The sequence below is a fragment of the Myzus persicae genome, unplaced genomic scaffold, assembly GCF_001856785.1.
Source record: "Myzus persicae strain clone G006 unplaced genomic scaffold, MPER_G0061.0, whole genome shotgun sequence".
Taxonomy (NCBI): domain Eukaryota; kingdom Metazoa; phylum Arthropoda; class Insecta; order Hemiptera; family Aphididae; genus Myzus; species Myzus persicae.
The window spans coordinates 426,738-498,826 of NW_019104322.1; the positions used below are offsets into that span (position 1 = coordinate 426,738).

At 29.4% G+C, this 72,089-nt stretch overlaps 7 protein-coding genes across 11 annotated transcripts; 6 read left to right on the forward strand and 1 right to left on the reverse strand.

Moving 5' to 3' along the window:
* The first annotated feature begins 4,463 nt into the window (after positions 1 to 4,463).
* Positions 4,464 to 16,790, forward strand: LOC111041172 (cilia- and flagella-associated protein 45-like). 2 transcript variants are annotated; one of them, XM_022325374.1, is made up of 8 exons: positions 4,464 to 5,074; positions 7,525 to 7,685; positions 9,104 to 9,293; positions 9,513 to 9,686; positions 11,347 to 11,520; positions 13,165 to 13,380; positions 15,103 to 15,272; positions 15,372 to 16,790. In XM_022325374.1, the coding sequence occupies exons 1-8, from the start codon at positions 4,652 to 4,654 to the stop codon at positions 15,433 to 15,435; spliced, it is 1,572 nt and encodes a 523-aa protein (XP_022181066.1). In that variant the 5' UTR covers positions 4,464 to 4,651; the 3' UTR covers positions 15,436 to 16,790. The 2 variants fall into 2 exon arrangements, with proteins under 2 accessions (XP_022181066.1, XP_022181065.1); XM_022325373.1 differs by having other exon boundaries at positions 15,103 to 16,790.
* On the reverse strand, positions 16,610 to 20,084 carry LOC111041173 (60S ribosomal protein L6-like). Its single transcript, XM_022325375.1, has 5 exons — positions 19,952 to 20,084; positions 18,800 to 19,075; positions 18,626 to 18,732; positions 16,907 to 17,258; positions 16,610 to 16,841 (listed from the first exon to the last, which is right to left on the reverse strand). Exons 2-5 carry the CDS (start codon positions 19,073 to 19,075, stop codon positions 16,680 to 16,682), a joined length of 897 nt encoding a protein of 298 aa, XP_022181067.1. The 5' UTR covers positions 19,952 to 20,084; the 3' UTR covers positions 16,610 to 16,679.
* A 348-nt stretch (positions 20,085 to 20,432) lies between these two features.
* Positions 20,433 to 25,561, forward strand: LOC111041170 (two pore calcium channel protein 1-like). 2 transcript variants are annotated; one of them, XM_022325371.1, is made up of 14 exons: positions 20,433 to 20,448; positions 20,545 to 20,963; positions 21,022 to 21,206; positions 21,270 to 21,434; positions 21,492 to 21,617; positions 21,732 to 22,048; positions 22,112 to 22,211; positions 22,286 to 22,466; positions 22,531 to 22,749; positions 22,827 to 22,946; positions 23,015 to 23,354; positions 23,417 to 23,709; positions 23,774 to 23,883; positions 23,952 to 24,071. In XM_022325371.1, the coding sequence occupies exons 2-14, from the start codon at positions 20,900 to 20,902 to the stop codon at positions 24,069 to 24,071; spliced, it is 2,340 nt and encodes a 779-aa protein (XP_022181063.1). In that variant the 5' UTR covers positions 20,433 to 20,448; positions 20,545 to 20,899. The 2 variants fall into 2 exon arrangements, with proteins under 2 accessions (XP_022181063.1, XP_022181064.1); XM_022325372.1 differs by lacking the exon at positions 20,433 to 20,448 and having other exon boundaries at positions 20,900 to 20,963; positions 23,952 to 25,561.
* Positions 25,562 to 33,522: 7,961 nt separating this feature from the next.
* Positions 33,523 to 36,052, forward strand: LOC111041156. The gene has a single exon (XM_022325355.1). The coding sequence runs from the start codon at positions 33,989 to 33,991 to the stop codon at positions 35,654 to 35,656; it is 1,668 nt and encodes a 555-aa protein (XP_022181047.1). The 5' UTR covers positions 33,523 to 33,988; the 3' UTR covers positions 35,657 to 36,052.
* Positions 36,053 to 37,873: 1,821 nt separating this feature from the next.
* On the forward strand, positions 37,874 to 42,612 carry LOC111041157 (rhomboid-related protein 2). The gene is made up of 8 exons (XM_022325356.1): positions 37,874 to 38,306; positions 40,058 to 40,081; positions 40,152 to 40,319; positions 40,391 to 40,579; positions 41,078 to 41,217; positions 41,661 to 41,874; positions 42,018 to 42,131; positions 42,195 to 42,612. The coding sequence occupies exons 1-8, from the start codon at positions 38,241 to 38,243 to the stop codon at positions 42,387 to 42,389; spliced, it is 1,110 nt and encodes a 369-aa protein (XP_022181048.1). The 5' UTR covers positions 37,874 to 38,240; the 3' UTR covers positions 42,390 to 42,612.
* A 6,906-nt stretch (positions 42,613 to 49,518) lies between these two features.
* LOC111041167 (equilibrative nucleoside transporter 1) lies at positions 49,519 to 54,546 on the forward strand. Of its 3 annotated transcripts, XM_022325366.1 has the most exons (12): positions 49,666 to 49,972; positions 50,068 to 50,112; positions 50,320 to 50,475; positions 51,067 to 51,148; positions 51,758 to 51,930; positions 52,012 to 52,157; positions 52,238 to 52,470; positions 53,066 to 53,194; positions 53,429 to 53,540; positions 53,615 to 53,700; positions 53,813 to 54,012; positions 54,088 to 54,199. In XM_022325366.1, exons 3-12 carry the CDS (start codon positions 50,339 to 50,341, stop codon positions 54,197 to 54,199), a joined length of 1,410 nt encoding a protein of 469 aa, XP_022181058.1. In that variant the 5' UTR covers positions 49,666 to 49,972; positions 50,068 to 50,112; positions 50,320 to 50,338. The 3 variants fall into 3 exon arrangements, with proteins under 3 accessions (XP_022181060.1, XP_022181058.1, XP_022181059.1); XM_022325368.1 differs by lacking the exons at positions 49,666 to 49,972; positions 50,068 to 50,112 and adding an exon at positions 49,519 to 49,638; XM_022325367.1 differs by having other exon boundaries at positions 49,667 to 50,112; positions 54,088 to 54,546.
* Positions 54,547 to 62,144: 7,598 nt separating this feature from the next.
* On the forward strand, positions 62,145 to 67,204 carry LOC111041169 (tricarboxylate transport protein, mitochondrial). The gene is made up of 5 exons (XM_022325370.1): positions 62,145 to 62,316; positions 64,932 to 65,139; positions 65,210 to 65,433; positions 66,470 to 66,764; positions 66,902 to 67,204. The coding sequence occupies exons 1-5, from the start codon at positions 62,205 to 62,207 to the stop codon at positions 67,008 to 67,010; spliced, it is 948 nt and encodes a 315-aa protein (XP_022181062.1). The 5' UTR covers positions 62,145 to 62,204; the 3' UTR covers positions 67,011 to 67,204.
* The last annotated feature ends 4,885 nt before the right edge of the window (positions 67,205 to 72,089 follow it).

Below are 72,089 nucleotides of genomic sequence, written 5' to 3' on the forward strand. Positions count from 1 at the left end.
TATTTTATAATACTCTTGATTATAAACAATTATCAACAACAGCTGTTTATAAAACACATTTAACGTTTTTATAAATAAAGTATTGATTTATTTTCAGGTAAGATAGAACAGTAGAAAATCATCATGGCCTAGCTCAACAAATCTATAAATATGTATCTGGTCATTCTAGTAGCGAAAACCAAATCATACTTTTAAAAAAATGATTTTTAGATAGTTATTAAATTATTATAATATTAAGTACCTAATGTAAAAGTTATTTATCAATTTATTAGATTATTATTAAATTATTAATTGTTATTTTATCGTATATTTTGTCAAAATATGTACCAACTTCACCCAGTCACCTATAAATAATGTGCAAATTACCCAGGTGATTTATGACATAAACATTTAATGAATAATATTTTTGCTATTTATCCAATAGAATGAATAGTACTCACCTTACCCGTTCTTACATACTTAACCATTTAATAATATTGTAAAAAACCCGATTTCAGATATTTATTGAGTTTCAAAGTTTAATATTAAAGACTTCATGAATAATAAATATTATATTTATACATACTACAAAATACAAATTGATTTTTCCTAGTAAATTTAAAACTCAATATAGTATAATTAAAATGAATTAATATAATGTTTAGTGGATTACAGTATTCCTACGCAGCAGTTTTGACAGTTTCATAAGATTGTATAAAGCATAATATTCATGTTATATGTATATATATATATATTGTATTACAGCGTAATTATAAATCGATTTCCACTGTAATTTAGCTTTAACAATGAAGTATATTTCTCTTTTAACTACACAATATTAACGATTCACTTTAAGTCATTGTTCTAATTTATCAAAACAAAACCATAATAAGGAAAAATTATAGGTAATCAAAACTTATTTTATTGGTATTCAGATAAATTATTTCTCTACCACTGCTCTTAAATAAAACCCGTAATTGATTTTAAAGACAGCCAAATATAATAACAATTCAATTTAAAAAATATATATATAATATTTTTTTTCTTTTATTTACTTATTGCGATGACGTTTCATTTTTACGATACAATAACATATATTGTAACTTTGTAGGTAGCCACGTTTATAGGTACCACCTAAATATAATGGATTTACCTACATATTTTTATTACAATTAATGCATAAATTTAATATATTAAGTGGAATACAAACTTATCTATTGGAATAATGATAGTCGTAATCGTAAACTATGTTATACAAAACAAAAAGTACCTTATACATTTAAGCACTAATTTGATACTATTATACATAATATTGACATTTAATTCTGTTTCTAACATTTTACTTAGTAGGTAGAAAGTTAGTCAAAACGTAAAATTAAAATTGTCATATATTTTCAATATTTTGTTGAATTATTAATATTATAATTTATAACAATCATAAATATAAATATAACTTTATATTATTCTACATTTTGAAGCATAGATACAATCAGCATTTCAGTATACTGTACAAAACAAAGGTTAACGACTTGATACAGGACAGAAAAGCAAAATATAAAGGCATATAGGAAAGCTTATAGTTGACGGTCGACCGAACTTGACTATACCTATTTAATGGGCTTAGCAACGGTTCACTGGTGTGAGAAATACCTTTGACGCCTCGAGACGATAAGTAAGCCGACATCACGAACTGTTGCATTTAACGCAAATTCCGTGTAATCGTGTTAAGGTATTAAATGTATTAAAAAAATATTAATTGTTGAACTAAAATTCGCATAGGTTAGGCTTAAATTTGCCTATACCTGAAGTCCAGAGCACATGAGAGAAATCAAATATAATTTCTATACAATTTCAACATCAATATACATATAGAAAACCAAAAGTTATTGTTAAAAAATACTCAAATAATAGGTATCTATTGAGAAGTTAAAAAAATATTTCAAGCCAAATCGATTAGAAAACAACATAGCGTAGGACGTAGGTACTATAAAGTACGCAGAATAGGTATTTATATATAGCCCTACTTTTATTATGGGGAAGGAGATCGATGTCAACCTGGGATAATAGAATAAAAGTGTTTGTATACAAATTATTTGCACGTCTTCCCGCAGGACATTGTAAAGAGTAAGTACAAAATATGACAACATTGACTACAGCCCGTCCTCGTGTGGCGATTAAAACACAAAAAAATGAATATAAGCGTAGTTTACACGTATAATAATATTAATAGACAATAGGTAACTATTACATTTAAAAATTTACAACTGTTATTTTTTATTCATTTTAAATTATAAAAGCATTGAAATCAAATTATTATTTTTCTATTATCATATTAAATAAATAGAAAAACTTGTTTAACATAATATTATGTAAGTAATATATAATAATATATCACTCACTTAATTCAATATTATATATTCATTATTTTTATTTTTTATTTTTATGAATTTAAATTTATAAATAATTTTTGTTAGGCATACAATACAATTTTTTTTTATTAAAAATTGTTTTAATGTATAAAAACAATTTTTGTACACCTATAGAAGATATAAACATCAGATTTTTTTTTTAGTTTTGCTTTTTTGTTTGATGAAAACCATTAAATGATGAAAAACGGAATGGTGAGGAATATTGTTCATAGTACCATGTGAATGAAACAATTATGTGCATATTACATGTACAATGAACATTCATAAGAGTAGCATTTCCATCTAGATTGAGTGGAACTGTGAAAACAAAAAAGCAAAGAGAATGAAAAAAGGGAATCATGAAAGAAACTTAATATTTTAGTCAACAATAAATTCTTTCTGGTATTTTCATTTCACTCGTGCAAATAACAAAAACATTTTTAAAGAAAACCAACCTAATCAATTGATACCTACTTAATAGCTAGCATTTTTTAAACTTTCTTTAAAATAACTCGAGTGCAAATAATACTAAGCACTGTTTTTAGTGAATTATGAATTATTTTAAAAAAAAATTAATTCTATACACCTAAGTTTAGATGATGAATATCAGGAAAACTTTTTTTTAAAAAACCAGGCTCTCATTATATTTTTTCAATTTGTATTCCCAAAATCGTATTTTTTAACCTCGTCATTTTCTGCATTAACTTTATTGGGCACATATTAGCATTTTACAATAGTATTGATCGACAAGATCTCAAATAAGATCGTAATAAGTCTTGATATTTTTTTTATTTCCAAACACTAACCTATATTGATTAAATAACTATACAAAAAATATTTTAAGAAGTATAATATTTCTCTAAATTGTTTTTCGTGAAAAATGTGCATCAATATTTCTAAATTCGATCAATTTTTATATTTTTGGTCAAATTGTATGCTCCAACCTAAATGTATAAGTGAGTTTAACTAAATATTTATTTTATTTATATGCACTTTTATAGTTTTGTATAAAATAATAATTGCTACAAGTAACTATCATTTTAAATGGAAAACCATATCACACATTCAACAAAATTTAAATACTTAATCAATTACGGTTTTAGAATGCTTTTAAGAAAAATCAGAAAATAAATTATTAAAATATTTATTTAGTAATAATTTTAAAATATATTCTAGAATTTTTTCAGCACATGTAATCATACTTGGAAAAATATGATAATGTATACAATATATTTTCAAAAATGAAATTTTTTAAGATGATGAGAATATATTTTTTTAATGTAAAAATGAAAATGGTTACATTATATAATATAATTACAATATCTAGATGAGAATAGAGATGTATATCTACTATAGAACTTTTGCATTTACCAGAAAAAACAATTTTCAGTATTTCAGAGAATTAAATTTACAACATGAAAAATAAGAAACAAATCAGACATTTATTTCTTAAGTAAAAAAAAAAACGACAACTTTTAACAAACGGTTTTTAATAATATTAAACAAACCTATAAACCACATGATATAAGTCACAGACTACAGTGTACATCTATATTAAAACAAAAATAATTTGTTGTATTTCTGATCACAATGATTATGGAGCATTAAATCCTCCATGAATCAGGACACCTAAGGTCATCCGTAATAGTGGGCAACTAACGAAGAATTGACGAAACATATGGACGAAAAACAATCTATACTAAATATTTATCTAATCACATATTTTTTTAATTTATATTTTGTTGATACTGTATTATAATTGGTCTTTAAAACCAATGCCACGGTATAGGCTAATTAAATTACTCAAACTTATTAGATTTGAATACGTTGTGGAGGACGTATCTAAGTACCTACTCCAACATTTTTAGTTTTTGAGGTAATTATTGCATAATAATTGCTATTATTATTAGTGGACACATAATGATAATCGAAACATAGCATCGGAATAATATTATGCTACATGCGGTGTTTGTTCAGTAAACTTGAAAATTGGCGTTTCTCAGGAAACAACCCTGGCGACGAGTAAACAAACTTGTATACTTATTGGAATAGTTATATTAAGCCAGTCTACAAACAAGATAATTTTCGTACACATAACTAATATGATATGAATAATAAAACAATAATCGTACCACGTTTTTAAATGTTTAAATACCTATCGTAAGATTTAAAAAAAAATCATTGCTGATTTTTTTACATCAGAACAAATAAAAAGCAATATATTTGGTACGTAAAAAGGCATTTCAAAACAAATTTGTTGCGTCATGATTTCAGTTGATAATATTCATGGGGACAAACGCCGCATGGCATCGTCGGCATCTAATCTTTCAAGTCTTTCGGAACGCGACATTGAGTACAAGCAACCAGTGTATTTTACACCTGATAAAAATCTTGAAGAGCAATTTGAGAACGATACCGATCGTCTTAATAGGAAAGATTCACAAATCTGTAAGTTGGACAAGATGGGAAAACAACAATTCATGGCCATACCAGACCGTCGAGTAATTGACAGAAGCACATTCAAGCGGTTAAAAAATAAAGCTGTGGTAGTAACCGCGGAAGATCGAAGAAAAAAAGTCGAAGACTTAATGGCCGACAGAGAGAGGCTAGAAAGCGAAAGCGCTGCCAGGAAGCAAAAACTACAGAGCTATGACATACTTAGGACTAAAGGAAAACAACTTGCACAGGTCAGTGTCACTTATATAATACATATATTATGTACATATAAATATGAAACACTATTATATCAATGAATATGGTATTTGACTAAACAATAAATAACATACTTAGTTAACGGTTATTCGACATAATTTATCCGTTTATATATATTTATTTAAATGCTTAGGTTTAGAGCAATAGAAATATGTGATGTATCAATAAAAAAATGATACATTAAATACAATAAGATCATATTATAAGATATAAATTCTGCTAGGTACTATTATAACTCAAATACAAGACGTGTCAGAAGTTGCTTCAAAGTAAGAGACCATGTGCCAAGCAACAGATAAATAATTTTGAATAATCTTGTGTGTTAGATGTTATTTATTTAAAAATCCAGATAGGTAATTAATAGTTAATAAACAATATTGATATGAATTTGAATTTGAGAAAATCATACCACTCAAATCACTTTTTATTATTTCCCTATACATTCTAAATCATCTACCTAAATCACTGAAACACGCTGAACCTTAGAATTAATTAGATCCAATCTACGACCAGAAACCACCAACCGAAACACAATTGAGGATTAATGCATTTTTTCTGCTATAAAAGTGTTATAATCTCTCAAGGATCAGACACAAAAAACAAAATATATAATTGATTATCCTATAGTTTACTATCAATAATATCCTATAGATTTATGTATAGTAATATACATAATATTATATTATGAATTTTTAAATACAACAATATTATGCTTATACATTTTTTTTTTCCTGATGTTTTTGAAAAATGCTGGGAATTTTTACCTCCTGAATGCACCAATTATATTCACTTTCAAAATCGAAGAATTATTTGGTCTACTTATCGCATTTATATAGTCACACAACTCACACAGAGAAAAAAAAACATACACACATCATTGTACAATCAATACAACATTCATCGCTCACCTCAGAATTTAAAATTAAAGCAAATGCAGTTTTATTTTAAAATGCAATAACAGAATAACAAATAACAATGTACCACATTCATCATAATTGAACGTAAATAATTACTTATTAATAATAATAAAAAATGGATACCACTTTGCTGCACATTAGATGTCGTGAGGCCATGTGGGTCAATTTAATGGATGTGTTCAATTTGAATTCAGTAGTATTCAAATATTTTAGGTATACGAAAAACACACATTATTCTAAATCGATACATTCATAGCTCTGTTTAAAATCTAAAAGGTGTATTATAAATCCATAGCTTGTATAGAATATGTAAATTCATAATATTCTTCAAATTCATAATATTCTTCTATACGGACGTACGGTAAATTGTCTTACAAAATTACACAAAATGGAAAGTGGATTTAGTTTATAAAAATTTGTTTTTTTTCCCCAAAAGTGCGCAAAATAAGTATCAATTTCATAAATTAGATATCTATCTAATATTCTAATATAAAGCACTAAGACTTTTTCACTTAGTAAACTTGTCGATTTTTGTGGATAAAGGTACTTAATAATTATTGTATTAATATATTTTATTTTATCGTTATATAGTTTATACAAACATTGAACCATCGTAACCAAGTATTAAATATTATAATTTATAACAAAATATAAAACATATTATAATGTATGTAGTTTAATACATATATATATATAGGTATACTAAATACTTAAATTGATAGTATTTGTTACTACTTTAAGTTGGAATTATAAAATCTAAAACCAAATTAAAACATTAAGTTTGCCACATATTTACTTAAAGTAATATTTTTAATTCATCCAAACTTGTTATTTATTAGTATATAGAAAAGCTTAAAAAAAACAGAATAACTTGTTATTTTATTAACAGAAAATTATCATTTAAAATTATATATAAAAGAGTCCAGCTAACAAATCACTGTTTGATAAATGATCCTAAATACCACATTAATTCCGACCGGCAAAGGCACTTTCTAATAACGTTTCGAAACTATTACTCTACCTTTTACGCTTCCATCACTGTCAATTCCTGCTTACGTCCTTTTTCTAAAGTATAGAATGTTATTTAACTTCGAAATCCTACTGCCTACGTTTATTCCCCACTCACTTTTTTTCAAATTCTAAATAAGGCCTAGAAACACCACTATCCCCTGCACTGTATTAATTTCAATATTAAATATATAAAGGAGTAATAATAATATCACATGATTTCAAATAAGCATGACAAATTGACAAATCGGATACAATATTTTATTGTAATCACAACATATGCACGGATTACGATATTATAATGTACACTGTACATATATTTATTATTCTATTTATAATATTGTTATCTTATAATACCAGTATTTTGATGCAGTTACTAGGTATACACTTATACCACTGTATCTTTAGTTTAGTTTATTCAAGATAACTATAGGTAACTTAATTACTATTAAATTGTTTTTAATATGATAATACTATAAATTAGTATTAATTGTTAACAGTTAGATGATGAAGCAAATAAGAAGTCCAATTACCTTCTGGCCAGAGCACAACAATTGAGACAAGACCAAGAAGATGAAATAAAACAGTGCAACTCTCTAATATTAAGTACCAAGTGCCATGCCATCAGAAACGCTCAAATTGCTGAAAAACAACTTATTCAGTAAGTCAATTGTATACACCTAAATAATAGCACTTATACGCGTATATTATTATATATTGGTATATTTGGTAAAATAGTATGTATACGAGTATACAAAATGTAGAAAAGAGTAGCAAATAACAGCAGTTCTTATGAAATGTTGAATAATAATAATTATACATAAATATATTTATAGTCTATAGGTAGATATGTACTTTTATAAATTATGAACACGTCATGATAATATATAGTTTATAATAGGGAAGTTGGATATGCTTACACAGTAAACGTTGTTATCTATAATCTATACACATCATATAAAATAATACGTAATTTCATACTTATTTAGTCAAACACTTAAGTATAGCAAGTAAAATCCTTCGTGATTTATTTAGTTATTTTTCTTATTCCATGTGTAGAACTTTATAAATATATCAATATTATGAACTATTTTCCTTAGTACAAATTGTCCAATAACTAGGAAACCACTCGTTCGAATTTTGATTTCGATACAACAAAATTCTCAAAAAAATTATCCGCTAAATAATTTAAAGAAAAAAAGCGGGGTACTCATTTAAAAAACAAAGGTTCGTATCACCACAGGACACTCCTTAAGTGGTACACAAAATCAAGGATATGAAAATATGGTCTTTGAGTATATTTAAAGATTCCAAAAATCAGATTTTGAAAAACTTTATTATTAAAGAAAAAAAAGGTGAGCATACTTGTTGGATCACTCTGTATAGTACCTAACTAGTAAATGTTTTTTTTTACTTTTTTCATTAAACATTTAAACATTTCGTTGAATTAAATGAAATACTTCCCCAGACAATTTTTTTAATAAACTTTATAATTTTGATCAAAGATAAAATTGTATCTTTCATTTCTGCTCGATAGAAAGTAATAGGATCGTTCATTTTTATATGACATAATATTATGTTTTCATAAATTGTTATTTATTCATCATTATTTAAATTTAGCAAATTTATCTGGTAATATAGTTATATCGATTAGTACATCAAAGTATAATTTAAACATTATTATCAAATTGCAGCGTTCTACTTATAATAATTATAAATACAAATTGACACAATTTTGCAGAATAGCATTGTTTTAATAATCAACTTTATTTAACATAAATATTTAAAATTATATCCAGTCGATAATATTGTTAATAGCTAGCTATAATAATGCATCTAATCATACATATGAGTCTGCTGTAATATAATTATGGATTAAATTAGAACAGGAGAACAGAAAAACCTCCAAATGACCTCGCAACCTACATACCTATTTCTTTCATAAGTTTCTGCTTTAAATTACTATAGAACTTCTCACCTTTGAATCTAAAACAAATATTGTAAACGTTTTTTTAATTATAAAAAGTTCATGTTAGCAATAGAATTTGTATAAATGACTAACACATTATGTTTTTATAGGAAAGAAATGAAAGAAGAAGAACGTCGGATGGAAGAAATGATGGAACGAGAACGAGCGTTGGCTGCTAAAGAACTCGAAAAGGCAGCAGAAGTCGAGAGGCTAAAAAAAAAATTCCAAGCAGTTGAGGTCGAGAAACAAATAAAAGAGAACGAGATCGCCAGAGAAATGGAGTTGGCTAGGATGGCGGAGGTATGTATAGTTGACGTGTTGTGTTTACGAATATCGGAAATAATTCGGAATATCAGTTTTGTTAAATAAATAAGTCAGTTCTTAGAACAAATGAATAGCTATAAAATATTTTCAAACGTTTTAATAACCCTTGCGTAAATTGGAGTTTCATGATCATGTTTTCACGGAAAACGAGAAACTCAATATCATACTCGTCGCTATTAATGCATGTATATTCAGGAAGCGATGATTCGAGCGGAAGCGGTGAACAAGATCCGGCATGACGAGGCTGAAAGCTACAAGGCGAGAATGGAAAAACAGGCACAACTTCGCAAAGAGTACATGTTGCTCAATGCACAGATAAGAGATTCGAAAAAACTGGAAGAAGAGATGAATAACATCGAAGTGCTGCAGGTAACGATTATTACAGCAGTGGTTGGGAACGGTACTTAGGTACCTACGCTCTACATATGCATTGACACATACAACTGTATAATACATAATAATATATTATATATTTATATCATATATGTACCTTCGTGAATAGAAACTAATAACTATATGAGAATGAGATCTGTGTAAAAACACAAATAAAGGTATTTACCATACACTTCAAGATGGTCTGATGGTGTAATTAAATAAACATTCCTAGCAAATGTGTAACTAATTATATTATTATGAATATTATGTAAATACGAAATATCAACTGCATACGAATTGCGTCCCAGTTTTAAAAATTGCGATAGGTGACATACGAGAGGAGACAAGGTTTTTCTATTTGACTATAAAGAAAAAATAGATACACTAAATGCGTCCCTATTATCTGATTATAAATCCGTAATCGATATGAGTATTAGACTATCATCCATCGAACACGATTTTGAAACTTTTGAAATAAATTTCTCTATGTTCTAAAAAATGTAAAAAGATACTTTCATTAAAATTCGTAGTAATAGTCAAATAATGAAAAAAGATATAAATATTTTTTGTAAGAAGACAAATGATTAAATATAAAAATAATCAAAATAACACGTTTTAATTAGGTACATCAAAAGCGTTTCATTTAAATTTTAGGTAGTGTATAAATAATAATATAATATAACAACCAAACTTAACGTATATTTATAAATTTTTTTGAATTATATCTTTATATTTGTATCTACAGCAACGAACAATAATTAGACTAAATGTAGAATATATTATTATACATTATTAAATAACTAAATTATTTATTATTATGAGCTATAAAGATATAATTTATGCAATAACGAAAAAACGTCACAAGAAAACATTTTTGGTATAATATCGTGCCAAAACGTGTTAACGGTAATAAAAGGCAATTGTTGGTAATTAGCTTTTTAAATAATTGAAAAGTTTCTCTAGGATTTTGTTCATTTTTTTCCTATGGCACAAAAAAATATTATTATCCTTCTATTGTCTTGCCTCACATTAACGGTTTAATAGATTCTTACATACCTATAACTCTTTATAGTACTATATACATTGTACAAATAAACAATATGTAAATACCTAATAAATAATAATGAATAATGAAAAAGCTAAATAAAAACATGTTTGTATGGAGATTTCGATGTTTAGTGCCTCTACACAAATTATTGAGCTCAAATGTATACACTAGATAGCGCTTTAAAAAAAATCGAAATTTTGCAATTATTAATGAGTTATGGAAAAAGCCAAGAAGCCGACATTAATATATGTATTAAGTATGTAATAACGAAACGATCAAAAACAGTGTTTTTGACGTACCTACTTATAAGTATAATATGCAATATTGCTATTGAGTATTGACAGTTCCAAGTCTGTATTAAACGGGAAGGGAAATAATTTATTTACATTGGACATTTGGAAGCAACTAGTCATTTAAATTCTTCGGACGCAATTAATGCAGTTGTTAGTAGTTAGTGGGAAAAGGGATCTCGGGACTCAATTCGTTTGCAGCTTAATACCAATAATTCGAAATACCAACCTTCAAAGGCCATCACGGTCATAAAAACCTTACAAATAAGTGTACCTATTTGATTAAAATGAAATTCGCACATTCATTCTGTCACAGATACAAGAGTACACTCGCAAAAAGAATGAACGGGAAATAGCGTTCGAGCGAGAGCTACAAAAGCAGAAACTTCTGAAGGAAAAATCTATTGCTAAAATACAGGCTAGTCAACAAGCTACGTACGATTTGCGAGCCACCAAGGACGAGCTAAACGCGCTCAGAGTCAGAGACCAGGTAAACACGGTACCCAACCATGGTTGAGAATAAAATGTTTTTTATTTTATAAATACATACACGATACGTCGATACATGAGTTATCAAAGCATTACATTTAACATTTTTAATGAGACAATTTCTACTAAATATAATATAGGTAGCACATAATAAGAAAACAATAGTGTTTAAAAAATGATACGAAATTGGTAGGTACCAACCTTACATCGTAGATGTACCCATAGGCTAAATCATTAAATTATTGGCACCCAAAATAAACTCCAAATATTGCTACCTGTAATGTATGGATGAGTATTCAATAAGATCAAATTTATATACCTAAGTCGACAGTCTTAAATGAGGCATGTATGAATAAAACTATATTATATTTTCTACTAGGTATAGAATTATTATACGAATATGTCTGGATGTTATAGGTATGTTGTATAGGTAGGCCACTATAAAATATGCTTCTTTATTTAGGGAACTAATATAATCAAATTTTTATATTTTAAAAACTAGTTTGTTCAATAACTTACAAGTTACAAGACGTTACAATAATGTTTCTCCGAGTCGGTACCATTATTAGTTGCTGGGTGACCCGACATCGAGTTGAGAAGGTTGCATTTCAATAGAAAACCAAATTTTCGCCACAAAAAAAGAACGCTTTGGCTGAGAAATATTGTTTTTACAATTCAATGTATTTTAAATAACATTGAAACAAAAAAATAAAAATGATCTCGGGTGGTAAAACTAAAGGTGCTGTAGGTGTCGTTGGCATGACGGACACGGAAAAATTGATGGGTGACTGGAAAATGTTATGGTTACCCTCTCGCAGCTCTTACAAGTACGGTATACCAATGTTTTATGAAAAGAGCCACGGAGGTGGGCGGTGGCATGCTGATACCACGATCGAGTTTATACCGATTAAAAAATAAAAATATACATAATAATATAATATAATGCCTTGAAAGTCGATGTTTGATTAATTAACATTTATCTTCGTATAGGTAAGCACTGGGGGAGGTCAAATACTCGAATAGAAGGGAGATAGATTCCCGTAAACTTTTTTTAAATATTTATAATTTATATGATATAGGTAAAAGACGATACCTTACCATAAATTATATTTTAAATGATCAAATAGTATCTGTATCAGCTACAATGCTACATCCTTCTCTCCCGCCTCCCCCCTTCTCTCCCGCCTACCCCCCTCCCGAACCAAGATCAAATAATTCAACCACCACTTGTTTACACCTATCTTTAATTTCTCTATTGAATATTAAAATATAAAAACTGTTTCAGATTGGAAAAATTCCATCAAAATCTTGGTGTAAAATATAGTAACTAAAATATAAATTCTAATTATTTTAAAATTTCAGTTTATTAATTATATCCATTATCCACCGCCTAAATAGATTTTGAACTCGAAATATATAGGTGCAACTCATTAATTCACAAACTCAAAGAAAATGTTTAGGTTTTGACTGTCAAAATTCCTTATTCCTATACAAACAATAAAACGTATGTTAAAATAATGTACAATGCAGTGTGCACGTGTTATGAACTTAAATATTGGTGATCCATGTAGTTATACTCATTACTCATAGTTCCTACATGGAACATCTATAATAGACTGTATTAATATTTTACAATAAATTACAGGTAGAACGTGAGTGGCGCCGTAAGGAACGAGAAGAGGCCATAAAAAAAGTCGCGGTAGAAGAAGAATTAAACTCGATCAGGCGCAAACAGATTGAAGACCAAAGAATAGCGTACGCTTTTGAAATTCAAAGAGAGAAGGACGAAACTGAAAAAATCGCTAAACTCAACATCGAAGACATCAAAAAGAGTAAAGAAATGGATGAAAAAAATAAAATGGTAAATATAAAATAATATTATTATGTATTACCGTGTTGGCTACTAAGAAAAGGATGTAATATCTATAGGAACGAGAATCTATAATTATTTTACTTGGAGAAATTAATAATTCTCTCATATTTCTATTTTAAAATACATAATTCGTTAAATAACTTTCGCTTATAAATTTTAACTCACTTATAAAATATAAATTAATAATTATTAAAACGAAATAAATAACTAATTTATACCAATTCTGCACAGATATATTTTAGTAAATAATAATGTATTTTAATATGTTATAACTTATATGCATAGGTGCAATTTAGGGGGAGGGGACTTGAAGGACTTATCTTAGAATTAACTAATCCAAATTGTTTTATTTTAATAGAAGTATTAGTCCTAATACATTATAGTTATCTAACCTACAAAATTTAGTCAACGTTATTTGAAGAAATTATTTTCTAGTTTCGATCAATGATTGATTATTCGTGTCTTCCATAAAAGATATCGAATCCACCCACCGAACATAATTAGTATTACAAATTAGTAATTACAAAACCAAGGTGGATATATAATATTGTTTTTCTGATAAGTGATAGGTAACATTCCAATTATCCAATTTATTTAGAATATGGAAAATTGGATTACATATGGGAGTGCCGGGAGTGCTTAGCATCCAGAGATTATTTTGTGTCAAAAATATTGTTCCAGGTGTAATTGCGCTTTTATAAGAATGAGTTTATTCTAGCTCGTATTGGTAATGTACCAATAACACGGACATATATTTCCTGTTTAATTATGCTTAGTGTATTCAAATTCAACAAAACAAAAATGACGAAAATATATAGGAAAATGTGAATGACCCTGATTGCATATCTTCTTCGTCGAAGAATGTAATAGTCGTTGAAATAATTGGTTATAATATATCGGTCAAAAAAGATTCTTTATTAAAAATCAGGTTTACTACTTCGGCTTTATAATTTTATTTTAAATTAATTTATTCCTGATTTATAACCATGCTGGTTACTTTAAGGTAAAACATTTTAGCACTCCCAAGTTGTATACTGAATGTGAGCCTATCATCAAACGATACTCATCGATAGCATAGTGTTTTTTTAAATATAAATTTGCAATTTCGATTAGACGGATACAATTATTATCAATTATAATATTATATATGTATATAAGTACCTACATTTTGGAATTTGTAAACATATTTTTCATTTTAATTTTTAGTAATAATCAGATGTATTATAACATGCATCATATTTTAAATGTGAGAAAAATATTATGTTAATATGTTATATTAGGTATACTACATAAAGTAATATATTTTTCAAGTATTTAAACACGACAGCAGAGCCACTCACAAGTCTGCTTCATTTGAATAAAGCCCCTCAAAATCAAAACCTGAAAATGTGCATATGGACTTATATAACCTACCTATATTAAATTTTATTTTTCATTGTTGTTTAAAAATGAACCGTTTGTACAACACTTACCTCATATTTATTATATTATAACATTAGTTACATATTTTGTTTTATTATCCTCTTCTAAAACCATATCTATGTAAAGTACCTATTTACATACTATTTAAACGTCTTTAGGTTTATCCATAGTATATAACTATATAAGTAAGTAGGAACCTAAACATTTATGAATATTAAACGTAAGCCTCAAACTGACTAATAAACTTCTAATAAACTCCTAATATATGAATACTGTTTATACCGGCAGAAAATCGAAGCACATCGTAGAAACCTATTAAAACAGATTAACGATAAAGAACAGGAAAAGATACTCGAACGAAAAAGGTTCTTCCAGGAAGGTATAAGGCTGAAACAAGAAGAGCTTGCCAGGCAAAAAATGTTACGCGACACAATGTACAATAAAATCGAGGAACTCAAGTATAAAACTACAATTATTATTATTATATTAACTGATACAGAGCTGGCATTCATTTCCACATTGTTTTGAATAAATTAACGATTATAACATGATTTCAGGATGCACAACGTACCGGAAAAGTTTGTACAAGGGATTGTGAGACAACTCAAGTTATACAAATAATAAAACTTTCGACGATGGTATATTTCCGGAACATAGTTTTCATAATGAATGATATGTCATTATATTAAAATAATTCCTTACACACTTATCAACTTACTACAAATTTACACCTCATATGACATATTATACTTACACAATTTATACACACGTGCGAAGTGATGAATTTCACACTCAAGATGCGATTCTCGGCAAAAGCCTAATGGAATTCTCGTGTAAATTATAAACACGGAGTAGGTATCGGTTTTGATTGAATAATCACAAAATATTACGTTTCATAAGCTATTCTTGCCACAACATTATGGTATAAATGAATGTACAATAGTCGTTATTTACCGATAGAACAATTTAAGGAAATTTAAAACGTCGTAACTACATGCAACATATATTCAATATTTTTTGTTATAATTTATACTTTGGATTAGTTCGATGCATAAATTAAATTAATGAAACAGAATCATTAGCGTTTTAACACCATAGTATAGTAGCCACTTGCCACAATCACAATAAATTTACTTCAATTTTTAATTCCCGTAGTATTTTATCATAACAGAACAGACAAAAATTAAAATACAATAAAATCAAATACAACTGTACAACATTAAACAAACAAAATATTAAGTTAAATATTTTTTTTTGCATCTTGTTTAACTCTTAATGACTGAAATTGTACATGAGCATATCAGCATAATTGTACACTACCATAATATTTTATACCCTTACAAAATATTGTTTAAATTATTTTCTGTTTACGCAAACTGGGTATGTGACATACAACAATGTATTGGTAAATAGCTTTAAGTTGGTTACTGTCTTTTAGTACACTTAGATATAGAAGGTGATTATTATATCAATTTTTAATGTACAATATAGAAATGTATTACTAATGTGAATTATCATTACTCTTGATATATATAGTATAAACAATGCATAAATATAATATTTAAGTTTCATCATTCATCTATATTTCAGCAGTCATTACTACAGCAGCTACCTCATAGGCCACTCTGATAATAAAAGATTTATTATTAAGATTTACTGTAAATAATAATTAAATCTCTAAAATACAAAAATATTCTAAGTATCAATAACAGATTGCACATTTAATCAATTTAAGGATAAGATATATTTAAATCTCAGTAAGGAATGTTCAGGTTCATACAAAGTAAAAAAAAGATTTAAAAAATACATGTAGTAGTATATTCATGTATTCATAAAGAAAGAAACAACCAATACATACAGTAAATTTAAAATTGCATTCTGTGTGGGTATTGATTATTTCTTAATCCAAACATGGATGAGAGATACATGAAGAAAGATTTCTTGTCTGGATGTTGCTTGATAATGTTCAATACCTGTGCATCGACTGTCTTTTGATCAGACTTCCTTTTTTCACTTGGTCGGTAGGTCTAAAAAAAGTTTAAGAAACATTAGTTAAAACATAGTTTAACAATATAGAATTCAACTATAATACCTTGGGTTTTTGGACAAACAAACTTTTGCTATCATTCTTCTTGGGATTCTTCTTTAATAGCGTACGCTTGAAATACTTGTCATCAACCTCCTCAGGTATCTTCACACTTGAAATATCCAATTTGGTCTTGGTGGCAATAACATGACCTTGGTGAACACGTCTCATTGGGATGGCATTTAAAATAAATGGCCCAGTGATCAAAAGTAAACCTGTATCAAGTGTTTTCAACAAAACTGCACGTTTACCTTTGTGAACACCTGTCAACAAAATGACAATTGTTCCTGGGGTCAACGATGGGCGTGTATTACGTTTGTGGTTCTTAAATAAACCACGAGACTTATGTTTCTTCGGTCTGTAAACAAAAATATTTTTTAACTATATAAACAATACAAATAAATTACACATTATACATAAATATAAACTCAGTTCATCTATTTGCAGTAGACTATAATTGTCGGCATTATTATTAATTATTTCATTTTACCACAAGAATACCTCATGCTCTCAATTCACAATTTTGTCTTAACTTTACAAAATAAATCATAAGGAAGTAAAAGATCAAAATCAAAATTATATATGTATCACTCATTTGTGTCCATTTTGTATACATTTACATAAAAAAGGTGCATAAATATGAATGATAATGATTTATGAACTTTCTTTAGCACAGGAATACTTCAATGCGTATAACCTGCGACTCTGGTTCAATATTTTCATTGAAAATTATAAGCTTTCATTTCTAGTTCCTAGTTCCTACACACATCTAAATTTTTTTAATTAATTAATGTACCACTTATTTGTGTCCATTTCGTATACAATTATATATAAAAGGTGCATAAATATAAATGAAAATTATGTATGAACTTTCTTTAGCACAGGAATACTTCAATGCGTATAACCTGCGACTCTGGTTCAATATTTTCATTGAAAATTATAAGCTTTCATTTCTAGTTCCTAGTTCCTACACACATCTAAATTTTTTTAATTAATTAATGTACCACTTATTTGTGTCCATTTCGTATACAATTATATATAAAAGGTGCATAAATATAAATGAAAATTATGTATGAACTTTCTTTAGCACAGGAATACTTCAATGCGTATAACCTGCGACTCTGGTTCAATATTTTTTAATGTACCTATACAATTTTATAAAATTATCTTATCGAATTAAATGTCATCAACAATCTTTAAATGAATAATTGTATCACTTATTTGTGTCCATTTTGTATACGTTTACATAAAAAAGGTGCATAAATATAAATGAATTTGATTTATGAACTTTCTTTAGCACAGGAATACTTCAATGCGCATAACCTGCGACTCTGGTTCAACAACTACTCAAATTATTTGTAAATGAATAAGCATTAAAAAATAATTTGAAAATAACCTTAGATTATATTTTAATTTCAATGTTTGAGTTTAGTACCTTAAAACTAAAAAAGTTGGAATAAAAAACCACATTTGAAGAATACCATTGACATGAGATAGAAATAAATGCGTGAAAGTATAAGGCATCAGTAGACCATAGTAACAGAACATATAGATAGTTAATGCATCACCAGCATGTTATAATACTTGATATGACAAGTATAACATCGGTGGCATATATTATGAGAGAAAAAGTCTTTGCATAGGTATAACTCTAAATGACTTATTAATTAAGTATAAAAAGCTTAACTTAAAATTATTCGAAAATAATATTTTATTTTTAATTACGTTTTCAATGTTGGGTAGTACGCCTTGCGTTTGACAGTGTGTACTTCACGAGTTTCACCATTCTTCTCGCCCTTGATTGGTTTGACAATTATGGACTTCTTTTTTTTCTATAAAAATAAAATAAGAAAACATTTTTACCATAGTTTAAAAGTAATATTTAAATAAAATATCTACCGGTGTGTCATTCAATGGTTTTCCTTCTGCTTTAGCCTTAGCTATCAACTTAGCTTCAGTAGGTCTGTGAACAAAACGCCATGTTCCACTCTTGTAGACCACTTTCCATGTAGCTGTACCACTCAACAAATTTTGTTTGGGCTTTTTCTTTAGGGTACCTGCTGCCCTAGCCTTTTTCTTCGTTTCAAATTTAGCCAAGCTCTTAACTTTGCTAGGCCTTAATTTCTTTTTTGCGGAAGAATCCGACTTAGCAACCGCTTCCTTAGCCTTAACCATCTAAATTTTTTTTTTATAATTATTACAAACATCTAACATATTAATAGGGAATTAAGTTAGGAAAATGTAACAAAAATAACTAGAAAAATGATCAATGGGTAGGTTAACACAATAATTATTTGTGCAAATCATACTTAAATTTAGGACAAGACCTGTCTAACAATTTAGAACTCATTGTTTACACATTTATAATTTGAAATATATTTTGATGATACTAGTTGAAAATTAATGATTATTAGGACACAAAATTGAACATTAATAATTAGTACCTTGATAAGTAATATTTTATGCCCTAAAAATATATTATCAATAAGGTAATTAACTAAATTAAAATACCAAAGTATATAGTTAAGACTACATTAAAAATAAAACATACTAATGTACATATCATATTACAATTTCAATCATAAATAACCAAGAAACTACGTTTCCCAGTTTCTGGAAGATACCCAATCAACCCAATAATCACAGTAGTTAAAAATTAAATTATCTCTAGACAATTGAACCAGTAGAACGGAATGAGATTAGTAAGATACCGGCGACTTCCTATTTTCTTCATGAAGTTAAAAAGCGAAAATCTCCGATTAGCAAATATATGTGCATATTGTATATGTCAAAAGTGTTTAAGTTCTACTTATTCACATATAAATATACAGATACATTAAATATTAACAGAATATAAGCGAAAAATACGTCAGTTCAGGAGCACGACAAATCCGAAGTTAACACAACGGTTAGGGCAAGTCGATTTTTCGGGGAAAATTTTTTTTTTTATATTTTACAAAATGCCTTTTATACAGATCCCGATCAAAACCATCGTTATTTGCAAAACTTTTAAGATCGAACAGATTAGAACGGATAAAAATGGGTACTTACTTTACTGGAAACTTGATGGAAGTATAACACTACGGTAACAGATCACTCGTAAAAAAGAGACAGCGTTAGGAATTGTTATTTGGCTTGAGAACAAGTATTGAGGTTATTTCTTTGCAGTGTCGCCAGTGCCAGCGACGAACAATTTCGTTTCCCACCTATCGTCGGACGCCCGATAGTAGAAAACATCTATTATTCCATACATATACTTGTGAAAAGATTGAATACTGCCTTCTCCGTAACAAACAAATTTAATTGTTCGATTAAAATTGTTGTAATTAAAAAAGCAATTACAATAATAACAATGGGACCCACGTTCGGTAATTGGTTGTAATTTTCGTACCGCCGACTTTGCAAGCACTGTTTTACGCATGATTACTCTTATCAAAATATTTGTTAACAATAACATTTACAACTTTTTGTTTTGATATTCTCGAAAACAAACCAAGACGACGTGTTAACTGTTAACACGGGATGTTGACTGATTACTGATTATCCTCGTAGGTGTCTTACTGATTATAGATAGGTGTTATAATACATTACTATTTACTCTGTAAGTTGTCACTTCTAACTTAACTGTTTGTTTTGTTATGCAGCAGACGCCTGCAGTGGCGCAGTGTACGCGGTTGTACGTCATGATGTACATAATATAAAACATACAAAATACACTAAGTGGACCTGAAACATTTTACTTAATTAACATACCGTTTTATTTATTTATGCAAATTTATATTTTAGATAATATGCTTATGACATTCATCAGCACGTTAGACGTGTAAATTATTTTCTCATTTAAAATGGGTCAGGTTCACTTGGACACAAATAATATACACCACAGAAACATATTATGAATTTCAAAGATGGTCCATACCACAGATAGATTGATTAAGAGTCGTATAGTTTTTATTTAATCATTCAAATTATTCTATAAATCGATCAAAAAATTTCAAAATGACAGACTATTCAAGATTTGAAGACGATATCATTGTGAGCTCATATCATGCTCAATCGCCAAGTAAGTTTTTTTTTTTTTGTATTAATTATTTATATTGCAATATAATATATTTTTTTAGACCGCAATGGAGACGTTCCGTTAAGTATTAATGATTCAACAATACCAAATGATGATGGTGAAAATATAGATTTAAGAAATCACTTTGATGGTCGCCTGGATGTGATATTTAGTGATGGTGATCGTAGAATAGATGTAAATCAATTTTGGGAGATGAACTACCATGAAGCGTCTATATTTCTAGAAGTAAACTATTTTAATGATAGAGTTTTCAATTATTCTTATGTTTTATGATCTACCACTAATTAGGAAGGAGAAAATAATGAAAAATTTGATTCTCATCCACATGAACCTGAAGCTCTTCCAGCTTACCTATTGGTACATAATGACTGGTACTATGGAATGGATTTGGCCACATCACTAGTTTTAATTGTACTAGCATTTGCAGAAGATCCAGCTACACCACCGTTTGAAGTAAAACATAATTTTTCATGTTAATTATTAATATTCTCATGATGTATTATACCATAGATGCCAGTTGCTCTCCACAGTATTATTGAACTATTTGCCCTAGCAGTGATAGGTCTTGGTTTGGCATTAAAACTTAGATGGATGGGTTGGTTAACAATTTTGAAACACAAACGAACCATGTTAAAAGTATGTATACTAATTCAACAATTATTTCAATACTTTGTACTAATTTTTATACATTTTAAATTACTTATAGTAATGAATAGCTATATTTGTTAATTTATTTTCATCTTATTTTAGTGTATAACATTGACAATAATGATTGTTGAAGCATTTGTGGTATTGATACGTCAGACGTCTCATTTTCGAGTATCAAGAGCATTACGACCAATTTTTTTAGTTGATACTCATTACCTAGGTGGTGTTCGACGTTTTATCCGACAAATACTCCAATCATTACCTCCAATATTTGATATGTTGTTGTTGATATTTTTTTTTGTCACTGTGTACTCCGTGCTTGGATATTATTTATTCAAAAGCACTACAGATGTACACAACCATTTTGACACTTTGTTTAATAGCTTTGTCAACATGTTTGTTTTGTTAACTACAGCCAAGTTAGTACTGTTGTTTTTTTTTTAATAGTGATTTAAACAATGTGTAACACATGTATATTTTAGTTTTCCAGATATCATGATGCCAGCTTATTCAAAATCTAAGTGGTATTCTCTCTTCTTTATTTCATACTTATGCATTGTGTTGTACCTCCTTATGAATTTGGTGAATAACTTTTATTTATTATAATTAGGATACTAAACTGCTGAATTATAAATCTTATGATACATTTATTTTAGATGTTGGCCGTAGTTTATGAAACATTCACTAGTATTGAAAGAGATAAGTTCCGAAAATTACTGTTGCACAAACGTCAAGCTTGTAAAAATGCATTTAAGCTACTTTTGACCAAAGAAAATCCTAACCAAATGGAATTTCCTCAGTTTGAAGGAGTTATGAGATACTATGCCCCCAAAAAAGGTAAAATTAAATGAATACCACTTAATTATTAGAGACTTACTTTTCATCATTGTATTATTCACAGGCAACCGAGATTTATTAGTGATGTTTAGATATTTGAATACAAGTGGAACAGGTTCATTGACCATTGAAGAATTTTATGGTATATACGACTCTGTAATGATGACTTGGCAACCACAAGCCATAGATACTCCTTGGTATTTTACTGCATCCCCTGCCGTACAAAGAATTTGTCAAACTGCAAACTCAATCATTTCGTGGCCATACTTTGATCATATATTTTGTAAAAAAATTTACATACATACAATATTGTATTTAAATTCTAAACTTATTATTAATCATGTGTTTTTAAATTTTTAGATGTTTTAACTACTTTGAATGGTATTGCAATGATTGAACGAGGAATGCAATCTTATCCAAGCTTACAAACCTCAGTACTTGCATTTAGTGCAGGATGGGACACTTGCTTCTTCTTAGCATGTATTCAAAATAGTTTAATTATTAATCTTTTGTCAGATTTTATGCTATAAAAAAATTTTATATTGTAGGTTTCACTCTAGAAGTAGCATTGAAGACACTTGGCATGGGATTAGAGCGTTATTTTTCATCCGGCTGGAATTTATATGACTTTGTTGTGACCTTTGGAGGTTTGATTGCTGTAATATCACTACGTCTATTTCCCGATTTTGTCTATGTAGTCGTTTTTAGACCACTAAAGTTGTTGCGATTGTTCAAATTGAAAAAACGCTATCGAGACATTATTGGTACTATGGCAATTTTATCACCTTTAATTAAATCTGCTGGCTGTGTTATGCTCGTCATGTATTATTTTTTTGCCATAATTGGAATGGAACTGTTTGCTGGTTATGATATGAGAAATTGTTGCAAGTAATTAACATTATAAGTTATTTGTTGAATTTCATAAAATAATTTTTTTTTTTTTAATTTAGTGGCACAAACATTGAAACTTATTATAAATACACACCTGACAAATCTGGCTATTATTATTTAAACACGTTTCCTAATTTGGCTGTCAGTCTTGTAACATTATTCGAATTAACGGTTGTCAATAACTGGTTTGTTGTGATGAATGGATATGCAACAAAAGTTCATGCTGCCAGTCGAGCATACTTTGTATTATTTTATCTCTTCACTATGGTTGTATTAACTATAGTTGTTGCATCTGTTCTTGAAGCTTTCAGGTTCAGAATTCAATATAAAAAGCAAACTACTAAACGAGATGGTAATAATTATTTTTAATGATATCAGTATGCAATGTTAATTTTAAATAACTAAACTTAATGTAGAGGAAAAATTGCTCCACGAGGAAATTGAATTAAAGTGGGAAGATGTTATGAATTATGTAAAAGATTTCCAAGCATTGCAAAAGTATAGATCAGATATGTTTGTTGGAGTTGTAAGTGCTTATATAAATACTAATTTTATTTAAAATATGTAGTAATAGTGTGATTTTAAAATTTTTAGGGTAAAATATCATTTTTGGGAAGTCGACCAAGAAATCGTCAAGTATTACAGCGACGAATGTATAGACATGAAATTGAACAATGGATGCAAGAAGCTGCTGCTATTGATAAACGTCTATAAGCAATTAAGTTTCTAAACACTGAAGAAAACGAATTAAACTGATGGGGTCAATTTAAAGGTAGCTTACTTATTCACACTTGTCATACAACTCATATGAGGCTTGAACAACAAAAAATCATTTTATTTAACACTTTATTATTTACCTATGCTAGTGATTTTTCATTTAAAACATGTATAACACTTAAAAATTATAATTTTTTTAAGTTCTATGAAAATTAACTTTTTCAAATCACACTTTGACTTTATGTCAATTTAATATCATGCACTTATGATACTTATCTTATGAGCTATCAAAGTACTTATGGACACTTTTGAAGAAAACAATTGTCATTTTTGTGCTATTCATGAGTTGCTGACAAAAGTATTATACTATACAGTATTGATTTATTATCCTGTGATTATAGTATTATTCCGAACAAAATTGAACAAGTATTCTGTTACTATTTTTTTAGTTTTTATTTTTATTTATTATCATTGTTTTATTTTTATTAATATTATTTATTTCTGTTATGAATTAAACGTTTTGCCTGTGATTAACATTTTATTACATTAAATATTGAGTATACCTTTTTTAGATCAATACAATTGAAAGTTTATAGACAAAATAAAATATTGCACCTAACTGTAAATTTTAATGTTTAGGCAAAATAATATTTTTCTTATAATGTCGAACATCTATGCCGGGTTTCATAAAAATTAATTAATCTAACGCTTTAATGAACTTTAATGGGCCACTAAATCATGTTTGAGGGACCATTAGCTCACTTTTGATTCCGTAGATGTTTAGTGGTTGTTCGTGCAACCTGGCACTAAACTTCTAAGTTGACGAATAAATATGTTAAGTTTGAATGGATCTATACTTTATGCCTAATCAGAATGCAATTCATTGTCTATGTGTAATTTACTCCATTAACTCATTTTCTTTTGGGCTTATGGGTTTCATTGTTAATCATTCCTCTAAGTATAAAAAAAAAAACTATCAACTACTCATCTGTCTATCTATGACAGAAAAAACTATGTTGATAATTGAATAATTGTTATGAACCAATGATTTAAAACATGTTATAAAATATTTGAAACTTATACACTATTATTATCACTCTTGAAATGTATAATAACTAATACCATCCACATCAAATACAGAGTATATAACCATTTTAATGTTTTTTTTTCAAATGTATAACTTTATATCTAGTTAATATTTTTGAAAACTAATAAATGAATTAGAAAGCCACGGTTATGATGGATTATAATGTAGTTTAGTTTACATAAACTGAACAAAAAAAAAATGTTATTATAGTTTTTTTAAAAATCCATGATAAGATTTTGTAAGTATTTTAAAAGTTAAATTACTTATTTCCATCTAGTATTAAAATAATTAGGTATCTAAGTATTAAAAGTTTAAACTGGAGGTGGGCAAGTTCATTATAGAATTGCAAACATAAAGAGCACTCTGTACATAATTTTTTAACCAAACATTATTGCATCATTATGTTAGTTTAGCTACTAACACATACTTAACAATATAAATATTAGTATATTATATATATAATAGAATAATTAATCACATTTTTATTTTGTTGAATTTTATCTGAATCGTTTTTAATATAAGTTTAACCTCTCACTTATCAAATAATATTGTCTTCAGCAGTTATCATAATATTTGTGTACTTTCGCAAAATGTAAAAATTGTTGTTGCTATTAAAGTAAGGCCATAATCATTAATACTTTCTTAAGTTTCTATATCACATAACTAAAAATTATCATAATCATATAATATTGTTATAATATATATATAAATTATATCTATGAATATAAGTCGAACAAAATAGATTTTACCCATCAAGTATTTGATCTTTTTGCAAATATGGTAGCTGTGATCATATAGTATTAATTATTATTAATATATTTATAAATGGCAGTGCAAACTAAAATTTTTAAGTCTTCCTTGCAATTTCTCTAATAGAATGATTATACAAGTTCCTAAATATTGAAAAAATGTAATGTATCGATTAGTATTGAATTGAATATTTTTCAAAAACCACTAAAACTTTGAAATTTTAATGCAAAATATTATAAATTTTAATTTGATGGATGTTTATTTGAATAATATTAGTACAGTAGTTCACCACCATTATTTTGAAATAATTAAAAATTCATAACAATAGGACATGGTTGTCACTAGATTAGTAGTTCTAAGTATAAGCTATAAGTAATATAATATGTACCTAATTAATATTTAATTTTATAATGGCATGTATAATATTTCAATTTTAAGAGTACCTGAAAAGATAATACTTAAATAAATACATTATAAATGTTATATCTATTTATTGTAGTTTATTTTATTCAGTTACTGTTATAGTAGTATTATATATTTCAATAGCAAGTAGTAATGACTAATTTTTATTTTTTCTGTATGTAGAAGTACCTATTATTGTGGTTGTTTCACTTAATTTTTATTTTGTTTGTTACAATTTGTGATTAATAAATTATTTACATAACAAGAAATCTAGTACTATTTCTTAATATTAAGTATCATTCACATCTATTCTTCTATTAATCAAATTTTAGTGAGTTATGTTACATAAATAAAATTAATGCCAAACCATGGCCGTCATTAAAAGGTGGCACGGGTTAGTGCCTAACTCCCTACACCCTATCTCCTCATCCTTGATTTTAATATATGAAAAGTCAATAGTATTATTCTTATGATTTATCTTTTTTGTTAACCCTACAAGAATTATTAACAAAATATACATCTTATCCATAGTCAAGAAGACACCCTCAGAAATCATTTTTTTTTTATTGTGGTACCTCCACACAAGGGTGGATTGTTTGACAATTTTAAATTGTGGCCATAATACCTTTGTGAATAATTTCAACAGATGAACATATTGTTGAGCAGTGAAAAAAATGATATTACAAGAGCTCAATATGTGAAATTGGGTAGGTGGAAAAACACGCATGTACCTAAACACTCTACTCCTAATTAGTAATAAATAATTCATAAATTATTTTAACCATTATGGGCACTTTTATGTGTGGAGACTCAATTGATAAGAATTTTTTTACATATTTATTCAATGAAAAATGTCAAATATAAATAATTGTATGTCTGAATATGGCAAAATGGCTTATGCTTAACTATTATTTATATATAAAAAAAATTTGAATTTAAATATGAACTCATCTATAGATAATATATAGTGTTAAGTTATAAGTAAAAAACATCAGGTGTATAACTGTATAAGTATAACATCTTAAGTATATATTATACACTACATTTATACAAAACTTACACATGATAATAATTTATGACATTATTTTCATTATAATATATTATAATATTTTGTTATAGGTATGTACCAATACGCCATATGGTAATTACTAATTAAGAGTAGAGTATACACTACACATATTGTGTTCACATTTATATTTAATTTTTTTTCTGGTCTTTTTTTCCTCGGTGTGTTTATTTTATTGTGCTTTATTTTTGCGATTTGTGAAATTTATGTCGCATTACCATGGTAATGTAAGAATATAAAACGGAACGAACGCCGTGTCAGACACGATCCTCTGCTTAGGATAGAGCGGACGGTACTATCACAGAATATATGAAATTTAATAATTAAATATTTTATGTGGTTTCAAGATCAAACTTTAATGCCACAACATTTGTAATAATTGAGGAAAAAATGTAACTTTGTTAACATGATTGATGTATACCTAATATATATGTACAGTGGAACCTCGATAACTCGAATCGGCAAAAAAATTCGAGTTATTGAAAAAATTTTTTTCATTTGAAAACACAATATGTAGGTACTTTATTTTATAATTTTATTTATTCATGTACATATCTATCTAATATATAAATGTGAAAATGAAAACCTTTGAGTGATATGTTCTCGGAAACTACTGAACCGATCGTTATGATTTTTTTTTTTAAATTGAAGAGCTCATTGCGGAGAAGGTTTATGGCATTTAAAAACAAAGGAGTTATCAACTATCATAAATAATGACCTGTTATGTTGACTTACCGGATGAGGTTCGCGGTACGACAACGGACGGCGGCTAGACGTGGCCGCCCAAACTTCCCTTTCCATATCACCGTTGCGCGACGTGATAGTTCATATCGTTATTCGTTGCTAATGGAAAACTTAGATCATATACTATGGATGGACCCACCGCGTATTAAATGTGGTCCTGAGGCACTTGATAGAATGCTAAGGGATTTTAAAAATAATGATCGCCCAACGGGCGGAGTTGTTATTCTTTTTGCTGGTGACCTTAGACAAGTATTGCCAGTTGTGCCTAAAGGCATTAAAAGCGATGAAATCAACGCCGGTCTAAAGTCATCATGTCTTTGGTCTTACATAACATCTTTGAGATTAACAACCAATATGCGTGTACACCTTGGTGGTGATAATAATGCCGAGCTCTTCTAACAACATCTTTTGAAAATTGGTGGCTGAACTTTTCAGAATGATGAGGAAAGCATGATATACATAAATTCTACATTTGCGATTTCGGTTCTTGATAAAAATAACTTAATCGACAAAGTTTATCCAGAAAGTTCTCATCTTTCCAATAAATCCAATGAATGGCTCCGTGAACGTGCAATTTTGGCTCCTAAAAACGACACCGTTAACATCATAAACGAAAAAGTTCTTTTCATGTTCGAAGCTGATAAAAAAAACTATATTTCCTTAGATAGGTACACTTACTAATCAAGATGAAGCTATAGATATCCCGACTGAATTTCTTAACTCATTAAATCCATCAGGTCTCCCCCCCCCCACACACGCACACACAAACTTGGTTTAAAAATCGGTGCGCCTATTATTCTCATGCGAAATTTAAATGCTCCCAAATTGTACAATGGAACGAAGTTAAAAATATTATCTTTGAAAAAAAACTACATTGAAGCTGAAATTGTTACCGGCTCAGCGAATGGTCAAATTGTATATATCCCAAGAATACCAATGATAACAAACGAGTACCCCTTCGAATTTAAACGTGTCCAATTTCCAGTTAAACTTTGTTTTGCTATGTCAATTAATAAGGCACAAGGACAGACAATGAAAGTTGCAGGAATTGACATCAGCGATCCTTGCCTTCACTCACGGACAATTTTATGTTGCCTGCTCCCGTGTAAGCTCAGAAAAAAACTTATACATATGTGCCCCTGGTGAAAAAACTAATAATATAGTTTATGAAGAAATATTGGTTAATCGGTAGTTATGTAGCATTTTTCCAAAATAATAAAAACTACTTTTTAAGTTTAGTATCCTAACCTTATGTCTTATCGATAATTATGAATTCATTAATTCAAGACGGTAAATGGTAATACATGGCGTTATCTTATTTGTCACGATTTTGTTTCCGGGCAACGCCGGGTAATTCAGCTAGTTTAATAGTAAATGTATAATGTATGTAGGTATTTATATTATAAAAATTTAATAAAATTAAAAAAAAAGTATTCTATAAAAGAATATAAAGTAATAAATATGTATGTAGTGTGTATAAATTGTATGTAAAAAAGAAAATACATTGTAATTAATAAACTATAAAGTAGAACTATTTTTTAAAGAAATCAGATATTTTTGATAGTTTTTTTATTGTTTTACCTATTTATAAAGTTTTCAATAACGGTTTAGCGCTGAAAAAATCTCGTCTCCAATTTAAAATGTACATATATTATTATATAAATTCGAGTTATAAGCCAAAATTCGACTAAAAAAAAACACATTTACTAACGGTGACCACAATATATTGTTTTCTTATATACCTATAGTTGTGACTACAATATCAAACACTAACAATTTAACACTCATATTAAAACTAACTATGATGGTTCATGTCAAAAATATCAACAAAATAAGAGCACATTCAATTTTGTTTTCATTCTACATTTTTTTTAAATTTACTACAATAATTTACTACAATTATTATGCTATCGTATTTGAATTAAATATTTTAGGTATTATATAATAGATTATTTGAATCGTCGTATTTTAATTGTTTTATATAATACATACACCAACAACAGTAAATTGAATAAACAAGTGTGCTGTAAATAACAAATTTTTATTTTTCGAATTAGCAGACAACAAAATATAATATTATAATATTGTTCGACATTGAAAATAAAATAGGTACATGGCTAATTAATTTCCAAACACATTGACATTACATATTATGTGTATTTAAAATGCCGATTGTAATATTCTTACATCTCAATATATGGTTCAGTAATAATTCGTTTACGGTTAGCCAAAAGTGGCATTTTTAGTTGACAAAATGACAACTCTACAATATAAAATAAAATATGGTCTCCGCTAGTGTCCACGATAGTCGTGTAACTGTGTAGATGTGTTATTCGCGGTCAGAGTTGTACAAAACGCGCCCGTTCGTTGGACTTAGCGGACCCGTTGATTTCGCACCATTTTCTTTTGGCTTCGTACTTACGTCCGTCGCTTTCCGTCTGCAACTTTAGTTGGCTCTCCTCACGATTTTTGTTTTGTTTTACCGCTAACCGTTCTTGTCCGTACATGTATAAATTATGATGTATCAAGTTATTGGATGTACTCAGTATTTCATTGTGTAAAAATGCGTTACATATTGTAATTTAAAAAAAAATAAAGATAAGTTATTTACAGAACACAAATTTATTCTGCAATCGATTGGTGAATAAACTATTTAAAACAATTAAAATGCGAAGATTCTAATAATAATATTTTATAATGCCTAATATATTTGATTAAAATGTAGATCGGCTGTTTAAAATGCGGTAGTAGTATTTTAGTAAATTTGAAAAAGTTTAGAATGAAAACAAGATTTAATGTGATCATATTTTGTCGAGATTCTAGACATGAACCATAGTTGGTCTTAGTGTTTGATTTATAGTCATTAATATAATACATAGGCATGTATTAAAATTTAAAATAATATATTGTGATCACCGTCAGTAAGTGCAGCCGTATTTGTATAGCCGTACAGGTACTTCATAGTACATTGATATTTTTGGACCTGATTTATTACAGTTTGCTCAATTTTGTTTACATTGTGTACTAGTGCTTTATTGCCGAGAGTTGGGCACACCTGCTGTAGGAACTCAGTTCCCAATGGTGGAAAAATGTATAATTTTTTCACCTAACTAATCTATAGATGTGCCCACTATTGTTAAACTTTTTGAACGAATTAAATATTATGTATTTGAAATGTATAAAGAAATGGTGTAAAATATTCAAAAAATAAAGCAGGATGGATTGATGGATTTCTGTTTTTTTTTCAAGTCACATTGGTGAATGTGTAAAAATGCAAACAGAACCTATACATAATTAGTACTTTAGTTAAATTAATATACATAGTTATAAATTATAAGCATACTTGTTAAATATTTAAATACTAATATTTAAATACTAGTATTTAAATACTTTTTCTGTATTTTAAATACATTTTAAATACTTTTAGACAGAAGTATTTCAAGTATATTTCAAATACATATTATTATATTTTGTATTTAAAAATATTAAATACAAAATTTTCAAACAAGATATTATTTTATTATTTACTATTTAGTTTCGTTTATCGATTACGAAAAAATTGCTTATCGTCGATGAAAAGACATGACGATTATAAATGTTATCGACAAACAAAGATATTACGGGAAAAATAATATTTCCCGTATATCATATATCTAATGACTATTTGGCTATTTATAGTTCATAGTATCATAGCACGGCAACACCCCGAATCCCAGTATCCCACATACACACACACACACACACACACACCGTCACTCCGCACTTGTTAATTGTTATTTGTTAATCGTCCAGTCACTATAAGACACTATAGTTGTCAATCGTTGTAATATTATTGTTTGCACACCGCCGTGAGTCCTGACTATATACTATAGGTATAGATAATTGTTTATAATTGTAATATAATTGTTTTAAAATACGCAGTATATTTTTAATTTTTATATTAAAGACTTAACTAGTATGGAAAATGAACTAATACATTTTAAAACACAATTTTTTATATATAAAGGAATTCTATATAAACCTACAATAGTCTACTATATTCAATACACATTAAACAAATAATTAGTTTTAAGAATTAAGAATTAGAAAATAATAAAGCTTAAAAAATGTATTTAAAAATATTTGAAATACTTTTTGAATATATTTGTATTTGTATTTAAATATTTATTAGCAAAGGTATTTAAATAAATATTTAAATACTTTTTAATTGAAGTATTTAAATACCTATTTGAAATACTTTTGAAAAATATTTTTAACAACATTGATTATAAGTTACCATTCAAGTCTTATTTATCTATAAATTTCTCCAAAAAATGACACTTTTTTCAAACCTGTTTTTGCATAACCCCTTGAGTCACCACACACCATGAAGATTTCTGGAAATGAATAACAATTAACAGCTTAGAAAAATATGTTGCCAATTTAATATTGACATATTTTCAGTGTGATTCCTTTATCACTCTTAATTAGGTTGAGTAAAACACGAAAAGTATTTTGTATTTACTTAGATTATTTTGTTATTAAAAAAGTAACTAGCTAAGTACATAATATAAGATTTTGTTTTATAAGTGTTATAAGTATTATATTTGATTATAATTTTAACTTCACATATTCTGTGGCACTATCAATTCTTGATTACAACGTTGGGGACGAGCGCCGCGTCGCGGTATGTGTACAAAATACGTACAGACGGCTATTTCCCTCTAATTTTTTCTTTTACGGACGGGCTATTTTTCTAGTTGTGTACTCGATATTGAATAATCCAATTTAATTGTTTTTTTTTTTTGTCGAATTCTCCGAATAACGCAATAACTAAATAAAAATAGTTGGCCTCCAATGTGCAGATAACTATTTTTAAAACTAAAATGTAGTTACTAGTTGCAAATTGTATGTTCTACTATTCCCTCTTCTTACTATGTTTTGTCATCTGGTGCCAGTGACGTGCTCAGCTTTTTTGAAAGGAAGGGATATAAATTGTTGACTATTCTCAGACCATGTTATTATATAATATATACATTAATTGGTTTATCATATATTTTACATGACAAAAATGTGCCAAGGGGGGAGGGGAGGGATATGACAACCTCATCACCCCTGTTCTGGACGGCCCCATATGTACCGCATGCTTAAATGCATTATGAATGTCTTGTTACTCTTGTAGGTAGTCCTGACACCGTAGCTGTCAAAGCCGATGGCGTAGGTGAGTCATAAGATATAAATGTTTTCGCATCGTATATAGATAACACGAATTCAAACAAAAAGGCGTGGCCAACTCTGTGCAGCCCGCGTATTCCGTACGATGAGTAATGACTGATGAGTAAATCATCGTAAACGAATATGGGCTTACTACGACTTGCAAATATCACAATCACAAACGTCGTATAATGTATTACTGCAGCTGCACTGAGTAACAACCTTATTAGCCTTTAAAAAAATAAAAACATTCCACTATAAGATAAAAGTTTCTTTCAATCACTAGACTGTAGTTATAGGTACACCTATGATGGATAACCTCTGATCCGTTTGCTCACAACTCGAACGAATGAAAGTCACGACATGCGGAAATCCCGTTGCATAATTATTTCTTTGGCTACTATGCGTCACTACAGTATAGCCTTTAGCCTGTTATAGTATACAATAACATTTAGCCTTTAAATGATGGATAGATACAGTGCGTTGTTGTCAGTGGCGGGCGACCTTTGGCCCACCGCGCTCATCGTTTAAAAGCACAGTGCACATGTGTCGGGCTCGCAGTCTAATGTTCGAGTGTCAGTCGTAACTGCGAAACTCGCGAGCCTTTGTGGCGATATCAAATTGTTCGTATATAGCTGATTTCCTTAGATCAGCCACTCACCCGTCACGGCGATGATGTGGTCGACAGGCGCGTGCCTGTGCGTGGTCCTGCTCCTGCAGCAGGGGCCGGCGGTAGACACCAGTTTCTGGGACACCATTCCGGTGGTGTCGCAGGTGAAATCGGCCGTACAGGCGATTGCCGGCGACTCCGAGGCGGCGCGGCAGACGCAGATCAACTTCGCCAACCAGATGCCAGTGGTGTCGCAGATCAAGTCAGCCGTGGAGGCGGCCACCGGCGACGAGGAGGCGGCGCGGCGCACACAGATCCACTTTTTGAAAAACGCCGAAACGCTGGTGGACGGCACGCCGGTAGTCGGCCACATCAAGGGCGGCATACACATGATCGCCGGCGACAAGGAACGCGGGCTGGACATCATCCGGGGCGCGACTAGCACCACCGGCGCCGTGGTCGGCGGTGTACTGGGCGGACCGGCGGGTGCGGTCGCCGGCGGCCTGGCCACGGACGTGATTATAACGAACATCGACACAGCAGTCGCGGCTGCCAACGACGACGATCCGCAAATCAAGCCCTACGGCATGGTTGACTATCTGATGAACATCGAGAAGAAGTCTGTCGGCGAACACTTTGACGTGATCACGGGCGTGGGCGCTGACGTGGCCGGTGGCATGGTGGCGAAAAAAAGTAGCGGCAAGTCACCGTCTGCCGCTACGAAACCTCAGTACAAGCCGCTGCGAACGGCAGGCGACGATCCGACGCCCACGTTTGGCGCTGGTGAAGGCAGCCGAACGCGGCCGGGCGTGACCACCATCGTCAGGGATGGCGTAGAGGTGCACGCGGACCGGGTAGTGGTTAAGGACGGCGTGGAGATAAACAAGTTCGAGCTGGAGGTGGACCGGCCTTCGCGGTTCCTGGACGACGCAGCCGAGTACGAGGCGCTACGGCCTAAGCCCGGTGACAAGCCGTTCATGTCAATCGCGGTCGACTTGGACAGTCCGATGGTGGAGCGGAACCTGCACCCGGCACAGTTCGACAAGACGGCGTTGGAAGTGTCGCGTCTGGCGGGCGGCGGCGACGGCCGGCGGTGGTTCACACCGTTGACCGGCCTGGACGTCAAGTACCTGGACCGGGTCCGTCAAACAGACTTCCGCGTCATCAACGACGTGGGCGGCACGACAAACTGCTACTTCTGCACGGCGGCCGCGTTCAAGGGTTGCTCGGTGAGCACTCTGACGACAGCATACCGCATCAAGCCCATGAGCGTCTGGAACGCCGCGTCCGTGGCCACCATGGTGGACGTGTTTAAGCGGATCGGGCTGTCGGGCACCACGTTCCGCCAGTTCACTGATCGCACAGCCCTGATGGGCCACCTGGACGCGGCCATCGCCCCGGGAAGTAAGGCCTCGTACGGGCTGGCCTACGTCCACGCCGATGGTGGTCACGTAGTCTCGCTGCGGGCGTGGAAGGATTCGGCGCCGAACTCGCCCGTCAGAACTCTTATCGCGGACTACCAGGCGCCGCTGCCCGGCCGACCGTTTTCAGACCGGTTCAAAGTGACCGTGCCTGTGTCCGACAATTACTTCCTGTTCACGTTCGAAAAGGAATACTTCAACACGGAACCGTTCAATGGTAAGAAACTCAACGGCGACAACAGCATCAAACGGTTGGCGACAAGCGACATCGAGAGCCCGGACGTCGCGAAGCGCAAACTCGAAGCTTAGGCCATGGTGGGTTTACGTCTAGTCAATAACGTCAACGCGTTGATCGGGGATTCCTATATATGTGTAATTTTACGAAATGTCGTCTGTCAGGCTGTCACTATTATGGCCGTGGAAAAATTAACCTAAATTAAGGCTTGTACCTATATTTTTTTACATATGAAAATTTATACAGATATCAGTTAGGTTAAGGTTTTTGAAGTATACTTACCTATAGTACAAAAAAATGAGATTTAAGTACATAAATATTAAATACACCTAACTATTAAAACATTTTAAATTGCTGTTTATTATTTTGATAAATTGTCCAAAAAATTACAATCGGTGTTATTGGTGTATAACTGTATTACCCAAGTAGGTAGGTAATTGTATCGAAGTAAATAAAAAAATACAATGTAAGTAATGTGTGTTATTGTTCAGTTATTCTGATAAATTGATGATTGAGTTAGCTACTCACAACTCACTGCAGGACAGATTATGTGACAAAATTATTAGTAGAAATTTCAAATTAGTAAAATTAGTAGTTTAGTACTCACACTCACCAACTTTACAAGTGTTCTTGTTATAAAAATACCAGGAGAGACCGCTCATCGTTCTAATGGGGTGAGTCGAGAGTGTGTATCTAGATCTACAGTGGACGAATAACTGATTTTTATAGTTGATGCATCGTGCAAGAACAATTTGCTTTGAGGCCCCCCTCACACTGCCGCTGGGCCAGTAAATACTAAATTGTGTTCCGAACTAGCGTACGCAGAATTCGTTTACGGGGGGAGGAGGTTACCGTTTAAATACATATATGTATACATAAAAAAATGTTTATAAAATTTTATTCTTATATTTAAGGTCATAGCACAATTCAATTTTAAAAAATGTATATTTTATGGTCTAAGAAAACGTTACAACTTAATATTAATTCGGCTTGATGATTCATCAAGTACAGCGGCGTCTGCTGAGATTTCAATACTCTGATTAAAATTTAACAATGCTAATCCATTTCATCGAAATTCTCCGGTTGTATTTCGTATATAGGTTTTGAATAGTCAAAGACTCGAAAAGTCGTTCCGAGGTTGGCCTTCGTAACTGATAAAGTATCAAGAATAACTAGAAGTTTTCGTACAATTGGAAATAATTTTTAATCACATACCTATATAGCTACATGTAATGCATACCTAGTTATAGTTCTAACTGAATGGGCATATTTATAGGATTTTCATTCATTTGCAGGCTTACATATTTCCACCATGATCTAAGTTCTCCGATACTTTCTTGTTCACTGCAATTAACGATATTTTCATAACGATGCACCAAATTTATAAAACAACCTAACCTAACGTCCCCCTCCCCCCCCCCCCGGCTGTATGCCACTGGTTCCGATTATGTTTTTTAATTGCTACTATCAGTGAGCTCGCCGGCCCGAATGTCACCGTCATCATCACCTCGGCAGGGTTCATGTGTAGGTACCTACCATTATGAAGAACATTATGAAGTTTAATAATAAAATAAGTGGGCAAGGGGGACCACTCGGCTGTACATTAAGTGTCACATGTGCCGCATGGGTCACTGTAATCGATGTGTTCAACTTGAATTCAATGATACCCACCTATAAAATCATTGTGGTACGAAAAACGATCCAGAGCGAAGGACACATTACTAAGATTATTTTATGATATTATTGCTATTAAAGTAATTTATTTACTGCTAATATTTACTAAAACTGTAAGTTGAATTGATATTTACCGACAAGATTTCATTTGATGTAGGTTGTAGGTACCTACTATAGTACTATAAAAGTTTCGAACACTTTATGAGGTCATATAGGTAATATTAAAGCTCTCTATAGTCTCTATACGCGTCTTCTCTAGGTATTACCTACCATTATCTATACACGATTCAATTTCCAAAATAAATAGACTAATAAATGTTCTATAAATATATATATATATATATTTTAGTTGTTTTCTATGCAAAAAAAAGTGGAACGTAAGTCTAAGGGTTTTAAAACATAATAATACAATCCGCGGCAGGATAAGGTTCCCCGTGAGCTGTCCTAGCAATTAGCAATTTAGGAACACCGAAAACATACAGGCACAACTTATTTTTAAAAGCGTTTAAAATGCAATGAAATATTGACACAATTTTGAGGTGGGAGTTAAGCGAAATACCTACACTTTTGTTGGTTCCACATCACAGATATATAAACATACGTTCCACATCCACAAAACGGTATTATGCGCGGTGCCGCGGTCTTCTCTCTTACCGGCGTGAACGCGTGCTACTATCGTAGGCAGCTGCTGCTGGTTCTACTGTGGTTCTACGGTATTATTATGTATGCCGTCAAGTTGTATGACTGTCGTCAACCGTCAGGTTTACGACCATAGAGCGACGACTGTTTTTTACAAAATATTTTGTTTACATTGCCCGATAAGCAATCAAATCGGTTGTGAGATCATTGTCAACGAATAGTTTGAAAGCGGAATGTAATTATTATTAATTTCGATCTGTCGGCACTCGGCTCTCGCCAAACGACAGTATTTACTTTTTTTTTATTACCTACCTTTTTGTGTCTTTCCGTGCCTACTTGTCGAAAATGTCTGCTCATCAGCAACAGCAACAACAGCAATTCCAGAGCATACCACTGGACAGTGTCGAATCGGTAATTATTATTATGGTTTATTTACCTATTATTTTTAGATAAATTAAATCAACAGCCTTCTGAACAGTAGGTATTCGTCACAGTAATATAGTACTGTAGTCCGTAGAAATTATGTCTGAGAGACTTATTGAACTTATACGCTAAAATAATATTTCATATTCATACATCTGTAAGTACTAAGTACCTACTTATTTAGGGTATGACTTGAGTTAAATTTAAATACTATTGTTTTAAATCTTGTGATGATTGACTTATTAGTAAAACTTTGGTTTTTAGATCGAATTTTTGTAGCAGTTATAATTGAAAATTCCCATGGTAAATACTAAAAATATGCAAGCTTCAATCAAATTTTACTAAGGCTGTGTTCTAGAATTTTTCTTTCATATGTGGCTTTTATTGAAAATTGTACATTTGAATTTTGTATATTATACCGATTATACATATTAAAATATTAAAATTTATCTTTGGATTTATCTGCATTTATTGTCTCCGTCTTACTTATTAGTTATTACTAAAGAGTATACCAAAATGGAATTTCAGCGATTCCAATTTTGTGTTGTTGGCTTAAATATTAGAGACTAGAATAGATTGACTATTTATCAATTCTAAAGGTGTATGCATTATCTGTGTTCACTTGATATATTTTTAAGATATTTCAATTTGTATAGAGTTAGATGAGTATGTAAAGCATTAATATTTAAAGATGTTCATAATTTAATTAAAAATAAAAATATTGTTAAAAACCAATGAGAGAACAGTAACATACATGATGATGTTCTTACCTTTAGGGTTGTTAATAAATCAGCATACTTCAAGCTAACCATACAACATTTGAACTGCTGTTTACTGTTATGGTGACTCATTCCTAAACTATTTCTTTTGTGCAGACTATACATTTTTAATTTGAAGTGACAGTACGTAACTATTAAGTCATTACTCATTATTGTGGTTTTACTAGCTCTTATGTAGTATTTATTCACTAATTACAATAATTATAAATTATTGATAATATTATTATTATTCATAATATAACCATAAAAAACACAAATCATTGTAAAACGAAAATATCCATTTTATTTCATTTTCAAATCTACAAATGTATATTATGCAAAATTAAAATGCTGATATCAAACAAGACTTGATAGTCAAATTCAAAATCCTAACCAGAAGTGTTGATTATAAACTATGCTTTAAATGCAATTTACTTATTAATAATATGGAGAACATTTTTAAATTAAAATTAAAAATAAGACCAACATAAAATTCAATAATATACTCTAAAAAAATATATAAGCTTATGCAGTTCTATTATTTCAAAATTGACAGTTACATTTAATTAGTTACCTAATGAGATTTTAAAATATTATATTAATAATTCTTAGAGAGTTAGTACATTTTATCATCTGAAAATTGTTTGTACCATTAATCATTACAATTTATAACTTATATTGAATGACATAAATTGATGTAAATAGTTTTACAACTCGTAACAAAGTGGTATTTAGAAATTAGCAAATTTAAGACCCGAACAATACAATGACATTGTCTTCTCCCTTAGTTGCATGTACACTTTTTAAATTTTTATTGATTACTCATACATTTATTATAATCTTAATAATGAACACTTATGCCAATACCTATGTGAAAATTATTGTTTTTAATTTGGGTGTATTGTTTTATTTATTTAAACTGTACATCGTTATTAAGATATTTTTTACCCTAATTTAATTGGTTATGATTTGTTTTTTCAGCAATGGGAAATGTTATTTAACCGCGTAAGTATTAATTGAAAACTTTGTTTTTATTTTTTTCAAATATTTATATTGTATTTGAAAATTTTATTAGTTTGACAGAAATCGTGATGGTAAAATATCTATTAACCAGTTGCATCATGTCTTACAACAAGGAGCTGGTGAACAATACAATATACCTCCTAAAATTTTGGCAATGATTGCACAGAAAGCTGATCACGATCAAGATGGATATATAAATTTTAGAGAATTTTTACATTTGGTTAGTAAAATCATTTATATTTTATGAATACTTTGCAAAAATTATAAATTCATGATTTTTAAAATGTTCAGATGGAAGAAGAACCTGTAGCTAAAAGTTTGACTACAAATTTGTTTAACAAATACATCCATTACACAATTGTACCAAGAGGTCCTCCTAGATTGCGGACTGCAGGAGTGGATCATACAGATGGGGATTATGAAGATGAATACTCTTGCAATCCACCAGCATTATGTATGGTTATTGTTAGTCTAATTGAAGTAAGTAAATGTTACCAATAAAAATAAAGTAGAATAAATTAAAAAATAAAAATGTTCCCTATTTTGTAAATTATGTTATTTTATTATAATATTTAGTGATATTGATTTGTACAATATATAGGTCTGAAACTGTAATATCTGTATGGCATCTTTTTATGGCAGCTATTTCCAAAGTGTGTGCCACAGTGTCTTTACAGGGGCACTGCTCTGCCGTAGAATTTTGTACTACTTCTTATGATTTGTCAAGCTATGACTTAGAGAAGGGCGTACTATAAAACTCTCATTTCAAAAAAACAGCCCAAAAAAGTTTGGGAACCGCTGCCTTAAAACTTCAATTAAATATTATTTCTAATGTAACAATTAATGTAAACTAGACAAATTAATGTATACCTAGGCGCTATTAGTTATGCAAAATTTATATGAAATTCCATAAACCAATTATAAATATTAACATTATTATAAATTTATTAATTACTACTTTATTTTTTTTATACATAGGTACTATTTTTCACTTGGGATGTTTTAAAATTGAAAACAACCGAGTCAATCCAAGGCCCTATGGCTTCAACGTTTATTTACAATCCTCATCGTAGACGTGAAGCTTGGCGATTTTTGACCTATATGTTTGTACATGTTGGGTAAGTTTTTTTTACAAACTTAAGTAATTCTTATCAGTGGCGCAACCAAGGAGGTGGACTTCACATTTAGACTTCCCTCCACCCCTTGAGGATAAAATTAATGCAAAAGAGTGTAATTAATTTGAATTTTTTTCCTGTATATTTTATCATTTATAAATTATAATACAAAGTTTCTAGTCACACAAGATGCAACAAATTAGATACTAAAATTTAAATTTCTAAAACTTCTGTTTTTTTTTGTAATAATTATTATGTTTGAATATTGCATGTAAAATATTCATTAAATGTATTTAATTCTGCTAAGAAAAATGTGTCATTTTTGGACCCTACTCTTAGGTCGTCTTAGTTGCGCCACTGGTATATAAAATTCCAACTTATGATAATATCATACATATAAGTTATTATTGGCTATAATTGAAAAACATGTTACTTCTTATTTTCAGACAGACTCATTTGACAGTAAATTTAATTGTTCAACTATTACTTGGAGTACCATTGGAGATGGTTCATCGTGGTTGGAGAGTTGTGTTAATTTATTTATCCGGAGTTTTAGCTGGTTCCCTAGCTACGTCAGTAACTGATCCCTCAGTTTATTTGGCTGGTGCTTCTGGAGGTGTTTATGCTTTGATCACAGCACATGTAGCTACTATAATTATTGTGAGTACTGAATTTAGTTTAAACTATTTTTGGTTTATTCCATCATTGTAATGCAATTTAAATTAACTATGTAAAATAAATAAGTATATTATATTAATTTAAGAGTATGATTAATTTATGTTCTACACACAATTGTTTTACAGAATTGGTCTGAAATGGAGTGTGCTATTTACCAACTTTTGGTATTTGCTTTTCTAATAACTTTTGATTTTGGATCATCTATTTACAATCGCTATTTTGTTAATGTGGACAATCAGGTATGTCATTGATATTTTATTTTCTTGAAGCTATTTCTATTAATCTAACCATGATATTTTTAGATTGGTTATACTGCACATTTAGCTGGTGCTATTGCTGGTCTACTTGTAGGAGTGTACACTTTACGAAATCTTAACGTCCGTCCGTGGGAAAAAAAATTATGTTGGTCGTGTTTTGTCATTTATGTGTTGTTGACAGGCTCAGCTGTGATGTGGAATATAATATTTCCTGAATATTTTTCAAAAGAACAATATTAAAAGTTAATATCATTAAAGTTATACATTTTGGATCAATTCTAGCGCACAAATATTTTTTTAAAAAAAAACTGTTGTAAAAATAAAACTTAAATGTTCATTTATGATTGTATTAAATATCAATATTTTATTTAACATATCCAATTTCACAAAAGTTATGAGCTTTGTTACTTTACATTATATTTATTATTTTAGTGAAATATACATATAAGTTAATGTGTGATATAAATTTGTTTTATATTTTTTTATGATGATTTTTTTTTAGACATGCCTTGCATTGCTACATATTTTTTTTACCACAAAATTACACTTTTATATTTTGTACAAACAACTTTGTATTTATTTTTTATACAGAATATATTTTATCTAATCTTATATTTACAAATATAAACATATTTATTTTTTTAATTTATGTCTGATTATTTATGTAAAAAATAATTAATATTTTACTTGTATGGAGAAAATATTTTTATTTGGAGCTAAATCAAAATCACAATGATATGTAATATTTTGTAAGTTAAGTTTTGATAAGTCACTTTAAAGTCACATTTATTTTTGTCAAAGAGTTATGTATATTAAATATTTACATTTAAAAAGTTAATTTATACCTATCTATTACCACATTTTTACTATATATTAAGTTTTTGTTAGACCAACATCTATGAAGTAAAAATATACTGTATGATGACACAATTTAGTTAATTAATGCAAATAGTTTTTAATTGATATAATATTGTTGTATTATTGTTATCACTGTAACATGGTTGAGGATGACCAGTTAAATATAGTATATTCAGGGAAGAAATTAGTTTCTTTTGAATATATTATAACTGTAGCTCGGGAGCACAAATAGTATTTTGGATCTTAATATTACAAATAAATGTGGTTTGATCTAAATAGTTATTATACATAAAAGTGTATTATGACTTATAAATGACATTTACCAAAATTTGGGGCTGTCTCGTAGTTCAGGTGCACGTGATGGTAATCTTGGAAAACTACTGTTCACTTACATATACTTACATATTGGTACTTGCCATTTGGCCTTAGCCTTACAATAATAAACGTGAGACATACAGGTCCTGCATATGCCATGTTGTCTATATTAAGTTAATAAAATATAAATAAGGATGTAAGATGTTATGTCACTATTAAGCTTTGCTTTTTGGTATCTAATACTGTTTATTATTCTTTCTTAAAAAACAGTTTTTAACCCTACATGACCACTATATTTTGTACCTGAAAATATAGTATTTAAAATGCTGTATTTAAATTTGATATTTTGAATTTTTATTCCGATTTTTATCTTATGTACATTGGGACCATTATAGGTACAATTAACTATACACCATTCTAGCTGCGATCTGATAATGATCTAAAAACAATACTAGCATAGGTAGGTATTAAAATATTTAATACAATAAATACATTTAGTAATAACTAATAACAAGTAAGATTAATAATATTTTTTTTAACGCTGTTAAGACTATTAAGGTGTTTCATACCAAAAACATTTATTTTGCCTTCAGTCAAATAATAACTTTCAATTAGTTAATTTTCTTTAACTACATTTTATTTTAAAAATAGTATAGCGATTTGAATGGTTATGTTTTTATTTTATTTATTATTTATTGTAGAGCTTCTCAGTTTCAACTATTATAGGTTAACAGTAATTTTCAAGTGCATACCTTACAGTGACTAATAAAATCGGACAAATAACTGTAATATATATATATGTATATACATATGTTTTACAATAAAAATATAACATTATCTTTATACAATGAATAGTGAATGTGGAATAATGTATATTATATTATATATAATCTAAATAATAGCAATAATTAAAATGATAAAAACAAACAGAAATAGAATGACTATAGCAAAATTATTGTAATAAACTCATATTAGACGTAAATACGTAATAGATTTTATTGGTCTGATATAGGTTACTATCATAGGATGTAAAAGTAAGGTAGGTATTAATATATTATATTATAAGGGGGTAGAAAAGATGGTAGGTAGTTAACGATTTAATAAAGGAAATGGCATAAGTGTTTACAGGTTAACTATTGCTCTAAAATCTTCAAGAAATTTGCTGATTGAGTTTTCGGGCGTAGCTGCATGTGAGGTGTCAGGGGTGATATTTACGTACCTAGTATGATATAATTTGTTTATTATTAAATATTAATTATTATAGTACAGCTAGGATTTCTTTGAATTTGAATGTTTTTTTCCTTAAGTCAAAATTCATTGGTTGTCAGCTAGATATGTCCACGATTTAGATTATATTCTCGTCTAAATAGAACAACAACTTTTTTTGCATACTTTGAACATAATGCATTAAATTGCGTAGGTAATTCAACTTTTAAAAATCTTATGAATTTTAAATCGTATTTATTTTATGAGCGTCTATAATTGTTGGCTATTTGCCAAGTTGTCATAAATTTACCACCTAATCTTGGCCAAACGACCGATAGAATTACAAAGGGAATTACATATATTTCTTTTTTGTCTTTCATTGGTACCACAATGTATTATGTACACAGTCATTCGTTATTTAACACGTTGACATACAGTCATATAGACATGCAGTATACAGTATACCGTTTTATATTAAGTCTTTATTAGGCATTGAGGTGGCTATAACAGATTTGAGTCTTCAGTGATTTTCAGAAAAAGAAAAAATTAGGAAATAGTGCATTCTTTTGAAAATTGAAAAACTAAATCATTAGAAATTAGGAAACAATAAAAGAACTGTCCTGAAAAATTAGAAAAATGGAAAAGGGGTGGTTTGAATTGAAATTCCTCAGTTTTTTTCAAAAACAGATAACATTGCCACAATGGAATAATGGTTTATCACCTATCAAATTAAATAATATATATTTATTCAAATATAAAAAATTTAATCAGGGTTGAAATATTTAAAACACTTTGGTTTTGAGCATTTGAGTTGATATTTTATTACTAATTGTTCAAGTATCAATTGAGCAAACATTAAACTTTGACCAAATAACATAAACAATTACTGAAAAGTCATTACCTAGTCCTAGTAGCTACATATACATTTAGAGTAGGTATTCTATCATAATTTGTAATTATATTTGACACATGACAATTTGACTAATATTAATTCAACCGCGATCCTTATTCCTTTGTCAGATTTTTTTCTGTTGTACATAATTATTATAAATAACCATATGTTTAAATTATCAATTCATTTACTTGATAACATTTTCAAAATATTTTGACTCGTTTTGAGCTGTTTAAAGATATTTTGAAATTTCATTTTTTTTTTTTGTTTTTTTTTCTATACGCGTCAATAAAATTTTAGTGGTTATGTTAAAAAGCTTTTAAATGTAATATAAGGCCCCTGATATAGATATGCTTCCAATATCTATAGTTGAAAATTATTAAAAATACATAGGCATTATTTTTTTTGATAAGCATTTAAAGTTAAAATTTTGACAAAATTCATATTATTCAACATTTTTTTAAATTTTATAGCTTAAAGTTGAAAATTTAAAACGTAAGTTCCACGCAAGTAGGTATTATTCTGTAACCAAAAAATCTAAAGTTTATTATTATAATATTATATTTTATACACACAATGCCATTCCAAATGTATTTTTCTTTTGCCAACAATCAATCTAATCTACAGCGTAGTACTATTGTACTAATGCTTACTAGTAAAATAAATTGTCTACTTTAATCGCAATTATATTATAAAATATACTAAATTACTAAGTAATGTTATAAACTGGCAAATCGTCTTCAGAATTGTTTTTCGTAAAAAATGATTTTCCATTGAATACTACTGGACATTTTAAATTTTGACCTCCCGTATAGGTATGCACTATGCATCAAGCCATCAACTAGATGTTCTTCCCCGCCGGAAAAGATATTGAAGCTGAAAAACCAAGCATTATTTCGGCTACCTACTAATCGTGCACACAGATAACAAAATTTGTTAAAAAGATACTCACGTATCATAGTAAAATCAATTCATTAGGCCTTGTAGGTTTGGTGGCCAAAGCCCCCTGTGTCTATGTTTTAATTGCTCGTGTGGGTAGGTTTTGATTTCCAAATCCCTCCCCCCCCCCATAAAATAAAAATTAATATTTTCAAAATGTTGACCTTTTTTGTACTACTTATGGCGTGTCCTTAGGTAACGTACACTTTTGTTTCTCAAATGAGAAGCCCCCTTTTGTACTGTACATAATCTAGTGATAGTGGGTAATTTTTTTGAGAATATTGTCGACGTAGGTTGTAGGCAGGGCCGGCGTTACAGAATTTTGTCGGGGGGGTGTTAGATCAAGTATTTCCGACTTAAATTTAATTTATGCCGACTCAAAATTTCTAAAAAAAAATACGTGAAGTACAAAAATTCCTGGTTTTTCTGTGTTCAGATGAAGTAAAATAGTTAAAACAAAAACAAAATATAGAACTAAAACATTTTAAACCATTTTATGCATAGTTAAAATATTTTTTACATATATTTCATACAGATGTAAAGATACAAGGCTGTCGAAACTATTTTAAGATCTAAAAAATAAGTCGTGTACAAATATAAATCAATCAGTGTTTGTCAATAACTCAAAAAAATAAGTAAATAATAAAATTTTTTTTAATTTAGCAGACGGCAGATGGCAGTAGGTACATCATATTATTTAACAAAATAGATTATATACGGGTACTTGAGATAGGGATTTCCGAATGCCGATTAGCGTTTTTTTTTTTTTTTTTATTTTACACAATATATATACAATCTGTACAATTTTGCACAATTAGCATATTTGATAAGAGTTAAAATATAATACATGAGTACTTGAGTAAGAAGCCACCCACTAATGGCACTTAACTGGAGGTTGTATGAAACTAGCTATATATTTTTTTTTTTTTTTTATTTTTTATTTTTATAATTTTTATATTTGATATTAGTTCCCTAACAAATCACGGCACCATCTCCTTTTTAATCGACGCCTGGGGTTGCCAGGTAATGTTTGGATGGATAGGTTTTTAATGAGTGGGTTATGGTGTGTTTGCAGCCGGGCATGAAAGATTTTGTAGAAACGTATAGCTTCTTCTGTCACAGTTTTTATTGACAGGTCATTATGTATAGTGTAATTCGAAACAAAGGGTGGAGCATTAGTAATTTTTCGAAGAGCAATATTCTGAAATTGCTGAATTTTGTTTGTGTTGGACGTTTTTGCTGTACCCCATAGTTGGAGACCATATGTCCATAGAGGTTTGAGTAATGTTTTATACATAAGAACTTTAATTTTTAAACTGGAGTGTTTGTTATTTGTGAGTAGCGTTCGTAGTCTGCGAAGACGGGCGTTTAAAGCAAGTCGTTTTATACGGATATGGCTATTCCAGGTGAGGCGCTTATCCAAGTTAAGTCCAAGATATCTAACTGAGTCAGCTGTGGGAATAAGTATGTTATTTAAATAGACATTTGGACAAATGGAGTGGCATAAAGTGAATGTTGTGTGTACTGACTTAGTGGGATTAGGTTTAATGCGCCAATCGGTGTACCATACAGACAATAGGTTGAGATGAGTTTGGAGATTTGCCGAGGCCGTAATAGGGTTTTTGTCAATTGATATGATGGCTTTGTCATCCGCGTAATCAGCTACAGTAGTGTTCTGTGAGATAGGTTGATCAGAAGTGTAGATATTAAAAAGAAAGGGAGAGAGGATTCCGCCCTGGGGAACTCCAGCTAAGATTTTCTCGATTTTGGATACTGAGGAGCCAAACCGGATTTGAAAATGGCGGTCGCTTATATAAGACTTAATTAATAAATATAAACAGGGAGACAGAAATTTTTTTAGTTTAAAAAGTAAACCTTCGTACCAAACTCTATCAAACGCTTGGCTAATGTCGAGAAAGGCACAAGTGCAATAATGCTTGTTTTCTAGGGAGCACGAGATTGCGTCAACTAGTCTATGTACCTGGTGTATTGTGTTATGAGCTGAGCGAAAACCAAATTGCGAGTCAGGTAAAATCTTGTACATAGAAATGTAATGTAATAGCCTTTTAAGTATCAGTCTTTCTAGTATCTTACCTAGAAAAGGTAATAGACTTATTGGTCTGTAGGAGGACCGATTAGCGTTAGCAATGATATGCCGACGGACTTAACGTTGTACAACGTACAAAAACAAATATATATTATAGTATTATAAATTATAATACGGGTCCTTACTCCTTAGCTGACAATATCAGTCGGCAGTATTTAGATTTCTAAATCGGTAAATTCTCAACTGCCGACTGCCGGGACCCGTTCCTATACCATTAAATATACATTTTTTTTTTCAAAAAGTATAATTTCTAACGGACAACGGCTCCATGAAATTGCTGACTGATAATTACAAACAAATTCAACAGGGGGGGTGTGACGACCCACCATACCCCCATTGCTGCCGGCCCTGGTTGTAGGTACCTAGTTAGTAGTTTATAAAATTGACTAAGTAGTTTCTCAGACCTTAATCAGTGAAAATATGTTTATACTAAGAATAATAGCCAATAGTTTCACAAAAATCTAAAATAGATTTGATATTGGATCTATTATTTAATATTCATTATATTTTGACAATTTTTACAAATTACACCTAAATGTTAAAGTTAATCATTATTATAGGTACCTAATTATTATTTGAAAATCACCATAGACCTCATACACCCATTACCAATTAAAATGCATCTCTATCGTCATTAGTACGGAAAGTTTAAAAACTCAACAACTACACATTCAAGTTTTGATTTTGATATGACAACATTTTCGGTAAAAATATCCTCGAAATAATTTATAGAAGAAAAGTTCTCATTTGTAAACAGAAGTTCGTTACAATGTACTCCTTAAATAGTAAATACAACAGATCTCGGGAATTACAAAAAAATTGTTCTTAAAGTGTAGGTAGTATTTACAAATCCTAAAATCTGATTTATGATTAACTTGCATTCCCGAAGAAAGCAAACGGGGTGATCCTGCTTGATGAATCACGCTGTATGCGGCACGCCTGACGTATTCACGTATTATCTAAATGTTTCAACATTTTGGATCCTTAATTTGTGGGCGCGATAGTAGTAACTTGCGATAGTGTTGTCCCGTGATAGTAGGTAAGAACTATCGAAACGATTTTTGTAGTATTCGGTTTCGATTAATTTACATTGTTGTTTGTTGTGTCTGTGACCTGTATCTCGTGCTATAATACTCATAGACTAACATTACTCTATGATAATACTCTAATAGGTGGGTACTCTTATCTAATAGTGTTACAATTCACAATAATAATCACTAATCACAATCCTTAGAACATTCTGTTGTTGTTATTATAATAATATGGTAGAACGCAGTATTCTAAGTTATTAATACAATTTTATGTTAAAGTACTAATTACTTTATTATTTTTTTTAAATAAAATTTACTATTTTAGTTTTTTAATGACAGTTGTAATAGTACTCTGTACAGACTAAACGATAACACTAGTATATTGGCAGTGGGCACTAAAATTATTATTAATACTAAATGATTATCGTTTTTGAACGAATTAGTTGGCATTTGACCAGTTACACTATTTTAATATGTATGAAATAAATATAAGTAACAATAATTAATCTTAACATTTTATAAACATCAATTAGCTTTATGATGCATTTGTTTTTTTCTTCTCGCATATAGTCAATAAGTAATCTGAATACATGGTAATCAGATTAAATACAATAGGTATGTACCTTTTGTTCCTCAATAACATACGTTTTTATTAGTGTTATACTGTTATTATAATTATTTGTTGCATACTTATACAATGTGTCTATTCAGTCTATGGGCTTAACAATTATTATGATTATTGTTGTCAATAAATTTCTTTTTATATTATATATTAATCATTTAAACGTGTACATAGATTAATACAATTAAATGTTTGTCTAGTTTTTGAAGTGCATCAAAAATGGATGAACAGGACCCTCTTGTATTTGCTGACACAGTTAACAATAGATTATTTGGGCTTCCAGAAGTATTGGATAAAAATGTTGACAATATAATTGTCAACGAATGCAACACTGTCCTAACAAAACCACCAGACCGGTAAAATATGATTTGTGTCAAAAAAAAAAAATTCTAAAAACCTAAAATGTTCATTGAATTCTTAAACAGTTTGTTAGAGTATTAATATTTATGAAGTTAAAATACCTAACTTCAGTTCAAAATTATGAAAAAGAGTTTGTAAGAAAACGCTATACCTGCATGTGTTGTCTCCGTCTTACAAATGTTTTGCTCGAGAAAGAACCGAGAAGGCTACAATTATAATTAAGAAACTAAATTTTCACCATGAATAGAGAAGAACTTTAACTGTAGGGTTTTTTATTTTTGGATAAGATCAATATATCAAAAGTTGTTTAAGTTTGAAAAATGTTAAAATATTAGATTTTTAAAAGTTATATAACTTTCTTCTCATTAATGGTAAAGAATTAAAAACGCTACGACACAAAATATTACCTTCTATATTGTGTAAACTTTTGGTATCTTTACCAGGACTATAAATTGAGTGGTTTTATCCCGCGAAATAAATTTTGTCATGTTGTATATTTGTAAGACAGAGACAACACATGTGGGTGTAGCATCCTCTTAAGTATAATAAGTAATTATTTTTACATTTTATTACATTTTCTTTTTCAGGTACAACTTAGGATTTTTAATATTTTATGTACTTGGTACTTGTCTTCTACTTCCATGGTACTTTTTTATGACTGCAAATGATGTAAGTGTTATCTTCAATAATTCAATAATTATAATACAGTGGTCGCCGCTTATTGGACTCACGGTTAATTGACTCATTCGTCTATTATACTGAAAACGGCTGGTCCCGATTCGCACATATACAAACACACAGCAAAAAATTCGTCTATTCGACTCACACGCCGGTTAATAGAGTCATTTGAAAATTAGATAAATAAATANTGTAAGTGTTATCTTCAATAATTCAATAATTATAATATAAGATATTAGAAATTATGTTAAAAAATTATACAAATCATATTAGGCGTACAATTTAAATTAAAATGTAATTGTTATATTTCTCCAACTTTCATAAAACTGTACTTTACAATACATGCATTGTTTACCTACTGGCTGTAACAATGTTCCATCTAAAATGTATTGTTATTTAATATCAATCAGTTATTAGTTCTCATTGTATTATATATTCTTATGAGATTAAGGAATAGGATCAAAAATACATTTTATATTTTCTTTTTTGATGTTCACTAGGTATTCATTGTATGATTTAATGAATTTGGCTTATATATTTATAGTAATTTATTGAATGTATTTACCTAATTGCATTTATATGTTGTGTTTTAATCTCAAGTACTGGATGTATAAGCTACGAAATTTGCCAAATGATACTCAAGTTATTTTTCTTCTGCCAAATGAAGATCATAGCCATTCAAGACTTCAAGCTAACTTCACTTCTTTTCTTACCATTGCCGCATCAGTTCCTAGTTCACTAACCTTATTACTAAATACATATTTAGCTAAAAAGTAAGTAATGAAATAATCTAATAACATTTTCTATGTATCCAGTTAAATATCATAAAAGCTAAAAAATGTAAATATTTGTAGGATGTCAATTCACTTTCGAATGATCAGTTCTTTGATGTTAATGCTTGTTTTGTTCACAATTACAACAATTTTAGTTAATTTGGATTCCGATTCATGGCAAATATTGTTCTTTATAATTACCTTAGGAACAGTTATTTTTTTAAATAGTGAGTTCAGTTTACATCATTATTATTACTAATGTTAAGTAAAATTATGAAAGTTTTAATAAGACATGTCTTTTTTTTAGTTGGAAGTTCTATAATGCAAGGAGCTGTGTTCAATTTAGTCACCTTTTTTGACAGTAGCTACATGACAGCAACTGTATGTGGTCAAGCATTGGGAGGCATTGTTGCTGCATTAGCTCAAATATTGGCTTTGTGGTGGGGTGCATCGTCTGTCCACAGTGCCTTCGTTTATTTCTTATTTGCCGATATATTCATATTGCTTTCTCTAGTTTTATACGCTATATTAGTCAAAACAGTTAGTATATTTTAAAATACCATGATCTAATATCAAAATTATTATTTCTTAAAGTTTCAAAATAATAACATGTAACTATGTCTTATATGCAACCTATTAAGGGCTAGTCTTGATGAACTCAATTCCAACACACATACTTAAATTTATTGTTTTGATTGATATGAAAATGAAAAATATTTTGGTTTTTTTTTTAAAATAATTGTTATAAACATAATTAAGTAGTTTCAAAAAATGATTATTAAAAAAAAAATTGTTTTCAACATTTCCCATAGGTATATAGGGCATAGGCTATTCGTCCAATTGTGATTATAGGTTTTGATCTTAAAGTTATTTTGCCCATTGATGCATGTGCTAAATAATGAAATGTTTCAAAAATATTTTATTTATTACCTAACTCAACCTTTAACTTCCCTTAATGATGTTTTTAAATTGTAAATTTTATTTTTTGCTTTGAAATATGAAATTAGTGTAATCAAAAGAAATAACAAAACCAATAGCCATGTTCTGTAGGCAGCAAATAAGTCTAGTACAAAAATTATCAAAAATTTTTAAATTTATTTTGCATTAACTTTTTGAAATAAATTCATTCTTTTAGACTATTTATAAGTATTATGTTCAAGACGTACCTGCAAGCACCTGGATTAGACGTTCATCTTCTACACAATATGCTTTACTCGGAAATGAACGAACCCCTATTGCTGATACATATGTGGTTTTAAAAAAGGTATATATTTTTAGGTTTATAATTGTTTGTTTTTAAATTTCTAAAATTCCAAACCATAAAAACTCAACAATACTTTAACTAACTATAACTGTTGAAATAAGTATGGGATATGTGTCATATTAATTTTAATTGCCTGAGTATTATATAAGATGAATACTTTATTATATTTTCTAATTTTTACTAAGGTTATTTGTATGATTCAAAATGTTTGATATTTATTTTTCATTTTAATAGATATGGAAATTGGGTTTGAGCACTTGCTATAATTTTTTAGTCACTATGTCTGTTTACCCAGCAGTTACTGTATTAATAACTTCAGTGAACAAAGAACACACTGCCTGGACAGGTAAACATTTAATACCTTAATTTGTATTTTATCAACATAGGTAACTATATTAATATTAATGTTTATGTATTTAGATACATATTTTTTGCCAGTGATAGCTTATTTACTTTTCAGTACATGTGATTTCTTAGGAAGAGTAATGTCAAACCTCATACAACTGGTAATTACTAATTTATTTTAACCTAATATGTTTATATTAGGAGTAAATTATAGATACTAATGTTTAACCCTTGTAAAAGAAACAAATGATATTAATTATTGTAATATTACAGCCAGTTGATAGTATTTGGCCATCCACAATATTATCTGCTTTGAGAACTATTTTTATTCCCTTGATGATGGTCTGTAATGCTAAGCCTCGTTATTATTTACCTGTATTAATAAATGATGATCAGTTATATGCTGTTATTATGTCTATCTTTGGTTTTACCAATGGTATAGTTTCTAACATCACAATGGCTTCTATTCCCTAGTAAGTATTAACTACTGTTTTAGGCTGTAAATGATCAATGTGTATTAATATTAAATAATTATTTTTTGCTTATAGTTTTGTTGACAAACATGAACAGGAAGTGGCGAGTTCATTGATGATTACATTCCTTGGTATTGGCATTTCTACAGGTTCATTGATAAGTTTTGGCATGGTTAATTTACTATAAAATGTACAAACATATATACCGATATGGTATATTACAAATTATGCAGATCTTTATAACTTTAAGTTCTTCTTATTATCTAGAATTTATTTGTTCGTTAATTTTATATTTTAATTAGTTTAATCATCATGTTATCTACTTATAAGTTTAACAACTATATTTTATTTATAATTTTATATATTTTTAGTCTACATTTTTCATTGAACAAAACAATTATAAAAATTATTTTCAGCTATGCTATGACTACTAAGCTTTCTCAGTCTTCTTATTGAGTTATAACTCATGATGGCTATAATATTTTTTAATGATATTTTTATGTATATAGTATATACATTTTTAAGGATTTCTGTGAAATCATAAACATAATAATATAATATAATAAACTTTTATACCGTTATTAAATATCATACCAAGAGTAAAGTCTTTTTATTTATTTACCAAATAAATAATTTGTTTTAGTTTAAAGGTTTGAAGGCCTTGAATAATCTAAAACAATTACTTTCTTCATGTTGATGAGTATTTTAGTTGTAGGTACAACTATTTCCCTAATTGTTATTCTTTATTAAAATCATTTACAAAATATTTATGTTTTAATGTAACTGTTTTATCTTATTTTAAAATAAGAGTTTAATAGATGTAAATGATTGAAGTTAATTGTAAGTATTACAGTATTACTAGTCTGAAAAGTAAAGTACTACACCACTGTCATTGATTTGTGATTTGGGGCTGGCAATGTTCGTGAAAAATAATCTAAAATTTATAATGCCTCGAAGTACCTTCTAGAAACCTTAATAACAACTAACAACTATCAATTATTATGAGGAACGCGGTATTAAATATTGAAGTTTTTTAACCAAGCGAAAGTGTTTTAATGACATTTATAAGTACCTAGGTATAGAATATAAATTAACTAAAAAAAAATCGAAAATTAAAAAATGTCATAACTCTGATGTATACCTCGAAAAGAGCTATTATTATAAACTCTATATTAATACATATATATATATATATATATATAAATTAGGGTGGTCCTTATTTTTTAACTTTAAAATTGTTGATGTAGGACCCCCTCACTTTTTTCATTGTTATAAAAAAATAATTTTGGTCGTGACTACTTCGGCGCATCCGAGTTGGGTCCCGAATACTAGGGGCTAATCGCAGGTAATGTACTAGTTGGATCCCGAATTATTATAGGTATTAAACTAGTTCCTGAATATTTTTTGGTAAGTACTACACTATACTAACATTTTCATTCCCATTTTAACATACTGTCTATGATCTATTTAGACCACAGGTACCTAGGGTTAAAAATGTTTTTTACAGTTTTTTTTTTTTTTTGTCAGTTTTGAACCGACGGCGCCGCGGGAATTGCTTTCGCATTGTTGCCGCGACGCCGCCGCCATCGTTTATTTGAAAAAAAAACAAATAATATACATACGTGGGGGGTAGTCGGGACAGTCTCCGACTTACCCCCCTGACATAAACATAAGTTATACAAATAAATATTATTAATATAGAAAAAACAATGGTGGCTTATAATGGCCCGCTGTTTGCTTTTTTTGAATATCGACCCGGCTTTGCTGCCCGCCAGTCTGGATGTCACGTTCGTGGTTTCCCGGCCCGGCTTGTTAGATCGTCAGCCTCGAGTCTCGTGCCTCGCGTCCTTCTCCTTCTGATGTTGTGGAGGGTGCTTGCCGCCGTTGTTGGTTATCCAGTTTTCCTTCTGCATCCGTATTCGTTCTATCGTCATCCGGGATCCTCTCGTGTCGCTGCGTCGCGTGGGTGTCTGCATCTGCGGCCCTACTTACTCAGAAACCCTGACGATGGACGGTCGTCTGTGGGTGTTCTACTCCTGCGCAGTGGCCCTCCAACCACTGTCGGCAGTTTCGGTGAATTTTCGGGCGCGGAGAGTTGCCGTTGTTCAGCTGCTTCACGATGTCTCCCGGAGTCTGTCGTCGGCTGTTGTTGGTGTCGGATGGGGGCGATGTTAGCCCACTCTGGTCGTGGACCGCCGGTGTTGGGTTTGATCAGTTTTCCTTCTGGTTGCTCCGTTCTTATGTTTTTGCTGCTTCTTAGCGTCGAGTGGCCGGTCTGCGGAGACTTGAGGCGTTCGACCCGCGGCCCTTTCTCAGATCGAGATCACCCGGACGGGGATCAGTCGTCCGGGTATCCTACTAATGCCCCGGGGCACGCCTGCCGCTGTGAGGCAGTTTCAGATAATGAAACTGAGGCGCTGAGTGTACTAGCCTTGGGTAACCGTCTAACCTTCCCGGTCGTCTATGCTTCGAGCCTTCGGTCTGTGTTGTCGGTAGTTGGAGGGCGATGTTGGCCACCTCTGGTCGCTGGTGTTGACCCGCCGGTGTTCGGTTTTATACAGTTTGCCTTCTGTGCCTCCCCCGTTGGCCGGAACCGGAGTTCCGTTTCCAGTCGGCACCACGTGAAGGTGGGGGTAGAACTCTGCCGACCAAATGAAAAGTACTTATACGTATATAATATGACTATTATTGGGATATTCGTAATAAAGAAAGACGTAAGTGGTTTTCGAGCATTCTTGTTATAATTTCAGTGTTATCGGTAATATCTGATAATTTTTGACATATCTTATAAGTTATAATAAACTATCTGGAACAGCGATAAATGCCGATTAAACCTCGACGAGTTGGTTAGGTTAAAATAAAACTGTAAAAAACATTTTTAACCAAACCTGTGGTCTAAATAGATCATGGACAGTCTGTTAAAATGGGAAGGAAAATGTTAGTATAGTGTAGTACTTACCAACAAATATTCAAGAACTAGTGTTGTAGTTAAAATAATTCGGGACCCAACTAGTGTAGCAATTATAAATTCGGGACCCAACTCGGATGCAGCCGACTACTCACTCCCTTCCCGTGCCCCTGGGGGGTTGAAAAATAGCCAACAAGGGTAGTTTTATCATTTTGTCGACCTAACTAAATAAATATGATACTTAGCGAAAAAATCTATAGAACTTAAATTGTAAAACGTACAGTTTTGAATAAAAAGTATAAGTAAATTATTTATTGTAAGTCTATAGATTTTTTCGAAGAAAAATAATAAAGTACAACTTTTTAAATTTTTTTTACCAAATTGGTAATTTGTAGTTATATGAATATATTTGTTGAACGAATGAAATTATAAAAAAAAATGTTTCTATAAAAATTATGTAAAATTAAATTTCTTATTAAAAAGGTTATATATAAAATGTTGATTGGATCCTTCATTGCATTGTTTGAGTCAGATTTATTAAATATTACAAATATTATGATAAAAAAAAAACGGTAATTTTCTAATAAATACATTAAAGAGATATGGTTATATGCTAATTAATTCTAAATCAAACATATTTTAATACGTACAATTTAGTATTTACACACTTAATACTTAAATATATATCAAACCAATTATTATTAACTATTTTTATATACTATGCAATATACATTGAAATTTCGAACAATTTTATTTATACAATTAAAATGGGTTTTTAAAATTATTTTTTTTTTTGAATTTGAATAAATCTATTATTAAAGTAACAATGGCGGTTTGCATGCTTGGTGAATCGCACTGTAAACGTTATGTGCTTAACTATGAAATTATTAGTTTTAAATTAACTTTTTTTAATATCTTCCTACATTACTCTGTATTGCATTATGTTATACATTTATTATCTAAGGTAAAATGTGCTATAATCAATAATTCCATTTTGGGGTACTAAAAATAAAAATCAAGTTATTTTGAGCCATTTAGGCCTTATAATCTCTGACCGAAATATATCAATAATTGGTAATTAGTCCCTATTACCGCTGAAGTGAGTGTATTTTTTGTATTTTTGTAAACCATTTATTACGTCCAGGTGTTGAACTAGGAATAGTTACTAACCTAACCCGAGGTATTAATAATATTAAAGGTACAGTATATACCAAGGGGATCAATTTATTTAAATATATTTAGGCAGTTCCTATTTACTACATTTGTGACATTATTTTAGATTTTTTAGAAGTGCCAAACAAATTAAATATTACAACACTAAAAACGACTGCTGTTCGTTTTTGTATGTATATACCTACCAACTGAGTGAAAAAACCTGAAAGTGAAAAATATTTAATACAAACAGAGGTTCTTTAGTAATAACTAATCATGGGATGAAGTTTAGAGCGGTTGTTTGGTCTTTAGAAATTGGCATTATGTTAGTATGATATTTAGTTGATACTATTGTTGGAATAAAACAAAACCAAACGATTCAGAAATAAAATTATATGGGATACACTCATACACTTTCCCCACTTGTCTACAAATATAACAACTATTAAAAAATAAAACCATAACATCTAAAATTAGATTATCTAATATACAACTTATCATATAGTCACAATATTTTCGTAGTACTTTTGTACCTACTTAATACATACCAAAATTCCAGTGTACCTAGAATTTCTCAAAATTATTAAAAAATAGGGATATTTTATCACCAACAACCAGCAAGTCAAACAGGGTCAAAAAATGCCCATCGATAAAATAGACCCCCACAAAAAAAATTACACTACTGCTATCATCTATTAATAATATATAGTATATATACTATATAGTTTGATAAAATTATTATTGTTATGTTGTATGACTGTATTTGGAATGAGTGGTAAAATTATTAATTATAGATTAAGTATCTACCGCACCACTTAGGTACATTGTTTAAATAGAAGATTCATTTTATAAATTACTTATTGGTACATACTTCTGATTTGGAAATAAAACCAAAGTTGAAGTAGCCTATGTTGTATTAGTGACTATACTTTACTGAGTACCTAATCTATAATATCTAAATAGTATACATTAGTATATTAGGTAACTAGGTAAGTACTAAGTACCTACTACCTATATAATGGTATTTTAATATAAAATATAAATACTAAAATAAGATATAATATTATACGAGTCAGGCAATGCTGGGTATTACAAAGTTGAAAAGTTAAATGACTTAACTAAGTTATAAATATGTAACTAGTTCCTTTTTTAAAGTAACTTATAATTTAATGAGTTAACAATTGTCCCACTATGTGCAGTTACTAATCAATTAATATATTTTATAGTTTAATAGTTATGTTAAATTAATTTTTTCCTTAAATAAATACATTTCTTTTAAATATATTTTGTTTCGTAAAAATTATCATTTTTAAAAGGTAATTTAAAAAAAATAATGAAGGTAAATATTATTTATTGTAGCTTATAACTTATAAGTTATAGGTGATGAAATTATATAGGTACTTATGTATTGTAAATATTAAATTATAGATTTCTAGACTTCCTATCGAAGTTTTGAATGTATTATTCCTAATAAAATTATAAGTTAATTAATTTGCTGATATTGCAGCAATGGTTATAATACATCAGATATCAGATATGAAATATCTTACTGCCTTAAAATTGGTACCTATTTCGAATACTCGAGGTTGTATAATATTATTGTAACTAAATTCGTAATGCCAAGTTTGAAAATATTTATTCAAATAATACTGTTAGTATTTTATGACATATTAACATGGTTATAGATTTATAAAAGTATAATAATAATTATAATAACTTGGGTGGTAGATGATGATAGGTACCATTTTAAAATATTTTAACAGTTTACCTATTATACGTCTATATCTACCAATACAGGTATATCGTATAATATAAGTAAACAGGATTGTGTAGTTATTTGGAGAAGGTCAGACGACCTCGGACCTATACATACTCCGATACTCGTTGTGTTAGTTATACTAGTTGTATACGTATACATGTGTATATTGTATTGTATATACTTGTGTTGTGTTGTGAATTGAGTACTTATATAATATACGACGTATACCTACAATAATTTTCTATATTCAGTCATTATTTTCATTTATGATCACCGAACGAGATTACGAGAGTTAGTAGATATAAACATATAGTTACTTAATGTCCAGTGTAGCACACACGAGGTGTAGACAAATTAACAAATTAATTAATTTAAAATCATTTTAACCAAGTTGTACGGTTTTTATGTAAATATCAATAATATTACAAGGAATTATGTCTATAACCCCCTCCTAATAAGCTATCTAACCAAAAACCAATTTTGACATGCAGTAGGTACTGTAGTTATTTAATTTACCTAATGGTATATTATACATTTATATAATAATATTATTCTATAATTTAATAATTTATAATGTATAATATAGGTACCAAGGATTAGGAAATTCTATTGACTCAAAACATTCAATATTTCGAAAATTGTTAACGGTATTGAAAATTAATTTTTACATAATTTGAACTTTGTTATTTCAATATGAACATTTTTGAAAATAATTATATTTTACCATTTTTATTTACCTATTATTTATTTTTTTTGAATTGTGTACAGAAGTATAAATATTTCATATTGTGAAGCAGAATAATACATTTTGTTGTGGCCTGGGGAGTTGGCCTCAGTCACAACATGTTCTGAGGTCAAGCATCAGTCGGTGTCACTAGTTCTCGGATGGGTGATGGGTGACCACCCGGGTTTTAGTGACAAATCCTGGCCACACATATACACGTGTTCTAACCGACCGTTTAAAACTTTCTAAATAACTTCCAGGCTAATAATCATAGATGTTGAACCTTAACACAAAAAATAAAAAAAAAATGAATAATTTTTTGTCATTAAATAGGTATATTTTAAAGTATGATTTTTCCAAAAATGTTGTTAAGTTATTACGTTTTTTAAATTAAAAATTTAATACTTATGAGTAAGAAAGAGCATATTTGAAATTCCTCGATAAGTCCAGATAAACAAGGATATCGATAAAAATCGGACAAATCCTACAAATCATCAAATCATAATAGGACTGGTTGCCCTAAGCGGCCTAGTTTTTAAATAGTTACGATAATTGCAGCTTTCTTAATTTACTACAGGAGCTTTATTATAATATAACAAATAACAATTAACTAGGTGTTAGGTATTATTTAATATTTTACTTGCTGTAATGCTGTCATTGCTAACCCGCCCGGCCAGGTCGAAAGAATATTTTCAAGGACAGGCTAGCAGTAGTATAGGTAGGTGAGTAGGTTTAAGCGGCCCATACACGAATACATGATCAATATAATTAATTAATATTCAATATTGGCGTGTATTGGTTGTATTGAAAGTATCAAAACCGTTTTGATATATTTTATTGATATCAATTATATTGATCGTGCAGTACTGGCCGCTTTATAATTCATATTAGGTAGATATAAATTATAAGGAATGGCCAAGATTATTTTAATATGAAAGAAATTCCTGGCTACACCCTACCACGCATGATATAATTAAGTTCGTTACAATATATTACCACGGTTAATGTCACAAGAAACAAATAAGTAAAAAGTACCCAAATTCCGAAGTACCAATAAGTAACAACACAGAACAAGGTACCAACATGTTATTTAATTTATATTAAATTTGATATTTTAATATTAATACCTACCATAATATACCAAGTAGTTACTGGTTATTATGATGTGCTAAATTAAATTTCTGGTTATGGACAAGGGACAACAAGTCAACAACACTACTGGACAAGCTCTTCGCTCTTCCAGTGACATTGCGAGCTAGTGGGAGGGAGCCAGCGCCCAGCTGTTCGGTAGGACTGTTATCAACATTTACTAACGTTTTCATCCGAGATAACCACACACTGGCGTTGGCCGGGTTGACTAATGTGGTAATGGCAGAAAGTAGAATTATAAATTACAACTATAGAATAGTTGCAGCTGGAGGTAGCATGGTTGTAGTTGTTGTCTGACTCGTCGGATTTTTATTTATTTATTTATTATTTAGCAATTTAGCAATTATTTTTTTCTAGTTTTTATTTGATTTTATTCAGCAACAATTATTTCAAAAACACAATAATACAATTATTATCGGTACACTTTTTGCACCTGTTTTTTAATATTAATTTTTATTCATTAAATTATATAAATATTATTAGGTCTTGTCTTAAACAAAATGGACGGAAAAAACAAATTTGTGAGCCCATTTTACCGACCATGGATGACAACGTATGGAGCTGCTGCACCAGCTGGTGGATCCAACAAGGGCTTGAAGGGCATTGTTGCTGGTGAGATGTTATTTAAATATTGCAGCTAATATTTTACCTAATAGCTGTAGGTATTTAAAATAAATAAATATATTATAATATCATAGGTACCTATATTATAATCGCCTATACTATGTTAGGTATAAGTAGTTTTATAGGTACCTCACCGTTTATAAAATCTATTCAAAATTTTACAATTTTCTATGATTTGAAATTGTAATTTTATCTATTTGCCACTTGCCAATAGTTTTATATTTTATTCTTGGAAGCTTGAGAAAATATCATTTACCTACCTATGTTTACTTATAAATTAAAATATTTAGTTGAAGTGCTTCAGATACACTGAATGTATACTAATTTAATGTACATAATGTTTATTCTGAAGAAATAAAATGTAGGTAAAATATTACCTATATATTGTACATAATATTACATACTATTATCTATTACGACAAATAATCATACACAAGTGCCAAGTTAGGTTAGATCCCGACGTTATGTAAGATTAATAAAATAGTCAAACCATTGTTTTGTGTTATTTCCCATTTATAAAAACCAAAATTTACATTTATTAAGTTCTTTTACAGATTTAAATATTCAAAGATAGTGACATCCATTTAAAATTATTTCTATAGTTTTAATCTCAATTTTAATGCTTTAACGCCTCTGTACTTAATTCCGTTTTTTATTTTAAAGACATTTATAGTATTTTATTAATTAATCCCCTTGCCTCAGATTAATGTCTTAGATTTTGTTTAAATATGTATTGACATAACTGTTAGAATGTCATACTTGAATTGTGTGTTTCTTACATATTTGTTGTTTTACTGTTGTAGTACAATTCTTTCTAGATTTCATCACTTTATTAAAGTTAGCCAAAATAGGCTATATTAAAAATGCTGACTAAGCTATAAGTATCATTATGAATATATTACCTATATATACCTACATACTTACAACAAAACTATAAAATGATTGACAATACAACTAATCAATAAAATAATATTAGTTCCTAGGTATTAATTAGTTATAGCTATTAGTAGTTATAATAAAATTTCAATAATTTCCATTACATCATTTAATTTTTTTAATTTGTTTATATTTAATTAGTAATTAATCCAGTTGTTGTGTAGGAGTTATAAGAAAATTAAAATTAAAATATTTGTTTGTATATTTTTTTATATCCTATAATACTAAAGTTTTATTCTTTGTATAACCAAAAACAGTAGATTTTAAAACTAATATCAGAACATATCACTGACCTTATGTAATTTAAAGAAATTTAAACATTATTTATATCTGTAAATTGTACATGATTATTTTATTCCTTACATCTCATAATAGGTTAGGATACTATTACCTACTAATCTAAAGCTAATACCCCCTGCTTTGGATTTACATAAATTGTATTACATTATTGTTGCCAAGTTATAGAAACAGAGATAACATGTGTTGATTCGACTGTGACATGCGACATGCCCTTAATATTCTAACTATTGTAGAATTCACATTTAATGTTAAACAAATATTAGTTATTTTCTACTATGTTTATTAATTAATCTTTAGTTGAATAAATTGTAAAATATATTTTTTTTTGTTTTATATTATTGGAAACATAATTGTATTTTTTCTGAATTTGTGTGCTTTCTTGATACCATTTTTTTTATTTATGAACTATTGGCATATACATCTTATTGATATCTATACAGAATATAGATAATGCTATGAACATTTAAAATAGAGTTACTAGATAAGCATCATATTATAGTACTGTAAAGTCCTTACAAAGGTCATTGAGAGCAATGGGAGCATATACTTTTTGACCTTGAGGCTTGAATTCTATTTCACAGTTTCACACATTTCATTACCTAATTCATTCTTAGTTGGTGTTGACTTTGTAATTAGGTACCCGATTTACGTATATAATATTGAATTCCTAATTTTGTTGTACAATAAATTGAAAACTATTTTAGCATGAAAATCAATACACCTAAATGTGTATATTATAAAGTACTTATGTTAACCTAGGTATCTAACTGAAACAAAAAACCATTGAAAAGAAATCCAAAGCTGTACAAATTATCTTAAAAGTAGATTTATTTAACCATTATTATATCAAATTATATATCTGCCTAGTATCAAAATAATTACACTTAACAGTATACACACATTTGTAAATAGTATATGTAGGTAACTATAAAGTTCACAATTCTTCTTCATTCTAACCTTGACATTTTTTTTTGAGAATTATGTTGCTAGTTATAAGTAAAAATTTAGTTTAATCAATTCTCATACATCATAAAAATAATAATAGATACACATTGGTTTTTCAGAAAATATAATCGGTTATTTAAAAAATCCAGATAAATTTGACTTTATTATAATTTATTAATTTATAAATTAAAACAAAATTACATATTTTATCTCAAGTCTGTAGTTTTTATGAGGTATTTTATGAACAAAATTATTTGTTAAGTGATGTATAAGTGTTATACCATTATTCTCAAATATAAAATAGGCATTTAATTAATAATCAATTTATAAACTTCTATTATTTTACTAGATTTCAATTTATTCATCTTTAAACCATCAAATTTAAATGTATTTTTTTTGAAATTAAATTATTTGTTTTATAGGTGGAATTACTGGGGGTATAGAAATATGTATCACTTATCCAACTGAATATGTAAAAACACAAATGCAACTCGATGAAAAAGCTGGTGCTAGAAAGTATAATGGTATAATGGATTGTGTTAAAAAGACTGTGAAAAGCCATGGTATATTTGGTCTATATCGTGGACTTAGTGTGTTACTTTATGGATCCATTCCAAAATCAGCTGTTAGGTAAATTAAAAAAAAATCATTTAAACTAAGTTATCAATACAATGTACTAATAAAATAATTCTATGAATAGGTTTGGTGCATTTGAAGCTCTTAGCACTCAAATTACAGGAGGCAATGGCGAATTAACAGCTACTCAAAGAGTCTTGTGCGGTCTTGGTGCCGGAGTGTCTGAAGCCATACTTGCTGTCACCCCAATGGAAACCGTGAAAGTGAAGTTTATCAATGATCAACGATTAGAAAAACCAAGGTTCAAAGGTTTTTTCCACGGGACCAGTATTATCATCAAAGAACAAGGTTACTAACAAAACATTCATTATGAAACTGTTATTATTATATACTTATAGGATATTAGGTTAATATGCATAATAATACTTTACTATAAATTATTCCATTCTTTAAGTATTATATTATTTTCATTTATAAAAAGTTATATTGCACTTTGCACATATATTTGTCACAATTGATATTCTACATAATTAAAAACACGAGTGTCTGTGCATTCAAATTCATCTAGGGTTTCATTTTTAACTGTTCAAAAAACAAGCTGAACAAGCAAAACAGTATTAAGGGCCAACTGAATTTCCTGAATTTGTACAATGGTCATTAATATGTGTGAAATGTTATTTATAGACCTTAGAATGTAGGTCAAAACAAACAATTTATAATTATTAGTTTTAAAAAAAATTGGTTAAACTATGTTCAAGAAAAATTTAAAAACCAAATTGAAACTTTCATTTATAAATTGTTTTGATTATAAAAATAATAAAAACTTTTCTTATAATAAGTATTTCACTTTCACACGTGGGCAGCAGGTTGTGCACCACTGCTATAACGCATAGTTGTATTGTATACAATTATAAGTAAAAAAACATCTGGACATAATAGGTGATATAACAAAACAACTTAAATGTTACTTAAAAAAGTTACTGATTCTACATCATAATTGTGTGTTGTTTTTAAGACTTATTTATCCATACATTTATCGCCTGTATAGTTATTATAATATGTATTTTTAAAAATAATTCTAATTTATAGTTAGCATTTTGATAATATTAGTTTATCACCAATATTATTGTAAGTTATGACTTTATGAGTACTTTCGATTAATATAGCTATTATGATGTGTCCCAATAAAACTGTTTGTTTCTTTTATTTTTGTTATATTATGTATTAAGATTAAAGACTAAATATATTTGTTTTTTCACATGTTTAGAGAATATTTATGCTTTATTTAGTGCATTGGGTTTTGAGCTTTTTAGTTGGTTGTTAATATTTGTCATATTATCAAAATTGTTTAAAAAAATTAATATTTTATTTTATTTTATCATAGGTATTAGTGGTGTTTACCAAGGATTGATGCCAACAATATTGAAACAAGGTACCAACCAAGCAATTCGATTTTATGTAATGGGTGCATTAAAAAATCTCTACAAGGGCGATGATCCTAACAAACCAGTACCTAAACTATTAGTTGGAGTTTTTGGTATGGCAGCAGGTGCTGCTAGTGTGTACGGTAATACACCATTAGATGTTGTTAAGACACGCATGCAAGGTTTAGAAGCCCATAAGTACAAGAGCACCGTGGACTGCATGGTTCAAATATGGAAAAAAGAAGGACCAACGGCGTAAGTATTAATTTAATTATGAACAAAACATTTTTATTCTTTCATATCTCAACATAAATTGTTTATGTACATTAATTTATATTAAAAAAAATTAATAATAATTTTCCATTTATAAGCAATTTTATATTTTTGTTTAGATTTTACAAAGGAACTGTACCACGGCTTAGCAGAGTGTGTTTGGATGTTGGTATAACTTTTATGATTTATGATTCATTTATGGATCTTTTCAAAAAAGTATGGCCTTGAGTTACTTATTAAAAAATATCAACAACTTTATAAACATATTAGTAAAAGGATTATACTGTCCAATTATTTCTTCTGGATGATCATTGTTTACTGCAAATATTTTTCACTTAATTATCGATATATTAATCAATATTCTGTCAACTATACTTTTTAAATGATTTTTATTACTCAAATTTTTAAAACCAGAATCAAATTAAAATTATTTAAATGTTATTTTTATAATAAATCATCTAGTAGAAAGTAAATTATTTTTATTGGAAATTTTTACATTCCAAAATGAATAAAACGCACACATTTTTTTGTAATTAATAATTATTAATATTGTTCTTGTTTTTTTTTTTTTTAGTTAAAAAATTATTAATTGGTTATTTTAGTTTGTCAATAAACATTTAAAATGTTTGTGTTTTATATTATATAATATATTTATATATATATTTTTTGAGATATAGTTTTTTTTGTGTTCACAATATTTAAATTGTTGGGATTTGTTTATTTGTCTGTTAGTACTAAGATTTGATGTTTTTATTTTTTTTTCTATGGGGGATGTAAATTAACAATCGATTAATCAAGATTAATATTTGCCATTTTATTAAGGTCGACGACAATAAGTAGAAATGTATTGTATTTTTACCTTTATGATTATCAAGAGTAAGATCTAACTATATATTTTTTTATATACTCAAAACTATAAAAACACATCCAAACTATTTAATCTAGTCTAAAAATATAATTTTATAGATTTACATTTTAAATGTTACATAATATTATAAACTATAAACTATAATACTTCATACACTTTGCCATACTTGTTTAAATTGAGAGACTTCTGTGTATTGATTATTGTTAAAAAGTTTTGTGTATGATATATTTTTGTCATGTTTTGTAAGACTTTAATATGTTTAAATATAACTTTAACATAGTATATAGTACAGTAATACACTACAGTACTACATATTATACAGAGTGTATCACAGATATTTGAAAATTTTACATTGAAACGCTTTTAAACATATCATACATTTGTGATACGTTGTATGTAAAAACAAAAAAAAAATGTAATCAAAGGATTAAAAGATTTCAATAGTATCTAACCTTGATAAATAACCTACATTTATTTACATTTTTTTGTACTGTCATACAACTTTTTAACAAATTTTTACAAATTTTTACAATTAATGTGTAATTTGTTTTTTATAATTCCTCAAATAAAAGTCAAGTATAATTATGCATTTATAAAACAATTTTGGTTCTAAACTTTGTTTTAATTATACTTTTTTTTTCAGAATACTTTTGTACTGCTAGAGTTAGGAAAAATACTAATCTTTTATTTATGTACACCTAAATCTAAAATGTAACTTGTAGATACAATGTTTTACAAAATATGAGTGAAATGATTAAAATTATTTAATTATAAATTCTGTTTACTTGTTATTCGTTTATTTCATAGTACCTTAGAAATTTGATGTACCTATTACTATAATAATGGACGATACAATTTATAAGAATGCTACAGACTGTGGCAGCATGACCGAGCATTTTTCGGGCAAGTATCCTAGATAAAAAATTGGTGGGTTCGTGGTAGTGCAGGGTACTATTTTGCTGGGCAGTGGATATAGTACAGAGTCAGTGTTGTAAAAAACATTTTTAAAAAGTATTTAAGTAATTACTCAAATACTTTTAAAATACTTTTCAGAAGTATTTAAAATAATCATCAATTACAAAAAAAAAAATCTCTTTAGTTCTGAAATAGTGTATTATAGTAAAAAATTTGTTTATTGAATTTTATAAACATGATTCGATCAATAATCAAAAAACTGATCAGCCATGTTAGTTCTTTTTTAGTGATAGTTGCACCACAACAATGAATTTTTTCCTACATATAGTTATATATTTTTAAAGCTTATGTATTATAAATATATTATATTATGTATTTGGATATCCTATACCGTCATCGATCTTCGTCGACGATAAACGAAGATGATAATTGATAACCATTTTCTTGGCAAATAGGTACCTAGTACTAATAATTAGTAATAATAATTTCGCATTCCGAAATGGTAGGTAGTTATAAATCAAATCATAGACTTATTTATATTGGACGATAAACTATTTCCCGGAGAAAAAAAAATTTAATCGACGAAAACTTAATAAAATTGTCCATAAATGATAAATATACAACATTGAAGCATAACCACGATTATTATAATATAAGCAACATGGTATGATCGTAAAATTCCAGATTTGGATCAAGTCCGCGCATACGTCACTTACTTATCCGTATTATCATATTGTCATTTAATTATTACTATTTACTACTGTAAATTACGCTACGTCACGTGCTTATCGAAGGATCTGATCGTCAAAAAGTTACGATCATACCTTGTTGTTCTACATGACCACGATGGCACGGTATTTTTATTTAACAAGAATTATAAATGTAAACAAATTATGAATTTAAATAACAAAAAAAAGTATTCAATAGTAAAAAAAAGTATTTAAAATACCATTCAAATACTTCAAAATAAAAAATATTTAAAAAAGTATTCAATACGGGAAAAAGTATCTAAATACTTTTACTCGAATACTTTACAACACTGTACAGAGTGCATATTATTATTATTTCTGTACTCAGCTCTGCCGCTGATGAGTGAGAGTGACAAAGTTATATATCTACCTACACAGATCTTTGGGGATTTTTCCTTTCTGAGATGTGCATTTTAGTTGTTTTTTCCAACAGAACGCCCAGAACCGTTGATTCCGAACAGCAAAAGGTGGCCTCTGCCACAAGACACCGTCTCCTTTATCTTACTGTGGGTCGTTGTATCCATGGGGTTAAACTCTTGGAAAGGTTTTGGCTGTTCCTTAAGTCGGAGGCGTGGTTTGACCAACTCCCACCATTCGTTTGTCGGAAACTGTGCAGAAATCACAGATTCGGGTGGATGTCTCCGATAACACTAGATCAATTCGAACTCAAATTCAAGCAAGGTTTGAAGGCTTTTATGCTGTGATCCCAGAAGTAATTATCTGGATTACTGACCCCGACATTCGTCTGTGAAAAGGACCACATTTTAAGAGCTATTTACCCTTAATATCTGTGATTTTCGATTTATAAGTTGTACCGACTATCATTATATCTTTATATCTGTTCCGTATTATATTATGGCATGTATTGTTTAACTCCGATAGAGAAATTGATTTGTGTTAAAAGCCATACGAAATAAATAGCACGATTAGCTGTATGACCACCAATTGCAGACGTCCATCATTCTGTGCGGATTGCTGCACCGTTGATTTCGGTGATAGATTTTCTTCCATCGATACTAGTTGTATGACTTTATTGGTACCAATATTTTTACGGTTACTAGACTACCAGAGAATGGATCGTCATTCATCATCCTGCGAGGGACGTGGACATCTGACTAAGTAAACAAACAATTCTTTCGTTTACCTGACGCAATCATCGTCGTAATTGAATCGGAATAGGTATTGTGTTATTTCAATGTACGACAAGGTAATGAGATACAATTTGTGAACAAATTATTACCAAAAATATTATTATTTATCTGTACAGTAATCGAAGAGATGTAGTTTTGTAAAGTCAAACACTCAAACATATCATTGTTATTATAATATTATGTTGCAACTAAGTTAGATGTAAAAAACCTTATTAGCTTTTTGAAAGGTTAGGTATTATATATAGGCACGTATATAGCGTATATGAACGGAAATTAAAAAAAACCAACTTAAAAGACTACAATCATCTCGCCATCTCGGTGTCACTTGAATTCTTGGTAAAAGGCATTTTGCTTATACATATTTTTATAATGGCCAATTTTATGTTGGCACGTGAAAACGCAGAAAACAAATTTATACACTCATGCCCTATGCCATTGAAAAGCGAATAATATAGTTAATAAGAATATATTAGAAAATCGATAGGAACTCTAAGGAATAAACTACCATTTGGCTGGAAATTAGTTTAAGATAAAAAAAATGTTTGTTGGAGACGTGTATTTTAGCCATACGTGATACGTCTATACCTTTACGTGGGAAACGAAAGTTTTTTCACGATAAAACAATAAATAACTTTGGGTAACTTTTTACGGTTTCCATACCGCAGCACCGTTGCAATAATCAATCGAGAATCGTGCCATGGCATTAGCGTGTCGGGCTAGATCGACTAAGGAGTAAGGACTTAGTTATACCACAGGACGGTATGCGTTGTGCAGTTGAGTGACGTGAATAACAATGAAGCAGTTTTTTTTACAATCGATCGATGAGAAAAAAAAGAAGTTAAATAAAAAAACCACTAATTATACATCCGCCAATCCAATGATCCTATCCCATAGGTATATATATATTACATAAAATGATAAAAAAATATATATTTAGGTACCCTGGTCGATTAGAATATTGTATTGGACAGATTATTGTGGAAAAAACGAACAATCGCGTTTTGTAACACGATCAGAGGACTTGGCGTTTAGAGGTACACGCCCGACCGTTATTTGTATGAATTAAATTTACAATTGTTCAGAAAAACAAAAAACCTCGACCTTTTGCGATGCAGTCATTACGCAAAACCTACGTGGACGACCTAAACCAACAATACGGTCATGGGACCGCATGAATGCATGATGTTATATGTATAGGAAATTAAGAACCCTCTCTGTGTAATAATTAATATCACAAATCGACATTTTGTTTGTATAGGTACGCGGGTTACCTATACAGAATACATAATATTATGTATCATACAGGGTACAGCAATCTTATAATATCGCCATTTGATACTGTGTGTTCATAAATCGTATTGTATATATTATCATGTCCAATGTTGTAGCAGAACGAAAATGAAAACTAATAGTTGTAAAAGTTGGACTGAGCCACTTAGTGTGGTGAAATTTGTAATTGCACAGGTATTGAGTAGGTATAAGTCAAGTCGTAATAAGTTGTTAATATTCCTTTTTTTTAAATGCACATGTCTTTCGTGCTGGTCACACTGTATCAATATATTTCTCGATATTATTATATTATTCTGTGTCAATATCAACGATGTACCTACAAATTATAGAGGTC

What these genes read in the sequence shown, in the direction of transcription:
- LOC111041172 (XM_022325373.1), top strand. Translation starts at nt 4,652, where the DNA reads ATGATTTCAGTTGATAATATTCATGGGGACAAACGCCGCATGGCATCG. An exon ending in CGCTCAGAGTCAGAGACCAG is followed by an intron (nt 11,521 to 13,164) that starts GTAAACACGGTA and finishes AATAAATTACAG; the next exon opens with GTAGAACGTGAGTGGCGCCG. An exon ending in TGGATGAAAAAAATAAAATG is followed by an intron (nt 13,381 to 15,102) that starts GTAAATATAAAA and finishes TTATACCGGCAG; the next exon opens with AAAATCGAAGCACATCGTAG.
- LOC111041173 (XM_022325375.1), bottom strand. Translation starts at nt 19,075, where the DNA reads ATGGTTAAGGCTAAGGAAGCGGTTGCTAAGTCGGATTCTTCCGCAAAA. An exon ending in TACTACCCAACATTGAAAAC is followed by an intron (nt 17,259 to 18,625) that starts GTAATTAAAAAT and finishes TTTTGTTTACAG; the next exon opens with ACCGAAGAAACATAAGTCTC. An exon ending in TGTTTGTCCAAAAACCCAAG is followed by an intron (nt 16,842 to 16,906) that starts GTATTATAGTTG and finishes AACTTTTTTTAG; the next exon opens with ACCTACCGACCAAGTGAAAA.
- LOC111041170 (XM_022325371.1), top strand. Translation starts at nt 20,900, where the DNA reads ATGACAGACTATTCAAGATTTGAAGACGATATCATTGTGAGCTCATAT. An exon ending in CAGCTACACCACCGTTTGAA is followed by an intron (nt 21,435 to 21,491) that starts GTAAAACATAAT and finishes ATTATACCATAG; the next exon opens with ATGCCAGTTGCTCTCCACAG. An exon ending in CACTTGCTTCTTCTTAGCAT is followed by an intron (nt 22,947 to 23,014) that starts GTATTCAAAATA and finishes TTTATATTGTAG; the next exon opens with GTTTCACTCTAGAAGTAGCA.
- LOC111041156 (XM_022325355.1), top strand. Translation starts at nt 33,989, where the DNA reads ATGATGTGGTCGACAGGCGCGTGCCTGTGCGTGGTCCTGCTCCTGCAG.
- LOC111041157 (XM_022325356.1), top strand. Translation starts at nt 38,241, where the DNA reads ATGTCTGCTCATCAGCAACAGCAACAACAGCAATTCCAGAGCATACCA. An exon ending in CACTGGACAGTGTCGAATCG is followed by an intron (nt 38,307 to 40,057) that starts GTAATTATTATT and finishes TTGTTTTTTCAG; the next exon opens with CAATGGGAAATGTTATTTAA. An exon ending in ATGTAGCTACTATAATTATT is followed by an intron (nt 41,875 to 42,017) that starts GTGAGTACTGAA and finishes ATTGTTTTACAG; the next exon opens with AATTGGTCTGAAATGGAGTG.
- LOC111041167 (XM_022325368.1), top strand. Translation starts at nt 50,339, where the DNA reads ATGGATGAACAGGACCCTCTTGTATTTGCTGACACAGTTAACAATAGA. An exon ending in CATATGTGGTTTTAAAAAAG is followed by an intron (nt 53,195 to 53,428) that starts GTATATATTTTT and finishes TCATTTTAATAG; the next exon opens with ATATGGAAATTGGGTTTGAG. An exon ending in ACAATGGCTTCTATTCCCTA is followed by an intron (nt 54,013 to 54,087) that starts GTAAGTATTAAC and finishes TTTTGCTTATAG; the next exon opens with TTTTGTTGACAAACATGAAC.
- LOC111041169 (XM_022325370.1), top strand. Translation starts at nt 62,205, where the DNA reads ATGGACGGAAAAAACAAATTTGTGAGCCCATTTTACCGACCATGGATG. An exon ending in CTTGAAGGGCATTGTTGCTG is followed by an intron (nt 62,317 to 64,931) that starts GTGAGATGTTAT and finishes TTTGTTTTATAG; the next exon opens with GTGGAATTACTGGGGGTATA. An exon ending in TATTATCATCAAAGAACAAG is followed by an intron (nt 65,434 to 66,469) that starts GTTACTAACAAA and finishes ATTTTATCATAG; the next exon opens with GTATTAGTGGTGTTTACCAA.